The sequence below is a fragment of the Triticum urartu genome, chromosome 4A, assembly GCF_056163025.1.
Source record: "Triticum urartu cultivar PI428250 chromosome 4A, HENAU_Tu73, whole genome shotgun sequence".
NCBI classification, from domain to species: Eukaryota; Viridiplantae; Streptophyta; class Magnoliopsida; order Poales; family Poaceae; genus Triticum; species Triticum urartu.
The window spans coordinates 37321897-37393985 of NC_141876.1; the positions used below are offsets into that span (position 1 = coordinate 37321897).

General features: G+C 45.2%; 4 protein-coding genes across 4 annotated transcripts; all 4 read left to right on the top strand.

Moving 5' to 3' along the window:
* Positions 1–23621: 23621 nt before the first annotated feature.
* FIP1[V] (FIP1[V]-like protein) lies at positions 23622–34463 on the top strand. The gene is made up of 9 exons (XM_048713491.2): positions 23622–24432; positions 25903–26126; positions 26502–26631; positions 26730–26798; positions 26882–27025; positions 27704–27805; positions 27888–28168; positions 29013–30657; positions 33114–34463. Exons 1-9 carry the CDS (start codon positions 23728–23730, stop codon positions 33678–33680), a joined length of 3867 nt encoding a protein of 1288 aa, XP_048569448.2. The 5' UTR covers positions 23622–23727; the 3' UTR covers positions 33681–34463.
* An 888-nt stretch (positions 34464–35351) lies between these two features.
* On the top strand, positions 35352–35895 carry LOC125550483 (uncharacterized). The gene has a single exon (XM_048713490.2). It carries the CDS (start codon positions 35467–35469, stop codon positions 35755–35757), a length of 291 nt encoding a protein of 96 aa, XP_048569447.2. The 5' UTR covers positions 35352–35466; the 3' UTR covers positions 35758–35895.
* Positions 35896–36049: 154 nt separating this feature from the next.
* On the top strand, positions 36050–40888 carry DBR1 (debranching enzyme 1). Its single transcript, XM_048713489.2, has 10 exons — positions 36050–36564; positions 36717–36833; positions 37354–37511; positions 38014–38135; positions 38312–38505; positions 39316–39498; positions 39587–39705; positions 39810–39949; positions 40205–40285; positions 40540–40888. The coding sequence occupies exons 1-10, from the start codon at positions 36316–36318 to the stop codon at positions 40641–40643; spliced, it is 1467 nt and encodes a 488-aa protein (XP_048569446.2). The 5' UTR covers positions 36050–36315; the 3' UTR covers positions 40644–40888.
* Positions 40889–43026: 2138 nt separating this feature from the next.
* On the top strand, positions 43027–49149 carry WDR5A (Transducin/WD40 repeat-like superfamily protein). The gene is made up of 2 exons (XM_048713487.2): positions 43027–43791; positions 48572–49149. The coding sequence occupies exons 1-2, from the start codon at positions 43129–43131 to the stop codon at positions 48878–48880; spliced, it is 972 nt and encodes a 323-aa protein (XP_048569444.1). The 5' UTR covers positions 43027–43128; the 3' UTR covers positions 48881–49149.
* The last annotated feature ends 22940 nt before the right edge of the window (positions 49150–72089 follow it).

Genomic DNA, 72089 nt, shown 5'->3' on the forward strand with positions numbered 1-72089 from the left:
GCCAACATGGGTATCCAGATCCCGCTGTTGGTTATTGATCGGAGAGTTGTCTCGGCCATGTCTGCATGACTCCCGAGCCCGTAGGGTCTACACACTTAAGGTTCGACGACGCTAGGGTTATAGGGAATAGATGTACGTGGTTACCGAATGTTGTTCGGAGTCCCGGATGAGATCCCGGACGTCACGAGGAGTTCCGGAATGGTCCGGAGGTAAAGATTTATATATGGGAAGTCATCATACGGTCACGGGAATAATTCGGGGGGTTACCGGTATTGTACCGGGACCACCGAAGGGGTTCCGGGGGTCCACCGGGAGGGTCCACCTGCCCCGGAGGGCCCTATGGGCTGTGTGTGGAGAGGGACCAGCCCCTTAGTGGGCTGGGTGCCTCCCCCCTAGGGCCCATGCGCCTAGGGTTTGGGGGAACCCTAAAGGGGGGCGCCCCCTTGCCTTGGGGGACAAGGCAACCCCCATGGCCGTCGACCCTCCTCAGATTGGATCTGAGGGGTCCGGCCTCCCTCTCCCTTGCCCCTATATATATGTGTGGGGGTGGGAGGGCAGCCGCACCCAAGTTCTGGCGCAGCCCTCCCCCTCTCCCAAGTCCTCCTCCTCTCCTGCGGTGCTTGGCGAAGCCCTGCAGGATTGTCACGATCCTCCTTCACCACCACGCCGTCGTGTTGCTGCTGGACGGGGTCTTCCCCAACCTCTCCTTCTCCCCTTGCTGGATCAAGGCGTGGGAGATGTCACCGGGATGCACGTGTGTTGAACACGGAGGCGCCGTTGTTCGGCGCTTAGATCGGAATCAACCGCGATCTGAATCGCCGCGAGTACGACTCCTTCATCCGCGTTCTTGCAACGCTTCCGCTTAGCGATCTACAAGGGTATGTAGATGCACTCCCCTTCCCCTCGTTGCTAGATTACTCCATAGATTGATCTTGGTGATGTGTAGAAATTTTTAAATTTCTGCTACGATCCCCAACAGTGGCATCATGAGCTAGGTCTATGCGTAGTTTCTATGCACGAGTAGAACACAAGTTGTTGTGGGCGTCGATTTTGTCAATTTACTTGTCGTTACTAGTCTTATCTTGATTCGGCAACATCGTGGGATGAAGCGGCCCGGACCGACCTTACACGTACTCTTACGTGAGACAGGTTCCACCGACTGACATGCACTAGTTGCATAAGGTGGCTAGCGGCTGTCTGCCTCTCGCACTTTAGTCGGATCGGATTTGATGAAAAGGGTCCTTATGAAGGTAAATAGAAATTGGCATATCACGTTGTGGTTTTGGCGTAGGTAAGAAACGTTCTTGCTAGAAATCTATAGCAGCCATGTAAAAATTTGCAACAACAATTAGAGGACGTCTAACTTGTTTTTGCAACATATACCTTGTGATGTGATATGGCCAAAAGGATGTGATGAATGATATATGTGATGTATGAGATTGATCATGTTCTTGTAATAGGAATCACGACTTGCATGTCGATGAGTATGACAACCGGCAGGAGCCATAGGAGTTGTCTTAATTTATTTATGACCTGCGTGTCAACTTAAACGTCATGTAATTACTTTACTTTATTGCTAAACCGTTAGCCATAGTAGTAGAAGTAATAGTTGACAAGACGACTTCATGAAGACACGATGATGGAGATCATGATGATGGAGATCATGGTTGTTGGGTTTCGTAGTAATTTCAAAAAAATTCCTACGCACACGCAAGATCATGTGATGCATAGCAACGAGAGGGGAGAGTGTTGTCTACGTACCCAACGCAGACCGACTGCGGAAGCGCTGACACGACGTAGAGGAAGTAGTCGTACGTCTTCACGATCCAACCGATCAAGTACCGAAACTACGGCACCTCCGAGTTCGAGCACACGTTCAGCTCGATGACGATCCCCGGACTCCGATCCAGCAAAGTGTCGGGGAAGAGTTCCGTCAGCACGACGGCGTGGTGACGATCTTGATGCACTACAGCAGCAGGGCTTCGCCTAAACTCCGCTACAGTATTATCGAGGAATATGGTGGCTGGGGGCACCGCACACGGCTAAGGAATAGATCACGTGGATCAACTTGTGTGTTCTAGGATGCCTCTACCTCAGTATATAAAGGACCAAAGGGGGGAGGCTGGCCGGCCACAAGGGGTGCGCCAGGAGAGTCCTACTCCCTCTGGGAGTAGGATTCCCCCCCCCAATCCTAGTTGGAATAGGATTCGCGGAGGGGGGAAAGAGAGAGAGAGGGCCGGCCACCTCTCCTAGTCCTAATAGGACTAGGGGAAGGGGGAGGCGCACAGCCCATGTAGGGCTGCCTCTTCTCTTTTCCACTAAGGCCCATCATGGCCCATTTAGCTCCCGGGGGGTTCCGGTAACCTTCCCGGTACTCCGGTAAAATCCCGATTTCACCCGGAACACTTCCGATATCCAAACATAGGCTTCCAATATATCAATCTTTACGTCTCGACCATTTCAAGACTCCTCGTCATGTCCGTGATCACATCCGGGACTCCGAACAACCTTCGGTACATCAAAATGCATAAACTCATAATATAACTGTCATCGTAACCTTAAGCGTGCGGACCCTACGGGTTCGAGAACAATGTGGACATGACCGAGACACGTCTCTGGTCAATAACCAATAGCGGGACCTGGATACCCATATTGGCTCCTACATATTCTACGAAGATCTTTATCGGCCAGACCGCATAACAACATACGTTGTTCCCTTTGTCATCGGTATGTTACTTGCCCGAGATTCGATCGTCGGTATCCAATACCTAGTTCAATCTTGTTACCGGCAAGTCTCTTTACTCGTTGCGTAATACATCATCTCACAACTAACATATTAGTTGTAATGCTTGCAAGGCTTATGTGATGTGCATTACCGAGAGGGCCCAGAGATACCTCTCCGACAATCGGAGTGACAAATCCTAATCTCGAAATACGCCAACCCAACATGTACCTTTGGAGACACCTGTAGTACTCCTTTATAATCACCCAGTTACGTTGTGACGTTTGGTAGTACCCAAAGTGTTCCTCCGGTAAACGGGAGTTGCATAATCTCATAGTTATAGGAACATGTATAAGTCATGAAGAAAGCAATAGCAACATACTAAACGATCGGGTGCTAAGCTAATGGAATGGGTCATGTCAATCAGATCATTCAACTAATGATGTGACCTCGTTAATCAAATAACAACTCTTTGTTCATGGTTAGGAAACATAACCATCTTTGATTAACGAGCTAGTCAAGTAGAGGCATACTAGTGACACTCTGTTTGTCTATGTATTCACACATGTATTATGTTTCCGGTTAATACAATTCTAGCATGAATAATAAACATTTATCATGATATAAGGAAATAAATAATAACTTTATTATTGCCTCTAGGGAATATTTCCTTCAGTCTCCCACTCGCACTAGAGTCAATAATCTAGTTCACATCATCATGTGATTTAACAGCAATAGTTCACATCACCATGTGATTAACACCCATAGTCCACATCGATATGTGACCAACACCCAAAGGGTACTAAGGTGTGATCATGTTTTGCTTGTGAGATAATATTAGTCAACGGGTCTGTCACATACAGATCCGTAAGTATTTTGCGAATTCTATGTCTACAATGCTCTGCATGGAGCTACTCTAGCTAATTGCTCCCACTTTCAATATGTATCTAGATTGAGACTTAGAGTCATCCAGATCTGTGTCAAAACTTGCATCAACGTAACTTTTTACGACGAACCTTTTTGTCATGTCCATAATCGAGAAACATATCCTTATTTCACTAAGGATAATTCTGACCGTTGTCCAGTGATCTACTCCTAGATCACTATCGTACTTCCTTGCTTAATCAGTGCAGGGTATACAATAGATCTGGTATACAGCATGACATACTTTATAGAACCTATGACTGAGGCATAGGGAATGACTTTCATTCTCTTTCTATCTTATGCTATGGTCGGGCTTTGAGTCTTACTCAACTTCACACCTTGTAATACAGGCAAGAACTCTTTCTTTGACTGCTCCATTTTGAACTATTTCAAAATCTTGTCAAGGTATGTACTCATTGAAAAAACTTATCAAGCGTCTTGATCTATCTCTATAGATCTTGAAGCTCAATATGTAAGCAGCTTCACCGAAGTCTTTCTTTGAAAAATTCCTTTCAAACACTCCTTTATGCTTTACAGAATAATTCTACATTATTTTCGATCAACAATATGTCATTCACATATACTTATCAGAAATGCTGTAGTGCTCCCACTCACTTTCTTGTAAATACAGGCTTCACCGCAAGTCTGTATAAAACTATATGCTTTGATCAACTCATCAAAGTGTATATTCCAACTCTGAGATGCTTGCACCATTCCACAGATGGATCGCTGGAGTTTGCACATTTTGTTAGCACCTTTCAGATTGACAAAACCTTCTGGTTACATGATATACAACTCTTCTTTAATAAATCCATTTAAGGAATGCAGTTTTGTTTATCCATTTGCCAGATTTCATAAAATGCGGCAATTACTAACATGATTCGGACAGACTCAAGCATAGATACGAGTGAGAAACTCTCATCGTAGTCAACACCTTGAACTTGTCGAAAAACCTTTTGCGACAATTCTAGCTTTGTAGATAATACCGTCTTCCTCTTGAAGATCCATTTATTTTTTATGGCTTGCCGATCATCGGGCAAATCCATCAAAGTCCATACTTTGTTCTCATACATGGATCATATCTCAGATTTCATGGCCTCAAACCATTTCGCAGAATCTGGGCTCATCATCGCTTCCTCATAGTTCGCAAGTTCGTCATGGTCTAGTAACATGACTTCCAGAACAGGATTACCGTACCACTCTGGTGCGGATCTCACTCTGGTTTACCTACGAGATTCAGTAGTAACTTGATCTGAAGTTACATGATCATCATCATTAGCTTCCTCACTAATTGGTGTAGTAGTCACAAGAACAGATTTCTGTGATGAACTACTTTCCAATAAGGGAGAAGGTACAATTACCTTATCAAGTTTTCTACTTTCCTCCCACTCACTTCTTTCGAGAGAAACTCCTTTTCCAGAAAGTTTCCGAATTTAGCAACAAAAGTCTTGCCTTCGGATCTGTGATAGAAGGTGTATCCAATAGTTTCCTTTGGATATCCTATGAAGACACATTTCTCCGATTTGGGTTCGAGCTTATCAGGTTGAAGCTTTTTCACATAAGCATCGCAGCCCCAAACTTTCAGAAACGACAACTTTGGTTTCTTGCCAAACCACAGTTCATAAGGCGTCGTCTCAACGGATTTTGATGGTGCCCTTTTTTAACGTGAATGCAATTGTATTTAATGCATAACCCCAAAATGATAGTGGTAGATCGGTAAGAAACATCATAGGTCGCACCATATCTAATAAAGTATGGTTATGATGTTCGGACACACCATTACATTGTGGTGTTCCAGGTGGCATGAGTAGTGAAACTATTTCACATTGTTTTTAACTGAAGGCCAAACTCGTAACTCAAACACTCTTCTCTACGATCAGATCGTAGAAACTTTATTTTCTTGCTACGATGATTTTTCACTTCACTCTGAAATTCTTTGAACTTTTCAAATGTTTCAGACTTATGTTTCATCAAGTAGATATACTCATATCTGCTCAAATCATCTGTGAAGATTAGAAAATAATGATACCTGTCGCGAGCCTCAATATTCATCGGACCACATACATCAGTATGTATGATTTCCAACAAATCTGTTGCTCGCTCCATTGTTCCGAAGAACAGAGTCTTAGTCATCTTGCCCATGAGGCATGGTTCGCAAGCATCAACTGATTCATAATCAAGTGATTCCAAAAGCCCATCAGCATGGAGTTTCTTCATGCTCTTTACACCAATATGACCTAAACGGGAGTGCCACAAATAAGTTGCACTATCATTATTAACTTTGCATCTTTTGGTTTCAATATTATGATTATGTGTATCACTACGATCGAGATCCAACGAACTATTTTCATTGGGTGTGTAACCATATGAGGTTTTATTCATGTAAACAGAACAACAATTTATTCTCTTACTTAAATGAATAATCGTATTACAATAAACATGATCAAATCATATTCATGCTCAACACAAACACCAAATAACACTTATTTAGGTTCAACACTAATCCTGAAATTATAGGGAGTGTGCGATGATGATCATATCAATCTTGGAACCACTTCCAACACACATCGTCACTTCACCTTTAACTAGTCTCTGTTTATTCTGCAACTCCCATTTCGAGTTACTAATCTTAGCAACTGAACTAGTATCAAATACCGAGGGATTGCTATAAACACTAGTAAAGTACACATCAATAACATGTATATCAAATATACTTATGTTCACTTTGCCATCCTTCTTATCCGCCAATCACTTGGGGTAGTTCCGCTTCCAGTGACCAGTCCCTTTGCAGTAGAAGCACTTAGTCTCAGGCTTAGGACCAGACTTGGGCTTCTTCACTTGAGCAGCAACTTGCTTGCCATTCTTCTTGAAGTTCCCCTTCTTCCCTTTGCCCTTTTCTTGAAACTAGTGGTCTTGTCAACCATCAACATTTGATGTTTTTCTTGATTTCTACCTTCGTTGATTTCAGCATCACGAAGAGCTTGGGAGTTGTTTCCGTTATCCCTTGCATATTATAGTTCATCACGAAGTTCTACTAACTTGGTGATGGTGACTAGAGAATTCTGTCAATCACTATCTTATCTGGAAGATTAACTCCCACTTGATTCAAGCGATTGTAGTACCCAGACAATCTGAGCACATGCTCACTAGTTGAGCGATTCTCCTCCATCTTTTAGCTATAGAACTTGTTGGATACTTCATATCTCTCAACTCGGGTATTTGCTTGAAATATTAACTTTAACTCCTGGAACATCTCATATGGTCCATGACGTTCAAAACGTCTTTGAAGTCCCGATTCTAAGCCGTTAAGCATGGTGCACTTAAACTATCAAGTAGTCATCATATTGAGCTAGCCAAACGTTCATAACGTCTGCATCTGTTCCTGCAATAGGTCTGTCACCTAGCGGTGCATCAAGGACCTAATTCTTCTGTGCAGCAATGAGGATAAACCTCAGATCACGGATCCAATCCGCATCATTGCTACTAACATCTTTCAACACAATTTTCTCTAGGAACATATCAAAATAAACATATGAAAGCAACAACGCGAGCTATTGATCTACAACATAGATATGCTAATACTACCAGGACTAAGTTCATGATAAATTTAAGTTCAATTAATCATATTACTTAAGAACTCCCACTTAGATAGACATCCCTCTAATCTTCTAAGTGATCACGTGATCCAAATCAACTAAACCATAACCGATCATCACGTGAGATGGAGTAGTTTTCAATGGTGAACATCGTTATGTTGATCATATCTACTATATGATTCACGCTCGACCTTTCGGTCTCCGTGTTCCGAGGCCATATCTGCATATGCTAGGCTCGTCAAGTTTAACCTGAGTATTCTGCGTGTGCAAAAACTGGCTTGCACCCGTTGTAGATGGACGTAGAGCTTATCACACCCGATCATCACGTGGTGTCTGGGCACGACGAACTTTGGCAACGGTGCATACTCAGGGAGAACACTTCTTGATAATTTAGTGAGAGATCATCTTATAATGCTACCGTCAGTCAAAGCAAGATAAGATGCATAAAAGGATAAACATCACATGCAATCAATATAAGTGATATGATATGGCCATCATCATCTTGTGCTTGTGATCTCCATCTCCGAAGCACCGTCGTGACCACCATCGTCACCGGCGTGACACCTTGATCTCCATCGTAGCATTGTTGTCGTCTCGCCAATCTTATGCTTCCACGACTATCACTACCGTTTAGTAATAAAGTAAAGCATTACATCGCGATTGCATTGCATACAATAAAGTGACAACCATATGGCTCCTGCCAGTTGCCGATAACTCGGTTACAAAACATGATCATCTCATACAATAAAATTCAGCATCATGCCTTGACCATATCACATCACAACATGCCCTGCAAAAACAAGTTAGACGTCCTCTACTTTGTTGTTGCAAGTTTTACGTGGCTGCTACGGGCTTAAGCAAGAACCAATCTCACCTACACATCAAAACCACAACGATAGTTTGTCAAATAGACTCCGTTTTAACCTTCGCAAGGACCGGGCGTAGCCACACTTGGTTCAACTAAAGTTGGAGAGACAGTCGCCCGCAAGCCACCTATGTGCAAAGCACGTCGGGGGAACCGGTCTCGCGTAAGCGTACGCGTAATGTTGGTCCGGGTCGTCTCGTCCAACAATGCCGCCGAACCAAAGTATGACATGCTGGTAGGCAGTATGACTTATATCGCCCACAACTCACTTGTGTTCTACTCGTGCATATAACATCAACATAAATAACCTAGGCTCGGATGCCACTGTTGGGTTTCGTAGTAATTTCAAAAAATTTCCTACGCACACGCAAGATCATGTGATGCATAGCAACGAGAGGGGAGAGTGTTGTCTATGTACCCAACGCAGACCGACTGCGGAAGCGCTGACACGACGTAGAGGAAGTAGTCGTACGTATTCACGATCCAACCGATCAAGTACCAAAACTACGGCACCTCCGAGTTCGAGCACACGTTCAGCTCGATGACGATCCCCGGACTCCGATCCAGCAAAGTGTCGGGGAAGAGTTCCGTCAGCACGACGGCGTGGTGACGATCTTGATGCACTACAGCAGCAGGGCTTCGCCTAAACTCCGCTACAGTATTATCGAGGAATATGGTGGCTGGGGGCACCGCACACGGCTAAGGAATAGATCACGTGGATCAACTTGTGTGTTCTAGGGTGCCTCTACCTCAGTATATAAAGGACCAAAGGGGGGAGGCTGGCCGGCCACAAGGGGTGCGCCAGGAGAGTCCTACTCCCTCTGGGAGTAGGATTCCCCCCCAATCCTAGTTGGAATAGGATTCGCGGAGGGGGAAAAGAGAGAGAGGGGGCCGGCCACCTCTCCTAGTCCTAATAGGACTAGGGGAAGGGGGAGGCGCACAGCCCATGTAGGGCTGCCTCTTCTCTTTTCCACTAAGGCCCATCATGGCCCATTTAGCTCCCGGGGGGTTCCGGTAACCTTCCCGGTACTCCGGTAAAATCCCGATTTCACCCGGAACACTTCCGATATCCAAACATAGGCTTCCAATATATCAATCTTTACGTCTCGACCATTTCGAGACTCCTCGTCATGTCCGTGATCACATCCGGGACTCCGAACAACCTTAGGTACATCAAAATGCATAAACTCATAATATAACTGTCATCGTAACCTTAAGCGTGCGGACCCTACGGGTTCGAGAACAATGTAGACATGACCGAGACACGTCTCCGGTCAATAACCAATAGCGGGACCTGGATGCCCATATTGGCTCCTACATATTCTACGAAGATCTTTATCGGTCAGACTGCATAACAACATACGTTGTTCCCTTTGTCATCGGTATGTTACTTGCCCGAGATTCGATCATCGGTATCCAATACCTAGTTCAATCCTGTTACCGGCAAGTCTCTTTACTCGTTCTGTAATACATCATCTCACAACTAACATATTAGTTGTAATGCTTGCAAGGCTTATGTGATGTGCATTACCGAGAGGGCCCAGAGATACCTCTCCGACAATCGGAGTGACAAATCCTAATCTCGAAATACGCCAACCCAACATGTACCTTTGGAGACACCTGTAGTACTCCTTTATAATCACCCAGTTACATTGTGACGTTTGGTAGTACCCAAAGTGTTCCTCCGGTAAACGGGAGTTGCATAATCTCATAGTTATAGGAACATGTATAAGTCATGAAGAAAGCAATAGCAACATACTAAACGATCGGGTGCTAAGCTAATGGAATGGGTCATGTCAATCAGATCATTCAACTAATGATGTGACCTCGTTAATCAAATAACAACTCTTTGTTCATGGTTAGGAAACATAACCATCTTTGATTAACGAGCTAGTCAAGTAGAGGCATACTAGTGACACTCTGTTTGTCTATGTATTCACACATGTATTATGTTTTCGGTTAATACAATTCTAGCATGAATAATAAACATTTATCATGATATAAGGAAATAAATAATAACTTTATTATTGCCTCTAGGGCATATTTCCTTCAATGGTGTCATGCCGGTGACGATGATGATCATGGCGCCCCGAAGATGGAGATCAAAAGGACCAAAATGATATTGGCCATATCATGTCACTATTTGATTGCATGTGATGTTTATCATGTTTTACATCTTATTTGCTTAGAACGATGGTAGCTTAAATAAGATGATCCCTCGCAATAATTTCAAGAAAGTGTTCCCCCTAGCTGTGCACCGTTGCGAAGGTTCGTTGTTTCGAAGCACCACGTGATGATCGGGTGTGATAGATTCTAACGTTCGAATACAATGGGTGTAAGCCAGATTTACACACGCAGTACACTTAGGTTGACTTGACGAGCCTAGCATGTACAGACATGGCCTCAGAACACGGAAGACCGAAAGGTCGAACATGAGTCGTATAGAAGATACGATCAACATGAAGATGTTCACCGATGATGACTAGTCCGTCTCACGTGATGATCGGACACGGCCTAGTTGACTCGGATCATGTATCACTTAGATGACTAGAGGGATGTCTATCTGAGTGGGAGTTCATTAAATAATTTGATTAGATGAACTTAATTATCATGAACATAGTCTAAATTGTCTTTGCAAATATGTTGTAGATAAATAGCTCACGTTGTAGCTCCCTGTTTCAATACGTTCCTAGAGAAAGACTAAGTTGAAAGATATGATAAGCAATGATGCGGATTGGGTCCGTAGTCCGAGGAGTGTCCTCACTGCTACACAGAAGGCTTATGTTTTTGATGCACCGCTCGATGTGCAAACCCCTACAACGTCGTCTGTGGATGTTGTGAACACCTGACAGACACATCCTGATGACTACTTGATAGTTTAGTGCACCATACTTTACGGCTTAGAATCGGGATTCCAATGACGTTTTGAACGCCATAGAACATATGAGATGTTCCAAGAGCTGAAATTGGGATTTCAGGCCCATGCCCGTATTGAGAGGTATGAGACCTCTGACAAGTTCTTTTTGCCAACAAGATGGAGGAGAATAGCTCAGCTAGTGAGCATGTGCTCAGAATGTCTGGGTGCTACAATCACTTAAATCAAGTGGGAGTTAAACTTCCAGATAAGATAGTGATTGATAGAGTTCTCTAGTCACTATCACTAAGCTACTAGATCTTCGTGATGAACTATGACATGCAAGGGATGGAGTTGATCCCGGAGCTGTTCCCGGTGCTTAAGACCGCAAATGGTAGAAATCAAGAAGGAGCATCAAGTGTTGATGGTTTAACAAGACCACTGGTTTCAAGAAGGGTAAGGGCTAGAAGGGAAACTTCATGGATGGCAAACCAGTTGCCGCTCCAGTGAAGGAACCCAAGGTTGAACCCAAACCCGAGACTAAGTGCTTCTATTGTAAGGGGAACGGTCACTGGTAGCGGAATTACCCCAAATGCATGGTAGATAAGAAGGCTGGCAACTTCAACAAAGTATATATGTGTTATTAATGTGTACCTCACTAGTACTCCTGGTAGCACCTGGGTATTGGATACTGGTTTAGTTGCTATTATTGGTGACTTGAAGCAAAATCTACGGACTAAACGGAGACTGGCTAAGGGCGAGGTGACGATGTGTGTTGGAAGTGTTTCCAAAGTTGATGAGATCACCATCGCACGCTCCATCTGCCTTCGGGATTAGTATTGAACCTAGATAAATGTTATCAGGTGTCAACGTTGAGCATGAATATGATTAGATCATGTTCATTGCAATACGGTTATTCATTTAAGTTAGAGAATAATGGTTATTCTGTTTACATGAATAATACCTTTCATGGTCATGCACCCTATGTGAATGGTTCAGTGAATCTCGGTCGTGGTAATACACATGTTCACGCCAAAAGATGTAGATAGTACCACTTTCTTGTGGCACTGCCGCTTAGGTCATATTGGCGTAAGATGCATGAAGAAACTCTGTGTCGATGGATGTTTGGAGTCACTTGATTTTGAATCGCTCGACACATGCGAGCCATGCCTCATGGGCAGGATGACTAAGACCCCGATTTCAGGTACAATGAAACGGGCAAGTGACTTGTTGGAAATCATACATGCTGATGCGTGTGATCCAATGAGAATTGAAGCGTGCGGTGGATATCGCTATTTTCTCATCTTCACTGACGATTTGAGTAGATATAGGTATATTTACTTAAAGAAGCACAAGTCTGAAACATTTGAAAAGTTCAAGCGATTTCAGAGTGAAGTTAAGAACCATCAAAACTAGAAGATCAAATTCCTACGATCTGATCGATGAGAATTTCTGAGTTATGAGTTTGGCAATCACTTAAAACATTGTGGAAATTGTTTCACAGTTGAAGCCACCTGGAACACCACAGGGTAATGGTGTGTCCGGACGTCGTAATCGAACCTTATGAGATATGGTGCGATCTATGATGTCTCTTACCGGTCTACCGTTTTCATTTTGAGGATATGCGTTAGGGACAGTTGCATTCACTTTAGATAGGACACCATCTAAGTCCGTTGAGATGACGTCATATGAATATGGTTTGGCAAGAAACCAAAGTTGTCGTTTCTTAATGTTTGGGGCTGTGATGCTTAAGGCTTCAGCCAGAGAAGCTCGAACCCAAAAGCGGACAAACACATCTTCATAGAATACCCAAAGGTGACAGTTGGGTATACCTTCTATCTCAGATCCGAGGGCAAATTGTTTGTCGCTAAAAACGGGTCCTTTCTCGAGAAGGAGTTTCTCTCGAAAGAATTGAGTGGGAGGAAGATAGAACTTGATGAGGTTGTCGAACCTTTACTTCAACCAGAGAGTGATGCAACACAGAAAGATGTTTTCTGTGGCGCCTATGTCTGTTGAATAGGAAGTTAATGATAGTGATCATGAAGCTTCGGATCAAGTTGCTATCGAACCTCGTAGGTCGACAAGGATATGTACTACTCCTGAGTGGTACGGTAATCCTGTCTTAGATATCATGTTGTTAGACAACAATGAACCTACGAGTTATGGAGAAGCGATGGTGGGCCCGTATTCCGACAAATGGTTAGAAGCCATGAAATCCGAGATAGGATCCATGTATCAGAACAAAGTATGGACTTTGGTGGACTTGCCCGATGATCGGCAAGCCATCGAGATAAATGGATCTTTAAGAAGAAGGCGGACGTGGGCGGTAATGTTACCGTCTATGAAGCTCGACTTGTGGGAAAGAGTCTTTTCACAAGTTCAAGGAGTTGACTACAATGAGAATTTCTCACCCGTAGCGATGCTTAAGTCCGTCGGAATCATGTTAGCATTAGCTGTATTTTTCGATTATGAAATCTGACAGATGAATGTCAAAAACAAGTTTTCTTATCAGTTTTCGTAAGAAAGAGTTGTATGTGATACAATCAAAGTTTTGTAGATCATAAAGATGCTAAAAGGTATGCTGGCTCCAGCGATCCTTCTATGGACTAGAGCAAGCATCTCGGAGTCAGAATATATGCTTTGATGGAGTGATCAAAGCTTTTAGGTTTATACAATGTTTGCTAGAAACTTGTATTTACAAGAAAGTGAGTGGGAGCACTACAACATTTTTGATAAGTATATGTGGATGACATATTGTTGATCCGAAATAATGTAGAATTTCTGGAAAGCACAAACGGTTGTTTGAAGAGTGATTTTCAAAGGAAGACCTGGATAAAGCTGCTTACATATTGGGCATCAAGATCTATAGAGATAGATCAAGACGCCTGATGATACTTTCAAAGAACGCACACCTTGACATGATTTTGAAGGAGTTCAAAATAGATCAGTCAAAGAAGGGATTCTTACCTGAGTTGTAAGGTGTGAAGTTGAGTAAGACTCAAAGCTTGACCACGGTAGAAGAAAGAGGAAGGACGAAGGTCGTCCCCTATGCTTTTGTCATAGGCTCTATACGGTATGCCATGCTGAGTACCGCACCTGATGTGTGCCTTGCCACATGTCTGGCAAGAGGGTGCAAAGGTGATCTAGGAGTGGATCACCAGATAGCGGTCAAAATTATCCTTAGAGGAATAAGGAAATGTTTCTCGGTTATGGAGGTGATCAAGAGTTCGACGTAAAGAGTTACGTCGATGCAAGCTTAACACCTATCCGGATAGCTCTGAGTAGAGATACCGGATACGTATAATGGAGCAACAATTTGGAATAGCTCCAAGTGGAACGTGGTAGCAGCATCTACGATATGACATAAAGTTTTGCGAAATACATAGGGATCTGAATATTGCAGACCCGTGGACTACAACCTCTCTCACAAGCATAACATGATCAAAACCAGAACTCATTGAGTGTTAATCACATAGTGATGTGAACTAGATTATTGACTCTAGTAAACTCTTTGGATGTTGGTCACATGGCGATGTGACCTGTGAGTGTTAATCACATGGCGATGTGAACTAGATTATTGACTCTAGTGCAAGTGAGAATGTGTTGGAAATATGCCCTAGAGGCAATAATAAATTAGTTATTATTATATTATATTTCATTGTTCATGATAATCATTTATTATCCATGCTAGAATTGTATTGATAGGAAACTCAGATACATGTGTGGATACATAGACAACACCATGTCCCTAGTAAGCCTCTAGTTGACTAGCTCGTTGATCAATAGATGGTTACGGTTTCCTGACCATGGGCATTGGATGTCGTTGATAACGGGATCACATCATTAGGAGAATGATGTGATGGACAAGACCCAATCCTAAGCCTAGCACAAGATCATGTAGTTCGTATGCTAAAGCTTTTCTAATGTCAAGTATCATTTTCTTAGACCATGAGATTGTGCAACTCCCGGATACCGTAGGAGTGCTTTGGGTGTGCCAAACGTCACAACATAACTGGGTGGCTATAAAGGTGCACTACGGGTATCTCCGAAAGTGTCTGTTGGGTTGGCATGAATCGAGACTGGGATTTGTCACTCGTGTAACGGAGAGGTATCTCTGGGCCCACTCGGTAGGACATCATCATAATATGCACAATGTGACCAAGGAGTTGATCACGGGATGATGTGTTACGGAATGAGTAAAGGGACTTGCCGGTGACGAGATTGAACAAGGTATCGGGATACCGACGATCGAATCTCGGGCAAGTATTGTACCGATAGACAAAGGGAATTGTATACGGGATTGATTGAATCCTTGACATCGTGGTTCATCCGATGAGATCATCGTGGATCATGTGGGAGCCAACATGGGTATCCAGATCCCACTGTTGGTTATTGATCGGAGAGTTGTCTCGGCCATGTCTGCATGACTCCCGAGCCCGTAGGGTCTACACACTTAAGGTTCGACGACGCTAGGGTTATAGGGAATAGATGTACGTGGTTACCGAATGTTGTTCGGAGTCCCGGATGAGATCCCGGACGTCACGAGGAGTTCCGGAATGGTCCGGGGGTAAAGATTTATATATGGGAAGTCATCATACGGTCACGGGAATAATTCGGGGGGTTACCGGTATTGTACCGGGACCACCGAAGGGGTTCCGGGGGTCCACCGGGAGGGTCCACCTGCCCCGGAGGGCCCTATGGGCTGTGTGTGGAGAGGGACCAGCCCCTTAGTGGGCTGGGTGCCTCCCCCCTAGGGCCCATGCGCCTAGGGTTTGGGGGAACCCTAAAGGGGGGCGCCCCCTTGCCTTGGGGGACAAGGCAACCCCCATGGCCGTCGACCCTCCTCAGATTGGATCTGAGGGGTCCGGCCTCCCTCTCCCTTGCCCCTATATATATGTGTGGGGGTGGGAGGGCAGCCGCACCCAAGTTCTGGCGCAGCCCTCCCCCTCTCCCAAGTCCTCCTCCTCTCCTGCGGTGCTTGGCGAAGCCCTGCAGGATTGTCACGATCCTCCTTCACCACCACGCCGTCGTGTTGCTGCTGGACGGGGTCTTCCCCAACCTCTCCTTCTCCCCTTGCTGGATCAAGGCGTGGGAGATGTCACCGGGATGCACGTGTGTTGAACACGGAGGCGCCGTTGTTCGGCGCTTAGATCGGAATCAACCGCGATCTGAATCGCCGCGAGTACGACTCCTTCATCCGCGTTCTTGCAACGCTTCCGCTTAGCGATCTACAAGGGTATGTAGATGCACTCCCCTTCCCCTCGTTGCTAGATTACTCCATAGATTGATCTTGGTGATGTGTAGAAATTTTTAAATTTCTGCTACGATCCCCAACAGTGGCATCATGAGCTAGGTCTATGCGTAGTTTCTATGCACGAGTAGAACACAAGTTGTTGTGGGCGTCGATTTTGTCAATTTACTTGTCGTTACTAGTCTTATCTTGATTCGGCAACATCGTGGGATGAAGCGGCCCGGACCGACCTTACACGTACTCTTACGTGAGACAGGTTCCACCGACTGACATGCACTAGTTGCATAAGGTGGCTAGCGGGTGTCTGTCTCTCGCACTTTAGTCGGATCGGATTTGATGAAAAGGGTCCTTATGAAGGTAAATAGAAATTGGCATATCACGTTGTGGTTTTGGCGTAGGTAAGAAACGTTCTTGCTAGAAATCTATAGCAGCCATGTAAAAATTTGCAACAACAATTAGAGGACGTCTAACTTGTTTTTGCAACATATACCTTGTGATGTGATATGGCCAAAAGGATGTGATGAATGATATATGTGATGTATGAGATTGATCATGTTCTTGTAATAGGAATCACGACTTGCATGTCGATGAGTATGACAACCGGCAGGAGCCATAGGAGTTGTCTTAATTTATTTATGACCTGCGTGTCAACTTAAACGTCATGTAATTACTTTACTTTATTGCTAAACCGTTAGCCATAGTAGTAGAAGTAATAGTTGACAAGACGACTTCATGAAGACACGATGATGGAGATCATGATGATGGAGATCATGGTTGTTGGGTTTCGTAGTAATTTCAAAAAAATTCCTACGCACACGCAAGATCATGTGATGCATAGCAACGAGAGGGGAGAGTGTTGTCTACGTACCCAACGCAGACCGACTGCGGAAGCGCTGACACGACGTAGAGGAAGTAGTCGTACGTCTTCACGATCCAACCGATCAAGTACCGAAACTACGGCACCTCCGAGTTCGAGCACACGTTCAGCTCGATGACGATCCCCGGACTCCGATCCAGCAAAGTGTCGGGGAAGAGTTCCGTCAGCACGACGGCGTGGTGACGATCTTGATGCACTACAGCAGCAGGGCTTCGCCTAAACTCCGCTACAGTATTATCGAGGAATATGGTGGCTGGGGGCACCGCACACGGCTAAGGAATAGATCACGTGGATCAACTTGTGTGTTCTAGGATGCCTCTACCTCAGTATATAAAGGACCAAAGGGGGGAGGCTGGCCGGCCACAAGGGGTGCGCCAGGAGAGTCCTACTCCCTCTGGGAGTAGGATTCCCCCCCCCCCCCAATCCTAGTTGGAATAGGATTCGCGGAGGGGGGAAAGAGAGAGAGAGGGCCGGCCACCTCTCCTAGTCCTAATAGGACTAGGGGAAGGGGGAGGCGCACAGCCCATGTAGGGCTGCCTCTTCTCTTTTCCACTAAGGCCCATCATGGCCCATTTAGCTCCCGGGGGGTTCCGGTAACCTTCCCGGTACTCCGGTAAAATCCCGATTTCACCCGGAACACTTCCGATATCCAAACATAGGCTTCCAATATATCAATCTTTACGTCTCGACCATTTCAAGACTCCTCGTCATGTCCGTGATCACATCCGGGACTCCGAACAACCTTCGGTACATCAAAATGCATAAACTCATAATATAACTGTCATCGTAACCTTAAGCGTGCGGACCCTACGGGTTCGAGAACAATGTAGACATGACCGAGACACGTCTCCGGTCAATAACCAATAGCGGGACCTGGATACCCATATTGGCTCCTACATATTCTACGAAGATCTTTATCGGCCAGACCGCATAACAACATACGTTGTTCCCTTTGTCATCGGTATGTTACTTGCCCGAGATTCGATCGTCGGTATCCAATACCTAGTTCAATCTTGTTACCGGCAAGTCTCTTTACTCGTTGCGTAATACATCATCTCACAACTAACATATTAGTTGTAATGCTTGCAAGGCTTATGTGATGTGCATTACCGAGAGGGCCCAGAGATACCTCTCCGACAATCGGAGTGACAAATCCTAATCTCGAAATACGCCAACCCAACATGTACCTTTGGAGACACCTGTAGTACTCCTTTATAATCACCCAGTTACGTTGTGACGTTTGGTAGTACCCAAAGTGTTCCTCCGGTAAACGGGAGTTGCATAATCTCATAGTTATAGGAACATGTATAAGTCATGAAGAAAGCAATAGCAACATACTAAACGATCGGGTGCTAAGCTAATGGAATGGGTCATGTCAATCAGATCATTCAACTAATGATGTGACCTCGTTAATCAAATAACAACTCTTTGTTCATGGTTAGGAAACATAACCATCTTTGATTAACGAGCTAGTCAAGTAGAGGCATACTAGTGACACTCTGTTTGTCTATGTATTCACACATGTATTATGTTTCCGGTTAATACAATTCTAGCATGAATAATAAACATTTATCATGATATAAGGAAATAAATAATAACTTTATTATTGCCTCTAGGGAATATTTCCTTCAGTCTCCCACTCGCACTAGAGTCAATAATCTAGTTCACATCGTCATGTGATTTAACAGCAATAGTTCACATCACCATGTGATTAACACCCATAGTCCACATCGATATGTGACCAACACCCAAAGGGTACTAAGGTGTGATCATGTTTTGCTTGTGAGATAATATTAGTCAACGGGTCTGTCACATACAGATCCGTAAGTATTTTGCGAATTCTATGTCTACAATGCTCTGCATGGAGCTACTCTAGCTAATTGCTCCCACTTTCAATATGTATCTAGATTGAGACTTAGAGTCATCCAGATCTGTGTCAAAACTTGCATCAACGTAACTTTTTATGACGAACCTTTTTGTCATGTCCATAATCGAGAAACATATCCTTATTTCACTAAGGATAATTCTGACCGTTGTCCAGTGATCTACTCCTAGATCACTATCGTACTTCCTTGCTTAATCAGTGCAGGGTATACAATAGATCTGGTATACAGCATGACATACTTTATAGAACCTATGACTGAGGCATAGGGAATGACTTTCATTCTCTTTCTATCTTATGCTATGGTCGGGCTTTGAGTCTTACTCAACTTCACACCTTGTAATACAGGCAAGAACTCTTTCTTTGACTGCTCCATTTTGAACTATTTCAAAATCTTGTCAAGGTATGTACTCATTGAAAAAACTTATCAAGCGTCTTGATCTATCTCTATAGATCTTGAAGCTCAATATGTAAGCAGCTTCACCGAAGTCTTTCTTTGAAAAATTCCTTTCAAACACTCCTTTATGCTTTACAGAATAATTCTACATTATTTTCGATCAACAATATGTCATTCACATATACTTATCAGAAATGTTGTAGTGCTCCCACTCACTTTCTTGTAAATACAGGCTTCACCGCAAGTCTGTATAAAACTATATGCTTTGATCAACTCATCAAAGTGTATATTCCAACTCTGAGATGCTTGCACCAGTCCACAGATGGATCGCTGGAGTTTGCACATTTTGTTAGCACCTTTCAGATTGACAAAACCTTCTGGTTACATCATATACAACTCTTCTTTAATAAATCCATTTAAGGAATGCAGTTTTGTTTATCCATTTGCCAGATTTCATAAAATGCGGCAATTACTAACATGATTCGGACAGACTCAAGCATGACTCCCGAGCCCGTAGGGTCTACACACTTAAGGTTCGATGACGCTGGGGTTATAGGGAATAGATGTACGTGGTTACCGAATGTTGTTCGGAGTCCCAGATGAGATCCCGGACGTCACGAGGAGTTCCGGAATGGTCCGGAGGTAAAGATTTATATATGGGAAGTCATCATACGGTCACCGGAATAATTCGGGGGGTTACCGGTATTGTACCGGGACCACGGAAGGGGTTCCAGGGGTCCACCGGGAGGGTCCACCTGCCCCAGAGGGCCCTATGGGCTGTGTGTGGAGAGGTACCAGCCCCTTAATGGGCTGGGCGCCTCCCCCTAGGGCCCATGCACCTAGGGGTTGGGGGAACCCTAAAGGGGGGCGCCCCCTTGCCTTGGGGGGCAAGGCAACCCCCCTGGCCGCCGCCCCTCCTCAGATTGGGTCTGAGGGGGCCGGCCCCCCTCTCCCTTGCCCCTATATATATGTGTGGGGGTGGGAGGGCAGCCGCACCCAAGTTCTGGCGCATCCCTCTCCCTCTCCCAAGTCCTCCTCCTCTCCTGCGGTGCTTGGCGAAGCCCTGCAGGATTGCCACACTCCTCCTTCACCACCACGCCGTCGTGCTGCTGCTGGACGGAGTCTTCCCCAACCTCTCCTTCTCCCCTTGCTGGATCAAGGCGTGGGAGACGTCATTGGGCTGCACGTGTGTTGAACACGGAGGCGCCGTTGTTCGGCGCTTAGATCGGAATCAACCGCGATCTGAATCGCTGCGAGTACGACTCCTTCATCCGCGTTCTTGCAACGCTTCCGCTTAGCGATCTACAAGGGTATGTAGATGCACTCCCTTTCCCCTGGTTGCTATATTACTCCATAGATTGATCTTGATGATGCGTAGAAATTTTTAAATTTCTGCTACGATCCCCAACAGAATGCGCTACAGAGCCGCGTCTTAACCGACACCAATCGCCTCCGAAGATCAACAACTCCATTGGACCTCGCTTGTTGACGCATCGTTCGCCCTTAATGCCAACGGAGGAGATGACAAGCAAATGATGGGACTTGGTCAGTCCAGATAAAGGCATCACCTTGGATTCCCAGCGACGGTATACATGGCGCCTCTGAAGAACAATCTTGGGCACTGGCAAGCATCGGAGGAGCGCGACAAGGAACCTCCAAGCCAAGTGTCCAAACACAATGCTCCTAACGAAGGTACGGCGTCGAGGACGCCCCCATCGTGTCGATCCCACACCAAGCCTAGACTTTCGCCCGAAGACATCTACCAAATAAACACGGGAGCAGGGAAGTGTCGACACATCTTAACAACACCTCCAAGGAGGGGGCGACGACCAGGGGCGCCGTCACTGCCGGTGTTGACAAATGGGCAAGACCTTCATCCGTTGTTGCAGCACACCTCCCACCCTCGACGCCGGTCTGGGGCCACCGTTCGAGTTGTTCACACCGCTGGCGCCGCAACACCACGTCGTTGTAGTCGTAGCATTACAGTCCACCAACACCCGCACGGCCGAGATCGCATTCCACCTCCCGCCTAGACGAGAGAAACGCAGCACGGCACCTCCATCTCCATCGAACAGGGCTGCACACCTCGTGCAATAGCTGTCTCACTCTAGACAGCTGTCACTACCACAACCCTTCGTCCTAGATCTGACCCCGATGGGCCCAAATCGAGCCCACACTTTCGCCTCATTCGCACCGACGCCTCCAGGAGGGCAACCGCACGCCCACACCCGAGTTGACCGCCAGCCGCCGCACTCCGGGAGCTCCCGCCACTCTTGGCCAAACCCCACACAGCCGCCGTCACCATGAGAGCCGGTCTGCACGGCCCTCCACTCTCGCACCGGCACAATATGGAGGCGTCGTTCCTCGACAGACTCCTCTGCTCCTCCGCGAATCTCCGTCGCACCATGGCCTGACCACACGCCGCCTGCATGACGCCACCCCTTCACGCAAAGGGGGAGGGGCCCGTCCGGGCTCGCCGACCTCGCCCGTTGCCTTTGACGGCCAGGCCCCGTCACCATCTAGGACGGGGGTCTCTGGCGGTTAGGGTTAGCTCTCCGGAACCGCCCGCACGTGCGGTCTGGGATGGAGGGGAAAGTTTTTGCTCTCATAAATATCAATTTTGATAAAGCACATTTAGATGTGCTCTAAGTATTGCACATCTAAATCCTATGTCATTGATGTTACGCTAAGCTTCGTGCAAGTATTTTCTTTTGTTTTTCTAGATTAATTGAGTCATTTAGATGTGCGACAAACCCAAATAATATAGTGTGTCTAGGGCACATCTAGATGTGCTCTAGTTATTGCACATCTAAGTGAGTGAATCAAGCATAAAGAGAAAAGAAAAAAGAAAAAAGAAAATATCCACACGAATCTCGACGTAAAATTAATGACATAGGACTTAGATGTGCAATATTTATGACACATTTAGATGTGCTTTAGCAAAACTGAATAATATAATGAAAACCGGACTAAAATTGTGGCAGCACTGGCCGACCTGACCACCCATAAAAAGACACGCCGCCGAGAAGTAGAGATGAGCTTGCATCCGAGATGGCAAAGAGAGAACCAAGTTTTCTGCCAAACCAGCCAACAAAAGCTGACATTTCTTTTCACCAGGCGAGCGCTGGTGGTTACGCGCCACACAGATCTTTCTCTTAGGAGACGCGCTACAGATCGTTGGCCGATTTAGATGCATCACTCGATCGGATTTGGCGTTACGTCATTGACCGAACCAAACCAGATCACGTGGACAAACACGCCAAATTCAAGCAGTGACTCGAGTCACGTAACGGTATCGCTCGAGTGGAACTGCCTGGCATAACGGTGCTAGAATTAAGACTGACGTAAGCTACTTCTTCCGATCCATATTAATTGACGCTGATTTAATACAACTTTAGTAACAAAAAATACATTAGTAAATATAGTGCATGGCACATGCGGGCGAGCTTTCGCCCTACGTCCAAATTTTAAATTTACACGTAAAATTTACATATGTACTTAATGACGGGTGAAGTGTGACTAATAAGTATCCATCCGTTTCAAAATAAGTGTCTCAACCTTAGTTCAACTTTGTACTAAAATTAATATAAAATTGAGACATTTATTTTGAGACGGAGGAAGTAACAAACTTTCAAACTTGCAAATTCACACTCTACCCAACACCAACTTCACAAATATCTTTATTTGTCACTCGGTATGTAAGTTGACGTCACGACGAACTCGAACTCCGACATCGACAGAGGAGAACGCAACTGTGCTATCGAGGATGAGAACACCACGATGATGCAAGGATTGCGACTTGAGTATTGCAAACGGAAGTTTGAGTGTGTTTCTATGGTGGATATCATTTGGAGGCGTCTCATAAAAAATATAATTTTTATTGCGTTAATTGTACATCCTTTTCTCTATGCTTAACCAGGGGTGCAAATGTGTATTGTTTAGGGTAGCCAGTGGCCCTATCTAGTCCAACCAAATGAACCGCTTATTTTTTTTAAATTTTTTTATAATTCATTTGGTTGAACAAAATAGGGCTAGACATCAACTCTTGCAAGTTGAAAACCCGTACACGATATGGTACTGTAAATCCGTGAGCACTTGATGTACATGTTACATATCCTGATCCGAGATATCAGAATATCTCTGAGTTAATTTTACCGCACGGCAAGCGTGGTGAGCAATCTTCAAATCGTTCGGAAAAAAATCTCACAGTTATTTTTGTCAGTATAAGCAAGGAACCCCTAAAACCGAGAGCCCTTCTCCTAATAGGCAGAGCTCCAAAACGAACTTGGCGACTCTCCCCCGACCCTCACCCCCATCGCCCGCCGCCTCCGGCCTCCCCCGCCCGATCTCGCCGTCGCCATGGAGGACGACGACGAGTTCGGCGACCTCTACACGGACATCGTCCTCCCGACGTCCGAGCCCCCCAGGCCGCCGCCGCCCGCCGCCCCGGCCCCAAACCCTAATTCCGCGCCAGCTCCCGCGTCGGCCGCGGCGGCGGCGGGCGCCGAGGACGACGACGACGACGACTGGCTGCTCGGAGGGGGCGACCCCCTCGCCGGGGTCGACCCCACCACCGACTGGGTCGACGAGGACGACGATGGCGGCGCGCCCCCCGCCGTGAAGCGCGAGGTCGATGCGAAGCCGCCGCCCCCCGCCGCGGAGGATCCCGATCCGCTCATGGGGGTCGGCGCGGACGACCCCGGGGCGGCCATCCCGGGGCTCTCGTCCTCGGCGGCGGCCGGTGGTGCGGCCGGGAGCGACGAGTGGGATAGCGACAGCGAGGACGACCTCCAGATCGTGCTCAACGAGACGGACGGACGCCGGCGGCTCGGGGAGGACGAAGGCGACGACGAGGACGGGGACGACCTCCTCATCGTCGCCGATGGACCTCACATCCCCGGCATGGAGGAGCAGGAGTGGGTGGAGGACGGGACAGCGGCTGGGCCCGAGGGAGAGAGAAAAGAGGGCGGTGAGCCTGGGAAGACGGGCCCCATGCCTGGCGGGAGGATCGGGTACAGTGGCGGCGGCCCGGGGTTCCACCCGCAGCACCATTCCATGTTCAAGGTCAGTTATTCGGGCCAAGAAGCCGTTCGATGTTCGATGCGCTCGGCCCACCCCCAAAGAGGGAGACGGCGTAAACCCCGGTTGCAACTCGCTATGCTTTACGTTGTACTGTGTAAATTCCTGATAAAGTTTAGTTTCTTCCTTAGATTCTTTTGCATTCCTGCTTACTGTCCGACAATGTATACTGTAAATGCAATTTATATAACATATAAAGGGAACAAAGGGAAATACAATGATTTTGCATTTACTTTTTCATGCTTCCGTATAGCAACTTCAAGAGCCTTCTGAATGTTTAATCCCCGTGGGGTTATAATTCTTTGTTTAGTTAGTGAAGTAGTTAACAAGATGGTGGCATCGATACAGACTGGTCACTGAATTTCAAGTCAGTAACTTCATTTCAGATGCTGGTGTGATGCGGATGAAGTCAGCCATTTCGAGGAACATGCCGGTTATTTCATGATAGGAGATAGTGACAAGGTCGGCAGGTGCTCGAAGCTGGCAATATCACTTTTGTCCAGTAAGAGATAAGGCACACATTAGTTGACCCAGCTCCAAGAGCAGGCACTATGATGTACATAAGCTTGCTTGTCAAAGCCCAATCTTCAGGCTGTGTCCAAAATATTTCATTGTTCTGGCTATACACACTCAAGTTACAGTATTCGTTGGCTGTATGCGCTCAAGTCACATTCTCCCTAACTGTAGGTCTGATAGTTCTAGCTATTTCTCTGTGCTAAACTCAACAACAGAACTATGGGGAAATTGGCAAACAGCTGCTGACAGGCGTTTTCCTGTTCCTTGCCGCGAACACAAATATTGACTCTACCTCTAGCAGGAGAGTGTTTAACAATCCCGCACTGGGACTCTTAGGACTAATGGCCATCTGACTGTGGTTGGACCCTGTATGATCAAAGAAGACTTGAATGATTTAGGTGCAGTTGTAACTGTTCGATCCTAAATGTATCGGCACATTTTGTCAGTGTGGAATTTTGTTCTATTAATATCTGCCTGGATATAACTAAGTGGTCAGCTCTAGCATAGTCAAATTACGTACTCACACCCTGGGGATGTGAGATCAGATCTCTTGCAAGTTAATGATAAATTCTATGCATCAGTACATATGCTATTATCTTTAATATAATAATTGGTTATCAAGCAATACCTGTAGTGGGATCAAATATGTTCTTCTGCTACATGACACTTTCCTAAACCATTTTCAAAGAATGGCAATACTGGACAGCATGTAAACCCCAATTGAATATTAAATCAAGCACAGTTCAAGTTCATTTCACGAACTACATGATGTTTTGCATATATATTCATCATCTGTTCTCATGGCTTAACTGCTGGCAAAGCGATGATGTTAAGTACTTGGAAAGTTGTTGGTTGGGAAACGAGTGTTCTCATTCACCTTTTTTACTTTTTAAACTTTCTCTTTGATTATTTTTATAATCTTTGTTCTCCCTCTTGCAGTATGTACGACCTGGCGCTCCAACCGGTGGGGCTCCTAGTGCTCCTGGCCAATTCCGTCCACCTGGACCCCCTGGACCTTTTTCTGGTCGAGGAAGAGGAGACTGGCGGCCTGGTGCTGGTAGGGGCATGAATAAAGGTTTTCATTCAGGCTATGGAATGACTCCATGGGGTGGTGCTGGTCGTGGTTTTGGTGGCGGACTAGATTTCACACTTCCTCCTCACAAGTAAGTTAACTGGTAGACATGATAAGACCTGTAGGTCATTTTATGCTTCGCTTGCTGCAAACTCTGTTTATCTGTTGCAGTTGTGAGTGTGCATTAGGGTTATTATTGTTGCATGCTCTGGCAAATGCCAATTTTGCGTGAATTTAACTCAACGCATAGAATACATCTAGCATTCTCAACTCAAGCGCGCAGAGTCAAGAACCATATACCACTATTTGTTACCTTTTTTTTTGGATGAGGGGCTGGGGATTGAATTCTAGGTTGGAATCAAGGAATTATTTGTGTGCTTCCCGTTGTTATTTCAGTTACATCTGGACAACTATTCTATTTATGCTCATTATATGCCCTCTCCTCAACATAATTTATTTGTCCCAGGATAATTTTTGATATTGACATTGACACCACATTTGAGGAGAAGCCATGGAAATACCCTGGTGCTGAAATTTCAGACTTCTTCAACTTTGGGCTTGATGAGGAGAAATGGAAAGACTACTGCAAGCAACTGGTCAGTCCTTGTTTAACATTTGGTGGCAATATAGCCCCCCCCCCCCCCCCCCCCTTCTATTTTGTCCTTCTGTAAAGTACTGATATATTTTTCACCAGGATCAATCACGATTGGAGTCCACAATGCAATCTAGAATACGGGTGTACGAGAGTGGGCGCTCAGAACAGGTTCCTTGTAACCTCATTTGCTTGATCCAATGCAAGCTATGTACTTTTGTGCCTGTTAACAGTATTTAATTGGTCTCATTCAGGACTACGATCCAGATTTGCCACCGGAGCTAGCTGCTGCGGCTGGCCATCATGACGTTTCTGCTGATAATCGGAATAAAGTAGATAATGGACATACAGATTTCAGTGCCCAAGGGAGAGTTCCTACAAGCAACCGACCTGCAGTGGTAACCCCCACGATGTCTCGTGTACATGTATTTGGTTCACATTTTTCATAATCTTTCATACACACTCCTTTTTTATATACAAAGGCCACTATCAAAAATACAATTTGCTTCTATACAAGGCCATTATCTCTTCCTGAGAAGAATCAATTAGATTTTTGCCTAGCATGATGGTGCTTATTTATGCAAATGTTGCATGCAGCCATAGAGAAAGTGGCACCACATGCAACATGTTTAATTAGCCCGGAACACGAGAGGTTTTCCACACAATTAATCTACCATTATTAGTTGGCTTTGTTTTCTTGGTATCTTAAAAATGTGATAAAGGCCTTGTATACAAAAACGGAGGGAGTGCCATGTTTAGTTGTCCTTGTTTACTTATGTACTCTCACATTCTGTTGTAAACTTGTACATGTGCTACAAAACAGTTTTCGACACACAACCATGTGCATCTTTTCAGTTATCATGTGACATTTGGTTACCATTCTGTAGTTTTGAGTTATCTTTATTTTATTAAACTACTACTAAGAAATTAGTTCCTCATTGTAAGTCAAGAAAACTGTGTTCGTCATCATGCAAAACTATCAAAAAATTGTAGGTGTTTTTTTGTTCTTTTATTTGTTTGGTGTTACCGTTCACTGTTCAGTCAAACTACTAAGAGCATCTTTTTTCCCTCTCCAGATGACGGGCAGACCTATACAAGTTGAAACTGGTTATGGAGAACGTTTTCCGTCTGCTGATACACGTCCAGGTCGAAACCGTGAATCAGATTCTGTTATAGAGGTAAGCTGTGATCCTGCTTTGGCATATATTTAAGTTGTCTCACTAGTAGCTTTTCAATTCTAAGCATTGTCTTGGGTTTCAGATTGTATGTGAGCCTCCGGCAGATGATCCAATAGTTGCTGATAGTTCAGTGGATCAGTCTGAGAAGGATTCTCAAGGAGGTAAAAAAAGCAACGGTGTTGAGGAGAGCGAGGTCTATACACCAGAGAAGACGAACAATTCTTCTTATAATTCCTCTTTGGGAAAGGCAGAACATACCAGAAGGTTGCCTGTCTCATCTGAAGGTGATATGCTCACATCAGATGTTCAGGGCCGTTCCCCGCCGAACTACAAAATAAGGGGCTCTCCATCTCGTGGAGTAAGGTATGCAGTATCTACAAAACCAAACTTGTTAATCCTGGCTAAATTATGCGTGCTGCAGTTTGCATTACGGTTGATTTTGATAATCTCGTTTTCTCAGAACTAATTTTCTGCATCACATTATAGATAATTCAGCACATAGCAGTTCAACAACCGCAAACTGAGTTCTAGTCTTTATTGGTGTGATCACATGAATGTTACTTCCGGATTAGAGTGAGCCAGTTGCGGTGGTCTTTTTAGCCTTTAAGTAGTAGTCCTGTTCGAAAGATCATAGTGAAGTGAGGTATTACAGTGAGTCTAGTTTCTTGAAGGCCAGGCCATTGCACATTCCACCTTCACTAGAGCAGATCATAGCCAAGATGTTCTCAGTGAAGGAGCCAAGTTTAGTTTATATGAGTCTAGTTTCTTGAAGGCAAAGGCCATTGCACATTCCATCTTAAATAGACCAGATCATGGCCAAGGTGCTCTCACTTAAGGAGCCAAGTGGCCAGCAATTCATGCCACAGTGATACCCCTTCTACCACTATTCACATGCACTGTTACACGTAACTGATGGATTGTCATTCACATGCACGGTTACATTTAACTGATGGATTGTCATTCCATGATGTGGTAGTATGTATTGTGTTTCAATATCCAAGCCCTCCAGTATTTCATTAGTCTCTTGCCCGATTGCAAGGTTAATGCCAGGATGTGGATTCTGGAGATCTTTGGATGATGTCATTGTTCCATTTTCTCTAGCATATGCTTCCCATATTTCTTGTATTTTTTGGTTTTACGTCCTTCAGCTCTTTGTTTTTGTCGAAGTTGTATCTCTGATGCTTGCCCTCAAATTGTTCTTTAAAAGGTTGAAAGGACGCTCTCAGGGTGTAAACCCTAGCCGAGAAGCTGAAAGCTCCAATGAAGTACCTCGCAAAGCAACATCCTCAAAGAGACGCCGTGATACCCCGAGAGATAGCAAACCTGTTGATGACTCAGAAACTAAGGATGGCTTAAAACGGTCACCTACTGTTGCTGATGAAACGACAGACAAGCTGAGCACAGAAGATCAATTTGCTGATAATGATGATAGGCTTGCTTTGGTTGATAGTGCTGAAGTGGATGCTGATGATGCTATCTCAGAACCTCACATGGCTAGCGATACGAATGAGGATGATAATGAGGATCATTCTAGTAAAAGGCAGAAGATCATTTCTAAGGTTGAGCAGCCCCCTGGACTCATTAATAGTAGTGATCAAGTCGATTTGAAGACACTGAATAGTGAAAACAGTAGAGGAGTGAGGTCTGGTAGCAGCAAAGATCATCAGAAACGCCTTGAATCTGGTGAAGAAGTTCTGCAAGATAGGCGGTCCAGGCGTGTAAATGATGTGAGAAGGCATCATGATGGAGAAGAACGCGATCCCCGTCGAAAGGACGTGTCTGCTCGAGACGTCAAACCTGAAATAGAAAGGACACATTTGGCTTCTAGAGGTAGGGATGATATCCACCATCCTTACGGGAACAGAGATCGGGACATACGCGGTAAAAGTTTTGATAGGGTAAGAGAGACTGAAATTTTGCAGAGGAGAGAAGACAGCATGCACAACAGAAGAGGCAAGGAGGAAGATTTGAGACTCAACTACAATGCTGAAGTTGGTGCAAGACATAGAAATAAGTTGAGACCTATTGATAGGAATGACAGGGATGAAGATCCTCATCCAAGGAAATTGCTGGATGATGGTGACTGGAGGGGCTCTAGACAAAGAGAGCGTGGTGATATGGTTTTGAATAGTCGTGAAAGTTTAGATGATTCTCATATCAAGAGAAAGAAAGATGAAGAGAACACCAGGAGAATGAAACCTGAGAATGAAGATGCAGTCCACGGTTATAGAGGAAGGGATGATCCAAACAGAAGGAAGAGAGAACGGGATGATGGAATTGATCAGAAAAGAAGAGACGATGGTGTTAGGATGCGGGAGAAGGCTGATGATCGTAGTATTGTGAAGAATAAAGAGGACAACTTGCGACAGAGAGAAAAGGACGACAGGCAGAGGCCTAAGCATGAAAGCACACTGCTCCTTCAGAGAGAAGAAGGCAGAGGAACTGGTCGGGGTGGACGGGTTATGGATGACAAAATTGTCGGTGGTGGTAGGAAGAAGGATGAATCAAGATCTGCATTGTTGAGCAAAGAAACCCTAGAGCGCAACAAACAAAATGAGCCTGGGAGGAGAGGTCAAGGTGCAGAAGAAAACAGCACGCAGAATAAAGGGCGAGCTGATGTGCGTCCACGTGATGACAATCCAAATAACAATGAAAGGAACTCCAGACAAGATAAAATAAACAAGATTCATGACAATAATCGTGTATCTAGCAGTTCTGATGCTCGCCAGGCTAGTAGGGATAAGCCGAGGGAGAGCACAAGAAAGGGCAGAGGCTCTGTGCCAAATGAGCAAGATCTTCACAGATCTAGCAAGAGAAGACGGGAAGACCATGAAAGCTTTCGTAGTGGGAAGGTATGAAATTCTTGTTGAAAGTAACTTTCGAAAGACATAGGCATTAGAAATTCAGGCGATTGACTAATCACGAGGTGGTGATGTGTGTTTGAGACATCTGACTTGAAACAGATTAGTGTTGTGTTTTTAAAGTTTTGCAGATCTTATACCTTATTGTGTTACAAAAGATATTGCAATAATCATGAATTTATGATAGGATGTATACTTAACATGCACATAGGGTTTGTACTTTGTTTTTAAAAGAAGGGCTTTTACTTAAATACTACATGGTCCTTATTCCAAGCAAAGTTGTGTTGCATAATTGGTGACAACCATTTACCTTTATGTTTTCTGGGCCAGTCAGTGAATTTGTTTTCATAATTCTTTGCTGATTGTTTTATTTTTCTGCCAAAGCCTAATCGTAATATGATATCCAAGTGCCGTTTTTCTTATTTGTAAATTTGACAAGTTGAGTATGGTCAGATTTGTTGCTGTGTTTTTATGTTACTGTTTGAGTGCCCACACAGTTCGCCGCAATGGTTCCAAATAAACCACACTATTATTTAAACCAAATTAAGTCACAATTAAGTATGATGCATATTCTTTCCTAATTCCTATACATAATCAGCCTTACTGTGATGTAATATGCTCAACAACGATGTGGCATCGAGGAACACGATTGAATTCCCTGTTGCAGTGTTAAAAAATATACGTAATCAGCCTGTTAACAGAGGCATCCAAAATGATCAATTAGCATGGTTAGTTAGTTACACACCCAAAGGAAGTGATGAATTGGTCTGAGGAAAACTGGAACATATGCTGTTTGTCATTGCCAAGAAGAATATCAGAAGTTGAGGTTGAGCAAGTGACCTCACGGCAGAATTGTGTGGCTCTGCAGTTGAAGAGTAGATCGACACGAGGGTTTACTAGTGTTTGCTACTACAATTAGGTTAGCAAAACAACTACTCCCTCCGTTCCGAATTACTTGTCGCAGGTATGGATGTATCTAGATGTATTTTAGTTCTAGATACATTCATTTTTGCGACGAGTAATTTGGAACAGAGGGAGTAGTATATAGTTAGATACATGATAGAATTTTCTCTTGGGGACGTCAAGGCAGATTGTCACATGGCGAAGTTACAAGCCAAAACACAATACAGCAAAACAGTTGACTGACGCGTGTTTTTGCATTTTCTGCACCTTGCATGCATTTTTCCTAAGAAATTCTCATTAAGCATTCAACTATGTTACCCTGCAAACAAAAATCCTTTATTATATTATACATAAACACCAGTTTGATTCAATTGTACACTGCGGCGATATTCACCATTCGTGGTGGTGACCATCAAGTATGACAGTGGTTGGTCACTGGACAAGACAGACGATCATCACCTAGTCTGTAGTGGGCGGTCATAGAATGTTGTTGAGTGGCTACTAGGGGGGCACATGGTCTATTGCTTGGCCTACGGCTGTTGTAGGGCAAGGTGGGGGATACTAACTACCAAGAGCTATCGCTCGAGTGTTACGTTACCTTGATAAACCAAAATTGTGGGGATGTCAGATATCAACGAAGGGGGGCAGTTGCTGCATAGAAATAGGGTAGTTATCTAGTGCACAAGTGTGACCGGGCGAGTGTCTGGAATATCTTTAGCTTGGGAGTAAGACCAGAACCATGTAGATTTGGAAGGGTATTTCTAGACGGCCTTACCCTTGCACGATGCTGTCTAGAAATGAACAATACTACTGAATAATCAGTTGCCGATCCACAGTCTGTACCCTCTCCCGGTACGCATGGAGCATTGAAGACATCTACTATTCTTTTGGTAAAATGTAGCCTTTTCTCTTCTGCATACTAGGCCAATTATAAAACACGTGTGCTGGTTCCTTTCCTCATCCTCCGCCACTGTAAAGGATGTACCTGTTTATTGCTTGTGAGTTGTGAGGCATTTAGATCTTTCTTGTCTGGGCAGAAAATTTGCATGCGCATTGAGTGTTACAATCAGGCACTAGAAACTTCACATAAAATTCAACTGGTGTCGGCCTTCTTAATGATTTTGGATCGCTTCATGATTTGCATGGATAATTATCAGACGTATTTATGCACACTGGAATTCTTTATAGAACATTCTTCTGGTCGGCTGGTGGCACACTAGTGGCTCTGGTTTCTGAGTGCACCTCTGGTTTTTAATGCATGCTGTCCATGTTTAAGAATTAGCTAGATTTCATTCATGGGGTGAACTGATTTATGTGTTTACTCATCTGCAACATTTTGGTCTCTGTTGAATAACAAAGAGTATAGTTCTCTTGCAAAGAAAACTTGCTGCTAGTTGAAAAATGAAGAGCACGGCACCGGTATATGAATAAGCATATGATTTTTTTGTGGAAATTTACTGCTTGGTGGGCTTATGTCTTTAGATTTTGTTTTAACTCTTTGGAATATTCACCCTCAACCCAAATGCAAACAAAACTTTGTATAGGTTGAGGCGAAAGGAGGGAGGGAGCAACAAAATGGTAGGGATCATGCTACATCATCCAAAACGAGCAAGAATCCTCAACATGATTCATTTGTGAAACAAGGGGAAGAAGAAGCCATGTCAGATGATGAGAATACCGATGATTCAAGAAGGGGTCGGTCTAAGCTGGAGCGATGGACAAGCCACAAAGAGATTGACTATAGTACTATTGATAATGAGACCACACATGCATTTCCTTCCATCGAAGCTGATGTTCAACCCCCCACTGCTGATGCGTCAGGTAAATCTGATGTTCCTGCTATAGTTGTCAGTTCGGACATGAAGAACAGTGGTGATAATGGGCAAGCCTCTGAGATGACGGCTGAAGAGCGTGACCGACATCTAGACACGGTTGAGAGGCTCAAGAGAAGAAGCGAACGATTCAAACTTCCCATGCCTGGCGAGAAGGAGGTACCCCAGAACAAAAAGGTTGATGCTGAAGTGCAGACTTCCCAGAATGAATCGCCTGCTGCTGACGTTGAAGTGAAGCCTGAGCGGCCAGCTCGCAAGAGGAGATGGGCTGGGAGTTGATTGGAACTCACAAACATATATCCTCATCTGAAGAAGTGGCGGCACAGCTCATGGAAGCTGGAAACATATCGTCATCTGAAGAAGTCGCGGCACAGCTGAGCTCGCGCAATGCTTTTCTCTGTTACAACTGAAAGTTGAACTGATGTATGATTTGTACTGTATAACTTAGATCTGTAACTGTAACCATACATACATGTTCATTTGTGGCCGGGGACCTGGATACTTCATTTATCTTTTCCGATTCCTCCCCTCATTTGCGGGGATCGGAAATGTGTGGCACTGGTGCGCCACCAGACTCCGGGTAGCTATGTGTTCTTTGTGGGAAACCTTGGAGGTTTCCAGCTTCATCTGCTACCCAAAGGAGCCACAAGGCAGTTTTGAAGCTGGCGTGGGGATGCTGCAAGGCGCCTTGTTATGAGCTGCCATGGGCACACTGGATTTTGCATCACTCTTCTACTGGTGTTACTTGAAAGCTTTTGTTTGTGGACCAAGAAGAGCTGGGGATCTCGGGAGTGCTTCGAGTTATGACATCTGCTGTTTATGTTTGATATTATTATGTGTATGTACATTATGATAATCTCTTGGACTGGTGTGCATAGGATGCAACAAGATAGATTCTATAGTAGAAGTGCATGTTGCAGTGAATGTCGTGGACAATGCATGCGATAATATTCTATACCTGTAGACAGTGGTAGGTAAAAAAAGGTTATATGCTTGTTTAGCTTCTTTTTTCTAGCGATGTACATGAATTTTGCCTATGAAAAAACTGACTTTAAGATGCCAGTCTTGTCGCCTGATTGAATTTTAGTTAGCACTTTTAGTTGCATATCTGTTTGAAGGTGCTAGTAAAATAGTGAAATTGCTCCCCTATTGCGAGCTGATGTCAACGACGCAGCCAGCCATTGACTTGCAGCATAGAAATCAAGAGTTGCGTCAGGCTCGCGCCGAACCACCTGAGCCGTCAGGCTAGGCCACGAATGAGCGGCACATCCTCGTGGACCGACTGGTGGTCGCCGGTACGCCCACGGCAGGGGGGCGGGCGGCGATGCTGACCTCCCACCGGGCCCCGTGCCAGCACTGCCCTCACCTCAGTTCAACAAAAAAAAAACACTTTGTCCTCGCCAGCTAGAAAAAAGAAATCATCACCAACCGGACGATGGTGTGGTGAAACCTTGTCCTCACCAGCTAGAAAAAAAAAATCATCACCAACCGGACGATCGTGTGGTGAAGCTTTGCCCTCACCAGCTTGGAAAAAGAAACTTTCATCACCCACCGGACGATGGTGTGGTGAGATTCCCCCCGCCACGGGGGTGCGTGCCGCCTCGTGCCGCCGTAGGAGCGGCACCCTCGCCCGTTCGCTGGCCGTTGAGCCCGAGCTCGTCACAAAACGGGGTGCGGCCGTGCCGCGTGCGCGCCCCGTGCCCCGCCCGCTCCTCCCACGGGTTCGCGCCGCGAGCCCACCGGACCCCGCTGATACCACGGGCCACCCGGTCGGACCTTCCAACACAGCCCACTGGTTTCCCCCGGGAAACCCCGGGCGGCACGCGCCCCCTTGCCGACGTGGCGAGCCCGCCCTATCCGATCCAACAGCCACGTCACGCCCATCCCTCTCCAACGAACGAACGATCAAAGCCCGCATTCCCCCCATATAAATACCCGAGGAAGCCCAGAATCCAGCAGAGCTATACATCCCAATCCAATCCATCGCAAACCAATCTGATCCAATCCAAGATCGTCGTGTTCATTCTGAAAGTGTCGATCGCAGCGGATCATAGATAGCTAGGCGATGGCCCCGAGCGCGTCGATGCTGTTCCTGAGCTACCACCAGCTCCACCACGGCCCCGCCGACGCGCCGCACGGCAAGGACGGCGCCGGCGCCGGCGCCGGCACCGGCGGCTTCCGGTTCGGCTTCGGCAATGTCTTCTTCTCCCTTGGCGTCCTGGCGCCGAAGCGGCGGGATGCGGCGGTGCACGACGGGAAGGAGAGGGCGCGTCGGGCCGGCGGCGAGGAGGAGGAGCCCGCGACGCTGGCGAGCAAGTTCGACGAGGCCGTGCGGCTCAGCTGCTGGTCGTCCTGAAGCCTATCTTAATGAATTTCCGCGTGCTCCTGTAGCTTCTGCCTCTTTGGCCGTTCAATCATGTGCCGTGCCGATCGTTGGCAATGGCAGCATATGTGTAGATAAAATGTGACTGTGCATATGAATTTCCCTTCTTTCTTTCTTGCTGTGTGAAATCCTGGGTAGTACTGATTTCTGAATTATCCCGATCATAAGATTTGGTATACATGGGCTCGATGTCGTCGTGTCCTCACGCTGCTAGCTTCTGAACTTGGAGCGTCCTTGAAAAGGATAATTTTCAAATCCTATCCAGAATCGCCTAAACACCATTCTGAACTGCTAAGTGGGTCTATGAACTTGCAAAGTTTGTCCCTCGTAACGGTGAATTTGCGTAGTTTTCTTCACGCTCCTCGTCTCCTCGACATGAGCTCGCCATGGATAAGCATTGCCAAGAGACCAGTAACACATTTGAAAGTACAAAAGAGATCAGTAGCAGTACGTTACGATCTTATCCCTCGACCTTTTCTTTTTGCCTAAGATCCCTTGACATGATTCACATTTTTTTCTTTTGAGGGGGACATGGTTTACAGCTGTGGGCTGGCCACCAGTGCTGAATCCGGCGGACAGCAGAGGATTCGGCCCACAGCTCTAACTGGGCCCGTGGGCCACCAGAAATTCTCCCCCAAACTTTACTTAACCCCCTGCCCAACCGCGAAAAAAAGAACTCGACACCCCCAAGGCCTCACCCAACCTCTGCCACTGCCGCTTCCCCCGGCGTTCGTTGCCCCCTCCGACCAGCCGGCGCACCCCGCACTGCACGCCATGAAGGTGAGTGATCAGACGAACCTCTCATGCTCTACGTTTCTCTGGATGCAGCCGTATGTGCCCCGAGTACCGGTCAATAGGTTTCTGGTTCGGGGAGTTTATGCGGCGTGCAGGCCACGTGCTCGACGTAATGCCTCGCCGGGTGTCCTGTGCAGATTGCGGTGGAGGGATGCATGCACGGGGAGCTGGACAAGGTCTACGACACGATGCAGCGGCTCGAGGCGGCCGAGGGTATCAAGATCGACCTCCTCATCTGCTGCGGCGACTTCCAGGTGCGCTCAGGCTGCAGGCAGTCCCCTCTGCCCACGCTCCTTTATTGGAGCTGGAGTTTGTTTTTTTCCCCTTGAATACATTGCGAGCTTACAGTTTGGCTCGACGGTGGTGTATGCTGTTTTGCATCATGTCGTGCACGCACCTGCTTGGGACATGGGATCTGTCTGGTTCACAATGGCCTAGCTGCTGGCTGGTTGTTTGTTTGAAGTTAACCTAACATATCTGTTACTCGTTGGAATAGATAGTTGATCTGGCTAGGGTATCACAGCATTTTCTAAGTCTACCACACACTTCCCTTGAATTGAAATGCTGCAATATTTGTCTTACTGGGTCTGGTCATGCCGGGCCCTTTGTTACGGAAATATATTTATCTTACTGTCCTTAAGAAGGTCATATCTGGCTCGGTTCTATGGAGCATGGACAAGTTGATTTTTCACATGGTCATAGTTTAATGTTCGGTAGTAATTCTATGTACGTGTTGACATATTTCACATTCTGACATTGCACCTTTTCATGCAGGCTGTAAGGAATGAGAGTGATTTACAGTGTGTAAATGTCCCACCAAAGTTTCGTACCATGAACTCGTTTTGGAAGTACTACTCTGGGCAAGCAGTTGCCCCATACCCAACTATCTTCATCGGCGGGAATCATGAAGCAGCCAATTATTTGTGGGAACTGTGAGTCTCTGTCACTTATGCCCGACACAACTTTCAAAATACCAATCCGTGGTTTAGTTTAGCTGTGGGACCTTATTCTATATTTTCACTTTGTAGGACAATAACTAGAATTTGCATGTAAAAATTTAGGAAGGATTGAAGCACAGTAATCTGAAAATTTCCATGATATTTACTCAAATTTTCAATCTAAAAAAAAATTCTAACTGGGACAAGGATGATCTATGTATGGAAGTGTGTTGTCCAATAACTATTCATAGAAACATCGGGATGTAAAGAAAAGAATTAAAGGGAGAAAGGCATTGTTTTGAATCTAAGGCTGTCCCTTGTTTTGAACTAATATCTGCTTAGGAGTTTAATAACAAGTAGCTCAACAGCTTTCAGTCATTGGATACATTGATTTACTCAACATATTTGAGTATTGTTGTTCAATGATGAGGTGTTGTCTTGCTTATTGAAAAATGCAATGCCTGCTGTTTTCTAATTGTGGTGTAACCACTATCAGGTACTATGGAGGATGGGCAGCACCTAACATCTACTTCTTGGGGTTTGCTGGTGTTGTTAAGTTTGGAAATATTCGAATTGGTGGAATGTCAGGAATACATAAGCAACATGATTATTACCGAGGCAAGTTTATTAATATCTTGCTTGGGATACTTTGTAGTTTGAAGTTTTTTTTTGTTGCATCTAGAGGTTATTGTCTAGGGAGTAGAAGCCTATTGAAGAAGGATCCTAAACTAGAACTGTAAATTTCATTAGACCCTGAACAAAGCATTCAGAATTATTATTGCCAATCTATGCAGGACACCATGAGAGGCCTCCATACGATAATGCTACTATACGATCAGTGTACCATGTAAGGCATTACGATGTTCTCAAGCTAATGCATGTGAAGGAGCCTCTAGATATATTCATGTCACATGACTGGCCTCTTGGCATTACTGAATATGGAAACCGGGAGAGGCTCCTTCGAGAGAAACCGTTCTTCAAAGAAGAGGTAATACCAAGTTGCCAATTGACATAGGGGATTATTTTGTGTTACACATTTGTTATGTCCGCGTAGTACACGACCCACCCAGCACCAAGTTAGGGGGAAGATTCCAATGATTTATTAATTTGGTAGTTTATCCTTTAAATTAAGATCTATTTTAGCTTGGGCGTTAAGCCAACTAGACATAAGATCTACGATTTGTTCTTAGATTGGATTGTTAGTCCTCTATAAGGAGAACCCTCTGTGAGGAATAGAGCCAAGCAAGAATTAGAAGAGTGGTTCTTCTATCTTGCCCCTGGAGTGAGAGCCTTCCCTCCTATCTACCTAGATCCTAGTACGCAACGCATTCAAACCATTGCAACTCTCTATAACATATGCCTTTCATTACTCATCATCCACCAACCTTGTGAAAATGCCTCAAGGGAGTGTGTTGACTTTATTGTGTGACAATGTCACATTTTGAGTCAAAGCCAAAGAATAATATAATAAATAAGCGATGCCACATTTTTCATGATAATTACTGCAGTGAAACAGTTTCCAGTGTTGTGTCAGCATCTGTGATCAGCTAAGGACTGTTTCTCTCTCCTTTTTTTGCTAATTAATCTTGTAAAGGTACACTAGATAAACCTTAGTATTTTAGCTAAAAATGATAATGTTAATCCCTATGGCATCAAGTTTCGTATGGTGAGCTGATGACTACTGTGGTCTGACATGCACAGTGTTTGATTGAGACTACTTCCTCAAAAATGGAATGCTTCATGCTTCCCTACACACATATCAAACTATTGTTAATGTTCTGTTCTCTTGTCATTTCAGGTCAACGAGAGAACATTAGGCAGTGAATCTGCAGCAAAATTACTGAACAAATTAAAACCACCGTACTGGTTTTCAGCTCATCTTCATTGTAGATTTCCAGCTATCATTCAACATGGTGAGGATGGACCTACGACTAAGTTTCTTGCTCTTGATAAGTGCCTTCCCGGGCGGAATTTTTTGCAGGTACTACTATCTCCTCTACCACAGACATTTGAACCACTACAAATAAGTTCCTTGCACATATTTGTTCTGAGATGTCAATCAATTTTAGGTAATAGACATTCCATCCAATCCGGGACCATATGAAATTCAGTATGACGAAGAATGGCTTGCAATAACACGGAGATTCAATAGTGCTTTCCCCTTAACTCGGATGCCGTGTACAATTCGGTTGGTGCATAAATTGTCTTGTTTGTTTGTTACAGTGTAATGAATATTCTTAAAATATACAATAAATGACAAAGCTGGAGTAATTCAATTGGCTTATCTGACAGGAATGAAGAACTTGATATTGAAGATGACCGGCAGTGGGTTAGGAGCAAGTTGAATGCTAGAGGGGCTAAGACATTTGATTTTGTCCAGACTGCTCCACCTTATGATCCGTCCAGGCCAGTTTATAACCCCCCCATAGCAGGTAAGCTTTAATAGTCATGTCTTCACTGTGAGCCATAAATATTATGGATTCTACTGTCGAAATGTTTCTTGATCTTGAGCTACCATATAGTTTTCCTTTAGTTCCACAATTTCATCTTATGTCACAGTTCATTGCTTTCATTCTAGTTGTTTTTTGTATTTAAAGTATCACAAACTAGTATCTGATTCTAAGCATTTGAACTCTTTCTTTGTCAAACTTCTGATGTGTGCTTTACATGGTTCTTGTGCTACACAGTTCCTTGCAGAAACCCACAAACTGAATCATTTCTCCAGTTTTTAGAACTCCCATATCTGCTGGACTCGTCTAATCCTGGCGGTATGTTTCTCTCTCTCTCTCTCCCTGATAAATGCTTATGGCTGTAGCCTAGTCTCTTTTGTGGTAACATCTAAACTCTGAGTTTCATGCACTCTAAGCTAAGAACTGGCTGCTTGTGGGTCTGACCTAGTCAGTTTGCACTTCATCAATATTATTTTCGTTTACGCTCACTCAAACTATTTGTTACCAAAAGAAGAACAGTTGTTCTGCTGTGGTTATACTTTGTGATGACTTGTGGTTACTCATCTTGACAGGTGCTGATATAAACGTATCGAGCTCTCAGGCAGCACCTGCACTTGACAACGAAGACATAGAGCTCCCCGATGAAGTTGAAGACGACGAAGATGATGAGGAGTGAAGCACTTAAAGTAGTGGATTCGTTGGAGGTTTAACTAGGACAAGTTCTGTTGTATATCCCTGCGTCCAGGGTTTTGTTGCCAGCTATGTTGATGGATGTCATTACCTCTGTAGAGCATAACTGCAGAAGGAAAACTAACTTGTAGACCGCAGTACCGTACAGTAACCTTGCTTGATTACGAGGTGTAACTGGAGTTATATGCTAGCACAATGCAGATTTTTTTAGAGATATTACGTTTTTTTAAACTAACAATGTCAATCTTTTATATTTTAGAGTAAAGAAACTGCAAAGTTTTTTTGTCGACGAGTCTTTGGTCTCATATATATATATTTTTCAGAACAATGATTAATTTTATTAATCAAGTGAGGAGATTGCTATAGATTGAGGAAACCGAAACAAAACAAAGCACATACATATTCAAAAGATATCAAAGCATTTGAAATCACCAAAGTTCTGCTAAACACATGTTGATAGTCTATGCACACGGTATAAACCTACAGGAAAGCATACTTGGCTAAACTCAAAAGGTTTTGAATAGCAGCATGAGCCCAACAGGCCAACACTAGGTGTAAAATCTTGTACCATTGAACGTACCGTAACCGGGTACACTCCTCAAAAGACAAGCCATCAAGATGTTGATTCATCCTCAAAAGACAAGCCGTCAAGCTGTTGATTCATCACCGAACCATTAAAAGGGACTAAATAGGAGAAACTAAAACATTGCTAGCTCCTCGACGTCGCCAGTGAAAACACAATGGGATGTGGATGAAGGACGCATGAAAGGAAGACCCTGATCGTCGAAGATATGACGGGAGGCCACATGATATGAGGGGAACCGACGTAGATGATTGTGGAAGACCTTGATAACGACGATAAGTTTTTCTTATTTCTTATTTTCCCCCTTTTTGAGTCGAGACGTCTTCGATAAGTTACTGCCCCAAACTGGTATCAATTTTTTTAAGGGATCAATCTTACTTTTAGAATCAACTGGTACAAAAATTTCTTTTTTAGTAGGTCAAACTAGTTTTCTTCTTGAGGGAAAATCTAGCTCTCTTTACTATTCAATGGAATGGGGGTACAATAGCAATGTCTAGGGAGTTCAAGAGCCACAAATGGTGCCCATATAACATAAAGATAGTTGTGAGCTAGATCATGAGCATGCATATTTGACGTCCGATCTTCATGTGTAAAACAAACTTCATGAAAGTCTCTCATATGTTGATTGATCTCCATGAGGACGGTAAGGTAGCTAGGTTGGAATCCGTTGTTGATGGGCTGACCACTTCTTAACAATCATATGCAATGATGTAGTGTTGCAGCCGCAAGTCTGCTGCGAGGCAAGAGCTTCTCTACACACCAGGGCTTTGAAGGTAGTTGGGTCAGAAATACTTGGACAAGCAACCATTGAAGGCCACTGATATGCGCCAAAAGTGCAACAGATAGGGCCACCACCCCTCGGTTCTTTGACCTAGAAACAACTGCATCAACATTTTTTTTTCATCATGTGCTAGGGTGGAGGATCCATCTGCGACAAATAGGTCGAGTCTAGTGAGCTCCCACTGGGTCCTGGGCATGTGATGAGATGATCTCCAAGTCGGCCAGGAAGCTACCAATAAAAGAATACACGAATAGAAGGCTCTAGAAAACATCTTCATGAATTGCCTAATCACTTGAGAGAGCATAACAATTATCATAACCAAAAGATCTTGCAAGTTTTCTATTTGGGTTTTCCATAACTGAGTTTCCAGAGGCACAACACTAAAGGGGCAAATTTATTAACGAGGTCTAGAACCTCTCTGACTGTTATAGCTTTTTGCCAAATCCACGATAGTTCCAACATAGAGTTTATCCACATTCACCCGCACTACTGCTATCCATCATGTTGCCTCAGGCGGTGGCGCTTCCTCCTGCTCGAAGACGACGTCATCCAGGTCCTCCTCCCGAAGCGCCAATTCCTTCATCATTGCCTCTAGCTCGATCTGATCAGATTTCCCTAAGCCGCACGGATCGATAATAATAATAATAATTCCACGGGCCACCCAAACCCTAGTCTCCATTGATCTCTAGAAACTCAACGCCAAGACCGGAACGCGATCCAGGATCGCCCCTTAGTCAGTCCAAGCAGTTGAGGAAATGGAGGATCAAGTTCAGGGAAACATGATCTCTACGCCGGTCGTCCCCACCAAGAGAGGAACCCTAGCGAGAGGGGAAAAAGCTCTGCATGTATATGTACATAGTGGTATCAAAGTATGCTCTGCTGTGCAGTTGGTAAAACAAATGAATTGGGCCGTCTAAAGTCGCCAGCAGATATCTGAAGCCCAGTCCATACCGCCATAGCCGTCTAAAGCCCACCGAAACTCCGGAGCTTCGGCACGCGTCCCTCGCCGTGGTTCCCCAACTCAACAGACCACCGCACCGCGCCGCAGCGTCGCCAAAGGGGAGGAATTACAAAACCCCAAACCCTTTTTCTTTCTGGTTCGCGGCAATGGCGGCGCCGGATGCAGACGAGACCCCGGCCTCCCCGGGGTACGCCCTCCGCGCGACCCTCGCCGGCCACCGCCGCGCCGTCTCCGCCGTCAAGTTCTCCCCCGACGGCCGCCTCCTCGCCTCCGCCTCCGCCGACAAGCTCCTCCGCGTCTGGTCCTCGGCGGACCTCTCCCTCGTCGCCGAGCTCGAGGGCCACGAGGAGGGCGTCTCCGATCTCTCCTTCTCCCCCGACGGCCGCCTCCTCGCCTCCGCCTCCGACGACCGCACCGTCCGCATCTGGGACCTGGGCGCCGGCGGCGGCGCCCGCCTCGTCAAGACCCTGGCCGGCCACACCAACTACGCCTTCTGCGTCGCCTTCAGCCCCCACGGCAACGTGCTCGCGTCGGGGTCCTTCGACGAGACGGTGCGCGTCTGGGAGGTCAGGTCTGGCCGGAGCCTCCGCGTGCTGCCCGCCCACTCCGAGCCCGTCACCGCCGTCGATTTCGACCGGGACGGGGCCATGATCGTGTCGGGAAGCTACGACGGGCTCTGCCGCATCTGGGACGCAGCCACCGGGCACTGCGTCAAGACCCTCATCGATGACGAGAGCCCGCCCGTGTCCTACTCCAAGTTCTCCCCCAATGGCAAGTTCGTGCTTGCATCCACCCTTGATAGCACCCTGGTAAGTTATTCAGAATCTCTCCTCATAGTCTTATTGTAGAGAACATTCCAGCTCGCAGCATATGTGAAATTGCAATTATGTTGTTATTGAATGTTTGATTGTTCTCATAGCTAGGTTAAACATCAGTAGTTGACATTTCTTAGCTAGGAAGAACATTAGTAGTTGCAATAGCAATGGAACACTACAAGTACATTTTTGGGGGCACAAGGGACAGAGTTTGCCACAAGGAAACGAGGAGGGGATTAAGGCTTTGAGGTTGTTAATAGGGCTGATGCAGGCACTTAGTCCAGAGCACACTCCATAAATTGGGGACTTATGTCGGTGCTGCTTCGCGGAGTTAATTTTTTACATGTTAAGTTCCCCTTTTAATGCCTTGGCACATTGCTGTTGCCTTGTGACCATGAGGTCACGGGTTCGAGTCCTGGAAACAGCCTCTTGCAGAAATGTAGGAAATGGCTGCATACAAAAGACCCAAAGTGGTTGGACCTTTCCCCGGACCCTGCGCAAGAGGGAGCTATGTGCACCGGGCTGCCCTTTTTTTAAGCTCCCCTTTTAATGAGGCTTGCAAGCTCAGTTAATCTCAGCCATAGCCTGATGATCTGCCTTAAAGTTATATCAGTTCCATTAAGTCTAGCCTTGGGAGTATGCAAATTGGGAGTCCCAGTGAGGTGCCACCAAACAAGGTACTCTTTGGGTTGGAGGTATTAGACCCGCCGTAATACTATTTCTGTACTTCACAGCATGACGTGAACTTGAACTTGCAGTAATATGTGATTTTGCAATGGTGAAGATGTGAGTGAGTGATCTGCATATTGTTCGGTCTGCACTATGCTAAGTAGGGTTGGAAATTTTCTGATTATGTTGGAGTTAGTGCTACCATTCTTCCTATACTCAAGAATATCGAAAAAAGCAAAGCATGGCTTGTTTATAATTTCTACAAACTGCAACATTTTGTAGTGTTGTTTGCAATCTTGAGATGATACAGATGAGGGTAATACTCCCTCCATCCTGAATTACTTGTTGCTCAAATGGATGTATCTAGCACTAAAATATGGTGCTAGATACTATTTGTTTTTGTCTTCATTCGACAACGAGCTTGGTGGGAATATTTCTGTTGAGAAATGCAGAAAGCTCGAAATTCAACTTTCATTCATGATTTGATTTTGATGAATTGTGTGGTGATTGTTCTGGTGATAAAGATTTGTTAGGTCTTTTTGCAGTAAATTGACATGGCTGGGACATCAATCAGTAGTTCGTTTCTTTTGGCTGTATGCCTGTTCTCTGTTTTGCAACTGCCTGGTATAGTCATATGATTCTTGAGGGGGGGGGGGGGGCAGCCCCAGTGCATGTAGCTCCCGCTTGCGCAGGGTCTGGGGAAGGGTCCGACCCACTTTGGGTCTATTGTACGCAGCCTTTCCCTACATTTCTGCAAGAGGCTGTTTCCAGGACTTGAACCCGTGACCTCATGGTCACAAGGCAGCAGCTTTACCACTGCGCCAAGGCTCCCCTTCAGTCATATGATTCTTGAGAAGTAATTAAATGTGTGGAATTGCACATAGCCAACTGTCTTTTCCATTTTAGCATAAGAAGCTATTGATACTTTTTTCGGGCTTCAATATACTTTGGTAGTTTGCCCCAAAAAAGATACTTTGGATAACTAATCCTTTTTTATTCATTATCTCCTTCCACAGTTGATGTGATCACAATCCCCTAGAGGTAAGTATTGTAGATGCTTCAATGATTGTGACATGGTGCTGGCGTAGATTTGCACTTTCTTTGATATCACATTGCACAGTGACTCTGTAGCGTGCAGTGTCAATTTTTGTGACATCGCTGTAGTCACAGCTGAGTTGAAGGTCACAACCATTGTTTATAAGGCGGTAAGGTGACCTAAGGCGAACACCAACTGCCCTGATGCCTAAGCGCCTAAAGCGGGCAGGGCGCCGCCTTGCCGCATAAGTGTCCAAGGCGGGACGCCTTATAAACACTGGTCACAATACTAGTTAGGTGCTTCTGTTCTCTTGTAGTGCTGTGAGTGCATACATTGAAGGACAAGATAAAGATTATTTGGGAATTGTTATATTAGTGGTTATGTTAAACTCTTGCCATGAGCGTAGGATGGGCTGGAATTTTATTTTTAGGCAGGGGGAGGGGGTGGGGGTGGATATGTAAGTGGCAAAGCCTACATGAGCTAGACATTAATAATAGAGCAATATCTGTACGTTGTCCTATCCTGCAAAAAATTCCTTGTTTTGAAAATAAATTGGACCCTGCTAAGATTTCCGAAAAGCGTTTTTTTAAGAAACCCAAATCTCTCAAACTTGTTTTATTGGTAAAGATAAATGCTTCAGCAACTGCAGGATAGCCATAGGCACACAACTACCGCAGTGCAAGAAAACAAATGAGTGTTTGGGGCTGTCGGATTTTGGGTTTGATCCGCTGTTTAGCAATTTGTTGGTTCTTCGATATTTTCCATTCTCGGCAATGGGACCTGCATACCACAGGTCAAATGGGAAAGGGGTGTTAGGTAGTAGTAGGATTTAATTTATTTTTCCCTCTCAAAATCCAAATGGACTCTGTATGTTACTTAATCAGCGTCCACCTGTATGGCAGGTTTGATATGTTACCCCGATTATTTCTGATAGTAACACTTGTTTTAGGTAGGTAGTAGTTGCACATTCGAAATGTTTGCTATTGATATCAAATTGCTATTGATATTGATATCAAATTCAAATTCACGAAGTTATCTAGGTACTTTCACTATCCAACTAATTCCAATGCTTCCTTCCTAGCCATGTTGCCATTATATAGCTGCCGAGAATTTGAAAACTTCGTGATAGAATATGTGATGGGCATTAATAGAGCAATAACTGTACCTTGTTCTATCCTGCAATTTTTTTCTTGTTTTGAAGATAAATTGGAACTTGCTAGGATTTCGAAAAAAAGGGTGTACCCAGTGCTGAAAGCTCCCACACAAGGTGGGGTCTGGGGAAGGGAATTTCTAGACAGCCTTACCCTTCCATTATAATTTTGCAAGGAGGTTGGTTTGAACCCAGGATCTCCGGGGCACAAGTGGAGTGACTCTACCACTGTGCTAGGCCCGCCCTTCTTGCTAAGATTTCCAAAAGGCATTTTTTTAAGAAACCCAAATCTCCCAAACTTGTTCTTTTAGTAAAGATAAATGCTTCAACTGCAGGATAGCCATAGGCACAGACGTACCACAGTGGAAGAAAAGAAATGAGTGTTTGGGGGTGTCGAGTTCTGGGTTCAATCCAATCCATTCTTGAGGTTGGTTCTTTGATATTTTCCATTCTCAGCAATGGGACCTGCATACCACAGGTCAAAATGGGAAAATTATGTGAGGTAGTAGGATTTAATTTATTTTATCCCTTCCAAAATCCAAACGGACTCTATGTTATTTAACCCGGGTTCACCGGAACGGCAGGTTTGGTAGATACATGTTACCCTGACTCTTTCTGATAGTAACACTTTTTTCGGTAGGTATAATTGCACATTCGAGATGATTGCTTGCTAATTGCTATTGATACCAAATTCACAAAGTTATGTAGGTACATCCACTATCTAACTAATTCCAATGCTTTCTTCCCAGCCATGTTGCCATTTTATAGGCTATAGCTGCCGTGAATTTGAATTTTTTTTGTCATTTTGACCTATCATTTCCTGATGTAATAGTTATTTCTAACATAAGTGAGGCCTGACCCCAGCAGGAAAACAGAAAATGAAGTGCTGGTTTAAAGTCCGCTAGGCGAGACCTGACCCCAGCAGAAAAAACAGAAAATAAAGTGGCGGTCCGAATCCACTTTGTCAAAATAAATTAACAGACTAAGTTGTGCCGTTAGAGGAGGAGGAGGAGGGGGGCATGAACTATCCCCAGTGTTTGACCACAGTTTGAAGATCTTGAGTGAGATTGTCGAGAGCAGTTCCTCATTTTTGGGTTGTGAGGGTTTCTCCGTGTGGAAGTTCATTTCTTTTAGGGTTCATTTATGCCTAATACATTGAGGTGATAAATGACTTCTATCATGCTATGCCCTTCAGTCATATATGTAGGGGCACCAAAATTTCTGGTGGCAGTCCTGACTGTTCAATAGAATCTGCGCCTCTTACATACAATTCTTGCAAGCAGTTCTCTATAAAGCTGAGCTGGCCAATCAGCAGGACCTTGTATATCTTTACAGCATGGAGATCGTAAACCATGTTTTTCACCAATAGGATGAAAAGAAACTAAAAGAAGCTGTTGTCTGTTAATATTCTTTTACATTATATAAGATTCTTAAGGGTGAACGTAGCGGAGTGTCATATGAATCAGACCCAGGAGAGAGTGCCTTGACCCATGCCACCATCCCTGCTTTAAGAAGACCATTTTCTGTACTGCAATCGATTATACGTGGTCCTCTTCTAGTAGTTTCGTATCCTTAGAGTACTACAATGCTCTAGCTATTTTGCACACTGGTGTCCTTTTAACGTAGGCATTGCCATATCTGGTGTATGTTCCTAGATAATTTTGGCCTGCTCCTTATCATGCTTGTGGACCACTCCATGCATATTTGCATAATTTCAGATAGCTTATGATTTTACTTCATTGCCAAGTCATAGCTTTAATGTGTTTTTGGGTGGATTATTAAACATATTACAATAACCCCTATGTTTGTAGTGGCATCTGTAAAAAAAAATCAACTGGTCTTTTTTCAGTGAGTATCTAGCAATCTACCTTGATGAACTTATCACAGGATAACGGCTCACATATTGTTCATTAATGCAGAGGCTCTGGAATTTTTCGGCTGGGAAGTTTTTGAAGACGTACACTGGCCATGTGAACACAAAATACTGCATTCCGGCAGCATTTTCTATCACCAACGGCAAGTACATTGTGAGTGGCTCGGAAGACAAGTGTGTCTACATGTGGGATCTTCAGTCGAGGAAGATTGTGCAGAAACTGGAAGGGCATACCGACACGGTCATTGCTGTGTCATGCCACCCTAAGGAGAACATGATTGCATCAGGAGCTCTTGACAATGACAAGACGGTGAAAGTCTGGGTTCAAAAGGACGGAGATCAACGAGATGGGTAAGCCAGCTTATTTTCTTGGTTGTCATGTGACCTGACTGATGATGGTAGCCAGGTTATTTACTTGGCTCCCTGAGTAATTATAGATTGCTGCAGTGGAGAATGCGATGCTCCTGGGCTGTGTATTTTCGTCTTGTGTTGCCTTCGCTGCTGTGCGATTTGTAGTGAAATTAAACTGTTCCAGAGAGCCGTTAATGGGATGGTTGTATGGAAGGCTGGACAGAGGCAATGCTTAAACTTTGTTTAACTGGAAAAAACAATGCTTGAAGTTCATTCGAGTCCTTAGATGTTAGCCATCCTGAAATGTGAAGTTGTTTTGCAATTTCATCATGGGAACCTTTTTCTTTGTGGGCATCATGCCACCATCCATCCTGGATATAGCTTCATTGGAGTTCAGCAGAGTTCATACCCTGTTGGGCTGAGAAAATGAGTGGGCTTTCATGTTGAAATAGTTCAGTAGGCTGACTTGGGCTTAGCAGAAAACTAGCCAGTGAATCTGCTGAATCGTCTTCTAGATGATGGCAATGTTTTCTCCACACACAAAAAGGAGAGATGGTGTCAATGTTGTTGCAAGTTGCAACTAACTTTTGGTTTGACAGCAAGAAGTTTGGTGGTCCATAGACCTAGAGGAAGCTAGAGCATGGGCCGCTTTCAGATAACTAGATAACATTGTCGTTTTTCCTTAATAAAAACTGTCCTTTGTGATGCATCCATATAAACATTTTAACTGTAGACTGAAATTAATTTACCTTGATAAAAATCTACCCTCACCAAGCACATATAATCGAAGATTGCAATGATCTTGCAACTGGCCTTTTCCTTTTTTCTTTCTTTGAGATAAACTGGCCTTTGTCTTGCATCAAACGATTTGGATGGTCCAGTAGAGGAAGACGATAGGGCACGGACCATTTTCAGATAATTAGATGAGGTTTTCGTTGTCCTTTAGTAAAAGCTGTCCTTCATGATGCAGCAACACAAACATCTTGAACTGTAAAATGAAATTCAGCTGTATTCCTAGTTTTAAACCCATCTTAATTGGCAAAAACATGCCAATCGTCCTGTCATCTCACTGTACAGAACGAGTGGAAGGAATTATTGGCATGAGATATAAACAACACACGCCCAAACATCAGGAGGAGAACAATTCTATACGCATCCCAACTCTCTTTCTGACCAATTCCGCTTGATTTAACCCCGTAATCAACTCATTCTTCCACGTTCATCACATTGCTGCTGCCCACAACTCCTCATCCAGCTAAGCCACTTGTCTTGACCCCGCTGTAACCTAATTTCTGATGTGATTGCTGTCCATTTCACGGCGATGACTTGGCATTCTTCTCGAGCGCGGAATCCAGCTAGATATCGTCGAGGCTTTCGCGGCGCTAATTTGCTAAATTGTTTACATCAAATCTTATGAGCCGGCGCCTTTCCATCCTCAGCAAGCAACGCTGATTGGCGTTGCTTAGCTAACCAACCATATGCATGTGCCGCATACAAAAACTAGTGGTTATCGCCTGTTTATTTACTCGCCATGTGCCATAATGAAAATGAGCTCGTGTGTGCATCCCATATCTATCTGTGAAGAGTTTTTCTTCTTCTTGTTTTGTTTGTCTTTCAAGTCGCCGAATTCGCGTTCCATGCGTCCGTGTGCTTTGACTTTTGACCAACCGCCGCCCTCCCACAAGTTGCCTGTCTTCCAAAGCATCTACTCCCTCCGTTCTGAATTACTTGTCTTAGATTTGTCTAGATACGAAGATATCTAGCACTAAAATGAGTCTAGATACATCTGTATCTAGACAAATCCAAGACAAGTAATTCGGAACGGAGGGAGTATCTAGCTAGCTAGCTTAAATATTTATACAAGTTGGATAATATACAAGTTAGCAAGTTGTCGAACAATAGGTGTTTAGTATAGATGCAGAATATTCCTAGATAATTTGGGATTGAACCGTGGATGTGCCCGCTAGCTTCTGGTGGTTTGACTTCCATTTTTGGATAGGCTCTTACCAACGAAGATTTATAAAAAAAAACTTGTGCGGGGAAGCGAAGAGTTGTATTTGAAATGAAAGGAAGATGATGACAGTGAAAGTTACTCCCTCCGTTCACTTTTGTGATTCATTTCCGACAATTGAAAATAGACTGATTTGCACATTGTCTGAAATGTATTCAGGGCCTTATAAAAGCGAACAGAGGGAGTACTTGATATTCCTGCCAATTTATATTTTGTTCAAGCCAAAAAAGTGACTGCAAAAGAATGCACCGCAAAGGGTAAAGTGCTTGGCTCGAAGGGTGGGGGCATTTTTTGAGCTGTGCATTTTGTATATGTACAGTTATGGTTTGTCCCTGTGGCGTTTTCTTGGATATGTGCAGTGCAGCTCCCCACAGTTAAATCAAATCTGCTGTTTCAGACAGAGCAGTCGATGCACAGCGATCCCTGAGCTCCACTTGGGAATCAGGATATGATCCGCCGTGCACTGCACCGGTAGCTTTCTTCACAAAATAAAATAATGTAGGAGTACATGCCAAGTGGTGAGCCAGCCACATCAGACGTGAAGCGACTTCCTTTGCCTTTGGCTGCATGCACGGGACCTTCCTCCAACAGTCCCAACTGGACGGGTGATATCTGTTTCTATATAACTTGAGCGTTGCTATACAGCCGACGGTTCCAGACGATACACAGCCGATGTGTCTCATCAGGCCGTTTGTAAATTTGATACTAGGCAATCTGATGGTGTAGAGCTTGTGTCGGCTGCACATCGAGCATTGCATGTCGTGTGCACATCAATTTCGATATAACTTGTGTCCTAGCGATGCTTCATGTCTCACTCAACTGGCGCAAATTGCCACGTTCACGTACGTACGCCACTGCGATCCAGAGACGAATACAGCACAAATCATGCTTGAAACCTGCTAGTGTTCCCCCTGCATTTCTAAGTGAGTTATTTATCTAAAACCACCACATTTGGAGCTAGGGTAACAACTTGGTACCACATGGAAGGCAGGACACAAAAAACCACCGGAAATGCGCCTAATGCGTAACGCTAAGTACTGACGCTCGGATTTAGTCGCAAAAACAGCGAAACCGACAAGTAGGGCCCACCTGTCAGAGCTGATGTGGCAAAGATCAAGCACCAAACAAGCTTTGACCAGCTGAGGTGGCAAATGAGACACGGACCTCGCCTGTCTGTGACTACATGATCATCTTCATCCCTTTCGAGCAGCTTGTGGGCGGCCGGACTCCGGCGACTATGGCCACACCGACGAGCACCTTGGTGGTGCTGTTGGGGGGGGGGGGGGGTGAGGCCTCGTAGCCCGACGCCGCTCCCGTCGTGGACACCCGAGCTCTTAGTGCCCCTGCGAGCTGAGAGTTCCATGGCCACCATGGCCATGGCAGCTGAGCACGAGCACGCACGCACCTACACGCCATGAGCACGCACACACCTGCACGCGCGCTTCACTCCACGAGCACGCACGCACCTACACGCGCCCAGCACCACTCCCGCGAGATCCAGCAGCAGCTTGTCTCGCACTGACCTTGTCGTCGGCCATGGCTGACCTCGGCCGCACGGACGCGCCCGAGCTCCGGGAGGTGGCGTCCGGGGTGGGGGGGCGTGCGGGAGCGGTGGCAGCTCGTCCGCCTCTTCTTCGAGCTTCAGCGGGGGTTCTCGCGCCAGCGGGGATGGCGGCGACGACGCGAGGTCGCCGGCGCCCAGAGAGAGCTTGTCGTCGAGATTCTTGCTGCGTGTAGTCCTCCCCTGTCCGCGCCGAGGCTCCATGCTTGCGGCCAGCACCCTGCCACCGGCGGTGCGCCCGTACGACAGAGCCCAGGAGGTGGCGTCGGGGGGAGAGAGAGATGGGAGGAGGAAGAAGGAGATGGGTGGATGACACGTGGGGCCCATGCCTCCTCTGCCAGCTCATTTGCCACCATAATTGGTTAATCTATTTTTTGCATTTAGTCCTTGCCACGTCAGCCCGACAAGTGGGCCCAACTTGTTAGTTTTTCTGTTTGCGTGAGCTTATCAGACAACCAGTGCTCTGTGTTACAGGTTAGGCACAATTTCGGTGGTTTTTTGTGCCCTGTCTAGAATCTGGTACTAAGTTGTTACCCTAGCCTCAAGCATAATGGTTTTGGGTAAATAACTCTTTCTAAGTGAACGGAGCTGTTTCCAAGTGGGTGGGTGGAGTCGTGCCCCACCCAGGTTCTCGTTCTAGACTTGGCACAGATGTTTGCATTTTGCTGAATTTATTCCAGGCTTTTTGGCGGTGCTCTTTCAGTGGAAGACGATCATCTCCTTGACTACGCCACGTATGTGGTGACTTTGTCAGTCTCAAAATTTGCTGGCTCGGTGTCTCATGGCTGAGTGTTCACGCATGTATGTGTTTGGCAGAAGAAAACATTTGTCAAACGGATCCCAAGGAAAAAAAATATGTGAAAGGAAAACTTGTTAGGCAAACGGATCTGTCATACTACTGTACTTGAATGCCAACCAAGATGAATCACTCATTTGCATCGCTAGGTCCCAACCAATGGTTTCTTCATTTGTTGCCCATGAGGGAGTAGGGGACACCGCCATGCGCCACCCATCACTCTCAGGTGTCCTGTTTTCCGTTTTCCATTCTCGGTGATCCAAGCTAGCGTTAGTCGCCTACAGTGTCGATTCAACACCGACTAATCCATGCACACCACACCACAGTCGGGAGGCCATGCGTGCGTGACGTGTGCGAGTGAGAAATCGGGCAGACGACCAACCATCTCGATCGCGATCAGGCAAGGCTAGGAGGGTCCTGCCGCCGTCGTCCCCGGCCGGCCGCCGTTCATACGAGCACAGCGACCCGCCTGTCACGTCCGCGCTCCGGCGGGCGTGTCACCGGCTCACCGGCCGGCCGTCGAGCCCGACATGTCTCGCTCGAATGGCTAGATCGAGCAATCGGGTCCATGTTTCCTGCTGCATGGACCGCCGATCGATGCCGACACCGCCCTGTTATCCCTGGTCCAGTCGCCCGGAGATAGCGCCATGTAGGGACCGACCGGGACGGACGGCCGGCGTCTGCGTTTCGGCCGGGGGTCGATCGGGATCGACGAACGCACGACGATGCAGCATGATCTTGATGTGTTTCTGCCCCTGCTGTAGTAACTGAGATCCGAGCATGCACCGCCCGTGGATACTTCCCCTCTGGACTGGACGTGGACGGCGAGCGGGGCCGTGAGTCCGAATCTGACCTTCGAGCTCCGTGAGAGTTGAGTGGCACTGTGGCACAGTGCGTGCGTGCGTGTGGATGCACGGGGTGCCGCGTCCCCGGGCCCGACAGCGGCATGACGGCGCACGCGGGCGGTGGCATGGGAGCTTGGGTTGGGCTTGGGCCCCTCCCTCTCTGCCTCTAGGTTGGTGAAAACGTGCATGGCTTACAGTACCACCACTGTATGAATCAAGCGTTACGTTATTTGTTACTCTCTCCGTTCCTAAATACCCCCTCTATATCGAAATACATGTTGTTGGAGTAGCTGACTGCTACTCTAGCGACATGTATTTCGATACAAAGAAAGTATAAGTCTTTATAAAGATTCTACTATGAACCACATACGAATGTATATAGACGCATTTTTGAGTGTAGATTCACTCATTTTGTTTCGTATATAGTTCATAGTGTAATCTCTACAAAGACTTATATTTGAAAACAAAGGGAGTAGTATATAGTACGATCGAGATCGTTGTGTGTTGAGAACCAAACAGTGGTCGGATGAATAGGGGAGTTGGTGGTACCTTCAGCCCACCACATGCCAGACCTCTGCTGTGATGTCTCGTTAATACGGATTATTCTTTTGGTAAAAGCCAATTTTTTCCTTCGGTGATGACTAAATCAATCCTCAAGCTCCGTAACTTCGATCTGATCTTGGGTGTGTTGTGTGAGTGCGTGTGATGGTGTGAGTATGTGCGTGCATCCGTCTACGTTGTAATGGTCGTTTCCTTTTTTTTTTTGCGGGTGTAATTGCTGTTTCCCTAAATACAAAGAAGGGAAAGATCAGCGCGTGCTTTCATGCCAGCAGAATATAACGAGGTGACTCGTGTCATGTGTCTCAGTCAGGGTATCCTGCTTGCTGTGCTTGCACGGTCTCTTTCTATCTGTGCAGGTAAATCTGAACTCCGGAAGGCAAATCTGTAGTCTGGCGATAAGAGTAAAAAATATCACTAGTTGCACTGCCGTGTGTGCTGCACGGCCTTAAGAGTGTTATAAGAAAGCTGCAAAGGGTAATTAAGATTCTATACTTCCCTCTGTTCTTGGACTTTGGCGATTTTCTTTGTCGTCAGGTGTCGGCTGCCTGTCTCACTGACACTGATATAATTCGATCTCCTTGTTCCCGTCATTGAACTGATCCTCTAGATACAAAATCGTCACCACCAAATCGAATAAAATCAGACAGTGGTCGAGGGATCAGCGTCTCCCTGCTTCAGCCTTGTCCCTGTTGTACGTAGATAATGTGGATTAATTGGGCTGTGCACGTACGGGGTGCCAACCTCCCTCTTGCCGAGGGCTGAAGCCACCGTATCCCTTGGCGGCCGCGTAGGGTAGCTTGTGTGTCGCTCATTCTCCAAGTTGACTGCATACTCCAACGTCTACGCATATGCATGGTAGATGCACGCCCGTTCTACGCATATGCATTGATATCTATTTTTCAAAAAGTCAAAAATTTGCATCATTGAACTGACACCAAGTAAAATTTATGTAGAAACAGGGGACAAAATTTCAGCACGAGGCCTAGCTGACAGAGAAGCCAGCCTCTTTAGCGAGTACCAGCATTACATTTTCCATCGCATTGCAGCTAAAAAAGTGAGAGAGTGGTTTTCTAGTTAAATTTTTTTTGGGGGAAAGGGGTTTTCTAGTTAAATAGCACTTGTACTCCCAAACAGCTTGCTAGGGCAGCCAGGCTTTACTTGTACCCCCAAACAACTTGCTAGGGCAGCTAGGCTTTTCATGGATTCAGGAGTGCTAAGCACTTGGGTCTCGACCGATTGATTCCCCTTTTAGCACATGGAGCAATGCTTGTGTACATGCTGGATCAGCGCGAGAGCCGCCGCCACCTCTGGCGCCACCGCCCCCACTTGCCATCCACAGATCGACCTCACTCACTAAACCCCAGATGTGCTACCTGATCATAATGAGGTGTTGATCATGGTGCCCACTAGGACCAACATGGTGATACAATGTCGCAACTTGGTACACAAATTGTAGCACCAGTCCTGCCAATTAATTAGTATACCATATCACCTGACAAATCAGCTTGGCAAGCTGAACATGCAAAGTATCTAGTTGCCCTGACAAGAGAAGATAATTACAGATAAATTTTCCATTTTGACAATTTTATAGTACAGCTTTCTACCGATCCCCCGGCCTGGATCTGGCGACAATTTCCTCATGATATAGATATAGGAATGCGTGCACTCGCTTAACCAGGTACGCCGAAGTACGCTGCAAGACTGCTGCACCCAACGTGTTAGCTAGCTTGCTTGCTGCACCTTGCAGCAAAGCCACTTGTATGGCTGCAGAGCGCATCAACCGCCCCTTGATAACCCAACAAATTGCTCGATCCAGTTGCAGCTGTTAACAAAAGGGTGGTACCACATGGTCCCTAGGTTCTCTAATCGATACTCAGCGATCTTCGAGATCGGCCGTGATCTCTTGGATTGGCATGAGGAATCTTGACCAACAGCCATGCTAATGCACCATCATTTAACCAAGATAATTCAGGCTAGATTATGCAGGGATAGGCTTTGAATACTGCTGTTGGGTTACACCTGATGTGGCAACCATCATGCATTGGTCAGTTGCCAAGTTGGCCAGTTTTAGATTGCTGGCTGCCATTGGGGGTACAACAGAAAAGTGCCAATTATGCATGCTGCTTGGAGGTTTTAAAATCTAGCTGATGCATGATGGGTTAGGGTAACAAATTGATGGGATGTTAATTATTGTGGGATTGTGATGGTTTAGGCACACATGTGGTTTGCCAAGAGGGCCCCTCCTTTTCACCTCATGGGCTATATGGTTTGTCACATATATTTATAGTGTAGCCAGCCAGCTAGGTTGATGAGCTTTTCTCCAAAAGCTTCATGGATCAGCTTCAAAGGGAAGCCAACAGAAAGAACTTACGACCTTGAAGAAGCTCCTTGCTTTGGATGGATACAGACAACCAGACAGCGAGCACGTAGATCCGACCTTGGAATAGTTGTGCATGCTTGTCTGTAAACTGAAAGAGATGCAAACTAAATATTTGCTAGTCAAAATAAAAGCTACTGTACTTATATAACGGACTATATATCTTTTTCACCATTGTTGGTTCTAATATTATGGAACCTGGCCGAGAGATCAGCATCAGGATTGTTCACATGTTTGTTTAATTGGTAGCACTACTGAACATGGTTAATTGGCACTTAATTAGCACTTGATGACTCCTCCACAACATACATTATGTATCCAATAGTTTACCATTCCTGCAAGTAAAATAGTACCAGTATTGGCTGTCTTTGTTGGCTGATGAATCAAAGTAAAGCCCCAATAGTTGCAAAACAGGTCATAGTGATAAACAAGAAACAGGTAACCCTGACTTAGTGCAGCATTCATTGAGTTAGTATTGAATTATGCAGATGGCCTTCAGTCTGCAGCTAGCGGCCGTGCGTGAAATATTTTTCAGATTTCTTCCCGCAAAGTAGGATCTCCATACGTGCCCGCACTATACCGTAATCGCCCGTGTACTCGAGTCTCATGCAAAGTACTATACTGAAGGACTCTGAGAATAAACTACAAGATCTCTACGATCCTCTCACTGATTAACAATTCTGGGCAGGATTAGCGCTGCAATATTCCCATATGAGCTGTCTAAATTACTATCTTAGCATGTAGGAGTACTAGTACTGTCTAGGCCATCAACAGACAGAAGCACAGGCTGGGTATCAAATTTGTTGGAAAGCAGGAACATGGAAAACTGCTCGTTAATTATGCAAATAATTCTTTGTTCAAAATTTCCATTGATGGTTGGAGAGACATAGAATAGAACTGCTATATTAGGAGCAAATGTAACTGGTGATTTTAGTAGTGGTAGCTGCCTAGTTGGGGCAGCAAGAACTCTGGGATCATGATACGGATCCAAATCAGGTTGTGCATATATAGGTGGATCTTCCTTGCAGAGCTAAAATTAGTCGAGCCTATCTTGGTTGTTGCAACATCAAAGATTTCCTTCAGAAAAATAACAGATCTGCCATTTATTGGTGATACTTGGGATATGCATCACTCGATCATTCTTGATATAGATGTGTATCTACATTGTTGACTAAAATACTAAAAGCTTCCAACATACGAACAATTAGAAATCGAGGGAAAGGGAAAGGGAAAGGAACAATGTCATGGATCAAAAAGTTCGACAACAAAAAGGTGAAATGTTGATTACCTAAAAGAAAATGGATGGATTATAAAAAAGAAGCGACTTTATTATCCAGACGATAATGTAGCACATGCTGTTGCCTGTTTTATATCTATCAAAGAAAAAAGGCAATAATGATCTTACAATTTCTGTATGAACCCATTCAACCATGCACTTAACGAGCCAGATAGGGAGTGTACATTCGATTAAGCTTGCAATGAAAAGGCATGGCGTTGGCGTCGGATCCGGATATCCAGCGAGGTCGATGGTTCGATCGACCGATCGATTTGGCTGGTGATTATTCATCTGGCTTCGCTAGCTAGCTAGCAAGTCCACGAATCTACCGTGAGAATCCTCTGCCATGTGAGTGTATCTTTGAACCAGGAACGCTAGGTTTCCCCAAATGAACGCGAAAGGTGGCGCCTGGTACGTAGCTTGCGTGGTGCAATGCGATGAAGGCAGCAAGGCCAACGGATCAGCCGACTCAGCAGGATCGGATATGGTATATGGACGAGTTGTTGGCGACGAAGATACGGCTCCAGACAGCAAATCCCTGGCAGCGTTTTGTTATTGGGAGGACACGTACGGGGGGGAAGAGGACTTCTTAATCTTGTGGGAGGTGATCTTGTGGAGGGCATGAAAGAACCAGGATTCCTGGGAAGCGTAGTTATAAAACCTTAAACACCATCGGCTGCGCTCCCATGTTTCATACTTGGGGTATCATCACCTTCTCCTGGTGTGGATTTTGCGACCGTCAGATCAATGGATCAGGGATCCAAGTAAATATGGACCACAAACGTGGGAATAGAGAAGTTGCCGATTCAAGGGCTTCATTTGATTTAAAGGAATTTCATAAGATTTTTGTAGCATTTGGAAGATTTTTTTTTACGTAGGTCGTTTGATTTATTTGCATGATTCAAACCCTTGGTAAAAAAACATTCTTTGCTTGGCACTCTATTGTGAAAAGAAAATTCTCCGTCCACACAAACATTTCTTTTATTTTTCCAAAAAGGACATGGCTCTATTATAAAGGTTCACCAGAAGTACGAAGCACCTTCAATGTAATAAACAGTGCATCAGGTTCCTGGACCCCCGAACGACCACTACCATTGTCAGAATGAGTCGCCGACGCACCCTTTTCCCCTTTTAGAACCGCCGTGACATTGTCAAGGACAGATGGGAAGTCTTCATACACGTGCACCTACATACCAGTGCCTCGTACCCTTAAATCAATCCAAAGCACCCGACACCATATTTAGGCGTCACGTACGCACGACAAGTAACCTTAACCTCGCCGCCTCGAGGAGCCGGCATGAATCTACGTTGGAGCTCCATCGACTCTGTTCCGATGAAAAAATCAAGGAGGATCAAAGTCCAGAAGACCGACTCGAGATGAAGCGCCACCATCCTCCCAAGCTTCGTCCCTGCAGAGGCTGAAACCCTAACCTATCTACAAGCCAGAGCCGAGACACTGAGATTACCCTACCCGCCACCAGCCGCCAGAATGATAGACAGAGAGGAGGCGAATCAATGGGTTCGCTGTCGGAGATGGAGGGGAGGAAGATTTCACCCTAACCGCCTTCACGGGAAGGGAAGGAAAGACCTCACAATTCTTTTGTTTTTATGTGGTATCGAACACTCTTTGATCAAAATTCTTATGGTGTTCTAAACACATACTCCTTGAACTAAAACCACGACACTTATTTTCGAATAGAGGGAGTATTATTTAAGAGGACATGTCATTTCAATGGTGATACTTTTTTTTTTCTATTCCCGTGTTTTGAATATTCTCTGAATTCGATGGTGGTGCATGGGCAAGCTTTGTTTGGATAATGTAGCAGTGGTACTCTAGCAGTCCTGTTTAGTTTGACACAAATGGTTTTTGGAGCAAAAGTCCGACATGTGTCAATTTGGAACTCTCAAAAATGAAGGCTAGAAATATAACATGTTTCCAAGATAATTAACGGTCTACGAAGATCTGAGCTTTCCCTTTATAGTTGTCAATGAACTTCAGCGGCACGAGATCCCCTATGTCCACTCAGTTTGACTTGATGTTCCGTATTGCGCATAGTTACAAACCGATTTGGAAACATAAAATTGACGCATGTCGATGTCATGCCATAGATCGAAACACCAGTGCTACACAAGTCGAACTAACCCATGGTTGATGCCGACCATAACCTCCATCAGAACTCCCTCAGTCCAGAAGTATAAGCGGCTCTCGAATTTCCAGTCTACTTTCGATAACAAATTTTAGTAATAAGCTATGAGTTGTATGCCACAACATCTACACCATTAGAATTCTCTTTCCAATACGAATTCAATGATAGTTTCTAAAACGTCTTACATTTAGAGACAAAGAGAATATATTTCTTTGGCATGTAGATCATGTTTTGTTGGTCAAATTCACGATCAGATTTATGCTCAAATTTGAAGGACTCATATTTTTGAACGGAGGGAATACATTTTTTTTACTTGTTATACAGTTCCAAAGTAAATACCGCTCTCTCTTACACTCCCTAAGAAAAACTTTCTCCGCAGCAAAAAGAACAACTGTCTGAAAGAAAAAGATGTTTTGTTTCATGTTTATTTTATACTTTATTTTTTGACCCCTTGCTTCATGTTTATCACTGCTCTGATTGTCATGAGCCATGCCAAGTCCACAGGCCACCAAAGTGAGAAAGCCGCAAACATGGGTCATGCGATACAGTGGTACAATCACCTGAATTCCATGGATATCCCTCTGTAAATCCACCCGATCGAGTTCGTCACCGGAGAAAAAAAATCCTGTAAAGTTACCCCTGAGTTCCACCAGAGAAGAAAAATACCCTGTAAAAGTCACCTTTTGATCCTCGGAAAGCTAACCCTTTTCCTTTCGAGGTCGGAAAGTTAACTTTTGATCCGGTTCCGTTCCGTTCTCCCCATCCCACCACCACCACGGACGAGAACGACCGGGTCCAAGCTACGTTGCGGATGGCGACCGCGTACCGGCTAGCTGGGCCGCGCTAGCTCGAACGCGTGACACGGCTCCGTGCAGGCGTAGGCCCAGGAATCCGGGACGAGGCGGAGACGCGGCACGTCTGAACCGCCTCCCCAAGCCGCAAAGCCGGTCGAAAACGTGCAACACGACGCCCTCCGGCCCGCCCCGGCCCGGCCGTGCGCGTCAGCTCACCACACCCGCCACCGCGTCGGTCAAGGCCGTCCGCCAGCCCACGCCGACGCGCTCCCCGTGGCCACGCGACGCGTCCGCGATCGGGGGAGCGGCCGCGCGCGCGGGCTCCCCGAAGTCCAACGAGCCAGCGCGGCGCTTGCTTGCTTTCTCGGGCTCGCCCGGCGCGGCGGCAGTGGGACTGCGGGACGGGTCGCCGTCGGGTTGGTGTGCGTGCCTCCAACATTCTGGCAGATCGTGTGGCCACGGCCGCCCGCGCGGCATCGGACGGCTCCGCGCCTCTCCTTTCGGCCATGTGCCCATGTCGGCCGGGTCTCGGGGATCACTCGCCGCCGTACTACGACGACTACTCGGTCCCGTGGACCGAGTGACCACCGATCGGGTATAACCCAACTTGGCGATCGATCTGTCACGGGAAAGTTGGCGATTAAAATGTAGCGGAGAGCGACGGCCACCACTCACTCTGTGGAAATTCGGGAGTGATAGACATGACACGGGAGAGATACTATTAGCTAAGCCGTAGCCAGCCTTCTAGATGATCCGCTTCTAGATGATCCGGCCGGCTCTTTCGGTCTATCACGCCATCACATCATCATTTGCGCCGCGGGATCCGGCCGCCGTTTTCAGGTTCGCATGGCCGGCGGGGACCGACTCGTCGTCGCGGACGGCACCGGTGTCAGACAGAGGGTGAGATGAGAGAGCCACGCAAAAGTAAAACGCTATCGCACATTTTCTTTGGTGTCTTGTAAGATGGACATGTATTAGGTTCATCACCATACTCTAATTGGCGTACGTAATTTCCACAAATACTCTAATGAGCTTTTCTTCTTTTCCGACGCGGGGCAAATACTTTGACTACTGCGAACCCTAGCCGTCGTTAGGGGAGGCTGATCTTCCAACGCCGTTCTCCGACGGCTCCCCTCCGCCGGCGAACTCGGTCGTCAGTGACGAGGGGGGTCGCCGGATCCACACGTGTGGATTGTTTTTACTCCCTTGTAGTCTAGGTTTTTAGATTGTTCATCGATTTTTTCTTCGTCGGTGATGATGATAACGCTGAATAAAGATTCTTCGAATCCTTCTGTGACGAGGCCATCGGTCATATGTTGGGGATGGATTTGCAAACCAGTCTGTTCAAATAAGGATGGCGTGGCGGCGGCGGCATCCTCGTGGTGGACCTGTGTCCTCGGGCTCCGTCGTTGCACGTCGTTGCTCCCGCGTCGGCGCAAAGCTTGGGAAGTAGTCCAGGAGCGGATGCAGATTGTGGTCTGCATCGACGACATCTGGAAGACAGAGCATGTGCTGGACTCATGGTTCGTGGATGGCGGGTATGGTTCTCACCTTCGGCGTTTAGTCATGGTGGGGTGCCAGATCTGGAGTTTGATGGCGTGTCCGGGGTGTTGCCCCTGATTCGTTCAACGGCAAGGGCTTCACTTTTGGCGAGCCACCTTGGAGATCCGTAAAGCTACATATCAGCAATGGAGCCGCGTCGAGCTCTGGTGAGGAGGTGATTCGTCATTCTTTTCTTCAGTGACTGCTGTGGTGGTGTCGGAGGCAGGTGACGAACGTTGGTGTCAAGCTTAGAGATATTATGCTATCTTTTCAGTTTTGTTACGTCGGTCTATGTGTGACTTGTACTTTGTTCTTTATAATATGAATAAGACACGTATTATCATGAAAAAAGAAAACTCTAATGAGCATAAACTTCACAAATAGTACGTAAACTCCCCAAATAGTTGTAGTAGTACTAGTACTTAATTAGAGGTTCATGTGAAAAGATGAAAAATAACGGCATATATTGGGATTGTTTCAAGGGTTGCTCAAGTCTTAAACAATGGGCAAGTATAGCTGTCAAGGAATCAAAATCGCCAATTAGTCGCCCCAGTCCGTACCAGTCCCTTTTGACTTGACCATGCACCACCCAACTTGTCCATATTTCCTGCCTCTCAATTTTTTGTGAAGTTGTTGCATATTTCGCGCTTGCGTCTGGTGGATCTGTACTTGCATCCATCGTCCACGAACCTTCCTCCCTTCCATAATCAAATAGGGTAACCCTAGGAGAGAGAGTGTGTGTATATCATAGCATATCCACAGCGTGATCGAACAAGGTTACTGCATGCAGTGCCTGTGCAGGAGACATTATTGCAGCCTAGGATGCCCATGATGTGCTGATCTAAAACAAACAAAGAAAAAGCGAACAGAGAAAGAAGAAGAAGGAGAACTACTGTGCTGCTGCTGCACAAATCAAGAAGCAAGTTGAAAGCCAGCCCAAGCTCAAGTGGCCAGAGTGAGGCGCCCAATGAATTGGCTTCCCAGCTTACATTAGCTAGCTTGATGACCAGATCACTCGGGCCTCAACACATGATCAAACAGTTCTTTCCCGCATATCCTCGTCACCCCCAGCTTGCATTGCACATGAGCCACATTTGTTTATAGCCCCATTGGGAGGAACCCTAATTACCTCCTTGTCATGGGTGCGCATGTGCCTCGGAAGGAGCTGTGCAACAAACAAGCCAGTGCCAGTGCCAGTGCCACAGCCCAAACATTAAGGTTTACATCTATCATAATATCACGGCCAATGAGGTGGCCTCCTCACATGCAATAATATAAATTATTAGTATTATATTGTCGTGCATGCAATTTTAATTATCTTGGCGCAAATGAATTGAAGGTAGGTGGTTGGATCTGCAGGTCCCGTAGATAGATCGTAGATGCTTATTATGGTGCAGGGGATATGAGGGTATGGGAAGAACTGGCTTCATGGGTACTAAAGTTCGGAGTATGGGTGTTTTGATCATAAAGAGAGATTGCTGCAGTTTCGCGCTGTCCGTAGTAAAACGGACAAAGGCTACCCCATTTGGCAAGTTGTGCCAGATCCAGTGTATTTGTCACCTTGCAAGCATAAGAAAAAACTCCATGCAAAATAAAAGCATAAGAAAAAACTAGTATTTCTTCTCTAACTATTTCTTGTTTCAATGTATAGACTCACTACAGTATTACACTTCACATCTTTTCTGAAACTTGGAAAGTACCTTTTGAATAATAGTGTGTAGTGGTAACTAGTTTTTTTTTTTGCGGGGTTAGTGGTAACTAGTTGTACAAAATCTGCTTCTACTCCTGCAAAGTCATGGCATACCATGTGCAATTGCCTTTTTTTTGCAGAGGGCACAATCGCAAATATTATTCATTGAAAAAAATAACTTTGTGTGACATGTAAAAATGGCTATATAACACACGCAAAATTAGTCTATTGCCTTTTTTTGGTAGGTTACAAGTGGTCATATTGCCTAATGAATTTCTGATGTGCACATGTCCATGGTTTATTTTACTCTTTTATTTTCTGCAAAGTCGAAACAGAGAGGAAAATTTTAAAAGATAGAATATGGCTCGTAGCGGCAGCTACTTGACAACTTTACTTCTCGAAAGTGCATTATTCCGTGTTGAGACGGCGTGTCTGGTTAATCAACATGATTACGCACATGCGCCAAAAGTTAAGTCTTTGCTTAACATGGCCAATGGTGCAAATTGCCTGTTTAGTAGGCCAACTTGGCACCACATGTCAAAGTATATAATCTCTCCCCTTGCTCTTTGAAGCTTTCTCACCTTCTTGGTTTTGTTCAAGTAACAATTGCCGAAAAGTTTGGAACCAGATCACACAATATCCAACGCCTCTAGTTAAATTCCCAACACATTCTCTCTCATCAGTGGTTGGGAGTCCACGTTCGAAAAAGACTGAAAAAATACTAAGCAAATCTTGAAACAATCTTGAACAATCCGTTGATTAGTCCTTCGTTAACTAGATGTTTTCGTAAGCCAGCTTGCTTTGCTCATTGACAATGGTTAGTGATTATGTTAAGTTCTGAATGATAACAACTAATCACATTGGTCGGCCTTAATACACTTGCTTGTCCCCATGTGAGTTGGGCCCAAGTCATCATCATCATAAACCACCAATAAACCTTTCTGGTGGGCAACAGTTTGCACCTGCAAATAACAAAACTCAGAGCATTAGTAGTTTGCACATATTACTTTATTGTTTGTTGGTTGATCGGTTCATCCCTAGGTTTAGTGACGTGCGTCTCCACTTTCTCCGAGTGATGAATATTGAGTACCAAATAAAAAACAGTCGGGAAAAAGTGTCGATAGATCAAAAGTTCAAAAGAAATGATGCTAGTCCAACATAGATCGAGGACAACATGATATTGGGCCAATGGTTCATAGGTAACAAATGTGAAAGTACCCCTCATTTTGTATGCAAAAATACGAGCACCTGGAGGGGGTCACCCGAACTGGATGAATAGTCCCCATCTCCACCCTTCCCTCAACATTTTGTGTAATAACATCAAAGGTTTCATGGCACAGCAAAAAAAGTTTGATGGTATATAGTAAGAGAAATGGCAACTCACAAGGTGTGGCAATCTTATTCACAACCCAAAACGAAATATCAAAACTCAGTAATATTGATGTGGGTTTTGATGCTTAACTATCCATCCAACGACCATCATGTTGTGAACATATTATTGATCTATTGTAGTATGTAAGACCCATTTGTACCCAAGCAGAGAGAGTAGCGTATTAATGTTAGAGTGGCAATTTCTTCGTAAACATCGTACATACTCTAGATTTTCCTATTTGTGTATATCTAATTATAAACTAGAAATATGTATCAAGATATTTCACATACCATACACTTTAGAGATTCCTACCAAGATATCTAAGGGTACACACAAATATACAAAATATATTAACAGAAGTGTCACAAACTAGTTTCAGAATGAGAAGACATGTAATTTTGTCTTTTATCATTTTCTTGCAATGAAAATGATTTGTTTTATTTTTAAGTCATAACACATCAAAATAAAAAAAATGAATTTTTACTACCCTATCCTATGATATTTAGCACAATGATTTTGGTATAAAAAATGGATATTAAAAATGCATAAGCATTTGAGCGATTCTATTCATACATACAACTCTTACAAAAAACCCATGTACTAGTTCAATTTGATGGCCGTTATTTCCATGTTTTGCTCTATTCAGTTACTCCTCCTCTCAGGGTATGTATTTTCTAGGAGTAGTATGTTGGAATAAGATTTCTGTAAGAGTTTAGTATAAATGATGATATTTATTTTGCCTCGCGTCAAGATCGAAATTTTGTAGGAGTACTACGTAGGGATGACTTCTTTGATTGGGTAGTCATAACCCAAGATTAGTTTCCTCATATCCACATGAGTTATTTAGAAACCGTTGTTCTCCTGAGCTAATGTGTTGTGTATGCACAATATCATTATTAGTTAGCTTAGTGGTTAGGTCATCTAAAGTTGACACTACCTTATTGTATTGACCAGTCATAATTGTTAATATCATTATAGTCCCATGGATAACTTGGTGTAATGCAAGCCATTGAACTCTCTTCTCAGTGGAGTAATTTGTAAAATAAAAAGAAAAAAAAACATGGTAGCACAAGCTCCCTTCTTATAAATGATATCCACATTTCTTCGAAAAGCACTCACTTATGTGATTAAGTATTATCTGTACATATTAAGGTTTGTGCAAAGCATTACATTCTCGAGGCATGTGCCATGTGCATAAAAATCAAAATTAAAGCACTCAAATCCTTTTTTACCTTCTCATACTTGTCTTTTTCATGCAAAATGCTGAAGGAAATATGCCATAGAAGCAATAATAAAGTTGTTATTTATATTTCCTTATATCATGATAAATGTTTATTATTCATGCTAGAATTGTATTAACCGGAAACTTAGTACATGTGTGAATACATAGACAAACAAAGTGTCACTAGTATGCCTCTACTTGACTAGCTCGTTGAATCAAAGATGGTTAAGTTTCCTAACCATAGACATGAGTTGTCATTTAATTAATGGGATCATATCATTAGAGAATGATGTGATTGACTTGACCCATCCGTTAGCTTAGCACGATGATCGTTTAGTTTGTTGCTATTGCTTTCTTCATGACTTATACATGTTCCTATGAGTATGAGATTATGCAACTCCCGAATACCGGAGGAACACTTTGTGTGCTACCAAACGTCACAACATAACGGGGTGATTATAAAGGTGCTCTACAGGTGTCTCCGATGGTACTTGTTGAGTTGGCATAGATCAAGATTAAGATTTGTCACTCCGATTGTCGGAGAGGTATCTCTGGGCCATCTCGGTAATGCACATCACTATAAGCGCTGCAAGCAATGCAACTAATGAGTTAGTTGCGGGATGATGTATTACAGAACGAGTAAAGAGACTTGCCAGTAACGAGATTGAACTAGGTACTGAGACACCGACGATCAAATCTCGGGCAAGTAACATACCGATGACAAAGGGAACAACGTACGTTGTTATGCAGTTTAACCGATAAAGATCTTCGTAGAATATGTAGGAACCAATATGAGCATCCAGGTTCCTCTATTGGTTATTGACCGGAGATGAGTCTCGGTCATGTCTACATAGTTCTCGAACCCGTAGGGTCTGCACACTTAACGTTCGATGACGATCGGTATTATGAGTTTATGTGTTTTGATGTACCAAATGTAGTTCGGAGTCCCGGATATGATCACGGACATGACGAGGAGTCTCGAAATGGTCGATACATAAAGATTGATATATTGGACGGCTATATTCGGACACCGGAAAGGTTTCGGATGATCTCGGAGAAAACCGGAGTGCCAGAGGGGTTACCGGAACCCCCGGGGGCTAAATGGGCTTTGATGGGCCCTAGTGGAGAGAGAGGGGCCGACCTGTTGGGGAACGTAGCAGAATTTTAAAATTTTCTACGCATCACCAAGATCAATCTATGGAGTCATCTAGCAACGAGGGAAAGGGGAGTGCATCTACATACCCTTGTAGATCGCGAGCGGAAGCGTTCAAGAGAACGAGGTTGATGGAGTCATACTCGTCGTGATCCAAATCACCGATGACCAAGTGCCGAACGGACGGCACCTCCGCGTTCAACACACGTACGGTTGGGAAGACGTCTCCTCCTTCTTGATCCAGCAAGGGGAAGGAGAGGTTGATGGAGATCCAGCATCACAACGGCGTGGTGGTGGAAGCAGCGGTGATCTCGGCAGGGCTTCGCCAAGCTCCAACGAGAGAGAGAGAGAGAGAGGTGTTACGAGGGGAGAGGGAGGGGCCAGGGACTTGGTGCAGCTGCCCTCCCACCCCCCACTGTATATAGGGCCCCTAGGGGGGGCGCCGTCCCTAGGAGATGGGATCTCCAAGGGGGCGGCGGCCAAGGGGAACTTCCCCCCCAAGCCAAGTGGGGCGCCCCCCACCCCTAGGGTTTCCAACCCTAGGCGCAGGGGGAGGCCCATGGGGGGCGCACCAGCCCACCAGGGGCTGGTTCCCCTCCCACTTCAGCCCATGGGGCCCTCCGGGATAGGTGGCCCCACCCGGTGGACCCCCGGGACCCTTCCGGTGGTCCCGGTACAATACCGATTACCCCCGAAACCTTCCCGATGGACGAAACTGGACTTCCTATATATAAATCTTCACCTCCGGACCATTCCGGAACTCCTCGTGACGTCCGGGATCTCATCCAGGACTCCGGATAACTTTCGGGTTACCTCATACTAATATCTCTACAACCCTAGCGTCACCGAACCTTAAGTGTGTAGACCCTACGGGTTCGAGAGACATGCAGACATGACCGAGACGACTCTCCGGTCAATAACCAACAGTGGGATCTGGATACCCATGTTGGCTCCCACATGTTCCACGATGATCTCATCGGATGAACCACGATGTCAAGGATTCAATCAATCTTGTATTCAATTCCCTTTGTCAATCGGTATGTTACTTGTTCGAGATTCGATCGTCGGTATCCCAATACCTTGTTCAATCTCGTTACCGGCAAGTCACTTTACTCGTTCCGTAACACATCATCCCGTGACCAACTATTTAGTCACACTGAGCTCATTATGATGATGCATTACCGAGTGGGCCCAGAGATACCTCTCCGTCATATGGAGTGACAAATCCCAGTCTCGATTCATGCCAACCCAACAGGCACTTTCCGAGATACCTGTAGTGTACCTTTATAGCCACCCAGTTACGTTGTGACGTTTGGCACACCCAAAGCACTCCTACGGTATCCGTGAGTTGCACAATCTCATGGTCTAAGGAAATGATACTTGACACTTAGAAAAGCTCTAGCAAACGAACTACACGATCTTGTGCTATGCTTAGGATTGGGTCTTGTCCAACCCATCATTCTCCTAATGATGTGATCCCGTTATCAATGACATCCAATGTCCATGGTCAGGAAACCGTAATCATCTATTGATCAACGAGCTAGTCAACTAGAGGCTTACTAGGGACATGTTGTGGTCTATATATTCACACATGTATTACGATTTCCGGATAACACAATTATAGCATGAACAATAGACAATTATCATGGACAAGGAAATATAATAATAACCATTTTATTATTGCCTCTAGGGCATATTTCCAACAGTCTCCCACTTGCACTAGAGTCAATAATCTAGTTACATTGTGATGAATCGAACACCCATAGAGTTCTGGTGTTGATCATGTTTTGCTCGAGGGAGAGGTTTAGTCAACGGATCTACGACATTCAGGTCCGTATGCACTTTACAAATATCTATGTCTCCATTTTGAACATTTTCATGAATGGAGTTGAAGCGACGCTTGATATGCCTGGTCTTCCTGTGAAACCTGGGCTCCTTGGCAAGGGCAATAGCTCCAGTGTTGTCACAGAAGAGAGTCATCGGGCCCGACGCATTGGGAATAACTCCTAGGTCGGTAATGAACTTCTTCACCCAGATCGCTTCTTGCGCTGCCTCCGAGGCTGCCATGTACTCCGCTTCACATGTAGATCCCGCCACGACGCTTTGCTTGCAACTGCACCAGCTGACTGCCCCACCATTCAAAATATACACGTATCCGGTTTGTGACTTGGAGTCATCCAGATCTGTGTCGAAGCTAGCATCGACGTGACCCTTTACGACGATCTCTTCGTCACCTCCATAAACAAGAAACATATCCTTAGTCCTTTTCAGGTACTTCAGGATGTTCTTGACCGCTGTCCAGTGTTCCATGCCGGGATTACTTTGGTACCTTCCTACCAAACTTACAGCAAGGTTTACATCAGGTCTGGTACACAACATAGCATACATGATAGACCCCATGGCCGAGGCATAGGGGACGACACTCATATTTTCTCTATCTTCTGCCGTGGTCGGGCATTGAGCCGTGCTCAATCTCGTACCTTGCAACACAGGCAAGAACCCCTTCTTTGACTGATCCATATTGAACTTCTTCAATATCTTGTCAAGGTACGTACTCTGTGAAAGACCAATGAGGCGTCTCGATCTATCTCTATAGATCTTGATGCCTAATATGTAAGCAACTTCTCCAAGATCCTTCATTGAAAAACACTTGTTCAAGTAGGCCTTTATGCTTTCCAAGAATTTTATATCATTTCCCATCAACAGTATGTCATCCACATACAATATGAGAAATGCTACAGAGCTCCCACTCACTTTCTTGTAAACGCAGGCTTCTCCATAAGTCTGTGTAAACCCAAACGCTTTGATCATCTCATCAAAACGAATGTTCCAACTCCGAGATGCTTGCACCAGCCCATAGATTGAGCGTTGGAGCTTGCACACCTTGCCAGCATTCTTAGGATCGACAAAACCTTCTGGCTGCATCATATACAATTCTTCCTTAAGGAAACCATTAAGGAATGCCGTATTGACGTCCATTTGCCATATCTCATAATCATAGAATGCGGCGATTGCTAACATGATTTGGACGGACTTCAGCTTCGCTACGGGTGAGAAAGTCTCATCGTATTCAACCCCTTGAACTTGTCGATAACCCTTAGCGACAAGCCGAGATTTATAGATGGTCACATTATCATCCGCGTCTGTCTTCTTAAAGATCCATTTATTTTCTATGGCTCGCCGATCATCGGGCAAGTCAGTCAAAGTCCATACTTCGTTTTCATACATGGATCCTATCTCGGATTTCATGGCTTCCAGCCATTTGTCGGAATCTGGGCCCGCCATCGCTTCTTCATAGTTCGAAGGTTCACCATTGTCTAACAACATGATTTCCAGGATAGGGTTGCCGTACCACTCTGGTGCGGAACGTGTCCTTGTGGACCTACGAAGTTCAGCAACAACTTGATCTGAAATTTCATGATCATCATTATTAACTTCCTATCTAGTCGGTGCAGGCACCTCAGGAACATTTTCTTGAGCTGCGCCACTCTCCGGTTCAAGAGGCAATACTTCATCAAGTTCTACTTTCCTCCCACTTACTTCTTTCGAGAGAAACTCTTTCTCTAGAAAGGATCCATTCTTGGCAACAAAGATCTTGCCTTCGAATCTGAGGTAGAAGGTATACCCAATAGTTTCTTTAGGGTATCCTATGAAGACGCATTTTTCTGATTTGGGTTCGAGCTTTTCAGGTTGAAGTTTCTTGACATAAGCATCGCATCCCCAAACTTTTAGAAACGACAGCTTAGGTTTCTTCCCAAACCATAATTCATACAGTGTCGTCTCAACGGATTTTGACGGAGCCCTATTTAAAGTGAATGCGGCAGTCTCTAAAGCATAGCCCCAAAATGACAGCGGTAGATCGGTAA

What these genes read in the sequence shown, in the direction of transcription:
- LOC125550483 (XM_048713490.2), top strand. Translation starts at nt 35,467, where the DNA reads ATGGCCCCGAGCGCGTCGATGCTGTTCCTGAGCTACCACCAGCTCCAC.
- DBR1 (XM_048713489.2), top strand. Translation starts at nt 36,316, where the DNA reads ATGGTTTACAGCTGTGGGCTGGCCACCAGTGCTGAATCCGGCGGACAG. An exon ending in CCGCACTGCACGCCATGAAG is followed by an intron (nt 36,565 to 36,716) that starts GTGAGTGATCAG and finishes TGTCCTGTGCAG; the next exon opens with ATTGCGGTGGAGGGATGCAT. An exon ending in GGACTCGTCTAATCCTGGCG is followed by an intron (nt 40,286 to 40,539) that starts GTATGTTTCTCT and finishes TCATCTTGACAG; the next exon opens with GTGCTGATATAAACGTATCG.
- WDR5A (XM_048713487.2), top strand. Translation starts at nt 43,129, where the DNA reads ATGGCGGCGCCGGATGCAGACGAGACCCCGGCCTCCCCGGGGTACGCC. An exon ending in CCACCCTTGATAGCACCCTG is followed by an intron (nt 43,792 to 48,571) that starts GTAAGTTATTCA and finishes TCATTAATGCAG; the next exon opens with AGGCTCTGGAATTTTTCGGC.